Here is a 72,089-nt window from a genome sequence, read left to right on the forward strand (position 1 = left end):
CACACACAAAATGAATACTTGATAATCATATTCCTACCTGGTCATTTTCCACCTCTAGACTCTATATAATATTATAAACAACTGTATCCTTTTACTGTAGTAGTTGCATGGGCTCTACTAACAAAAGCTTGCATAAAGAGTTACACATGTTAATATAGCAGAATAATTTCCTATTTTCTTTATTTCTTCACTTTTTGATGAGCTGTATTTCTATTCAAGCTCTAATTCATGCATTGGAATAGAATTCAAATTCCCACTTAGTGTGATCATTGTTAGACCAGACTCTTTTTTTCATTTTTGATCATTTGTAATGAAATTGTTGAAGTCAGCAGAATATGAATTGCTAGTGTGCATATTCACGGCACACTGAAGAACATAAGAACAGAATAAAGGCCTTTCTGGGTCAGACCATGGTTCCATCCAGCTCCCTGTTCTCCCTCGCCATTGAAAGATGACAGGAGATGCTGTTTCAGCATGGCAGACAAGACCCACCATTTTCAGCTGTATCTTCTTGTACTCCTCACAAACGCAGCTGGCGTGTTAGAAATTATATATTAGAATGTGTATGACTTTCTAAATAGTAGAATGATATGATTTCTGCCTGTAGTATCTCTTTATGGACCTATTGTGCATGAGTTGTCTAATACTTTTCTGAACTGGCTGATATCATCTGCATCCACAAACTCTTATGCTGTAAGTTGTAGAGGCTCACTATGCTTTGGAGAGAGTTACTTTCTTTCAGATGTTTTAAATCAAGCTCCTATTAGTTTAAAAACCTGTCTGTAATTCAACATTTGGACAGTTTGGTGAATAACAATTCCAAATGATCTTGTCCATTGGTTTCATGGCTTTATAAACCTTAGCCATATGCCATCTACATTTCTCATCTCCAGACCAAGACTGAGATTTCCCTCCCGGCCTTTTTTGTTTCTGCTTATAAGTTGTGTCCCTATTGGTCTCATAAGGAAGATGTTCTAGTCTCTTGATCTTTTAGTTGCATCTACTGAATTCTTCTGGAGTTGAGCCTGGAAAGTACATAGACTTCCATTTACTTCTTGAGACTTCACTTCACCAGTTTTCTCAGTGAGATAGTATTTTCTGTTTTATTATCAGTGTTTCTCTTGAGGAAATACTCTGTTGGCCTTCTGGCTGCGGCTGCACTCTGAGCTACTGTTTGTATGCAAGACTATGCTGAGACCATGCTTTAGACATTTCAACTGAGACCCATTCCTAGAAGTGAGACTTGGGCCTCTTTTACTCTTTGATATGATACCACATACCTCCAGTGCACATGGACACATCAAACACTGCCCTTCATATCCACCACATGGTCCCATCAGTTGTCATATGGCTGATATTGGATATACATATACCTATATATGTAGGAATCTTCTTAGATGGGCTATATTGCAGAGCACTGAAAAGACAACACTTATTTGTAAATATTTTTGCCCAAGTTTGCTTGGCATGGGATGGACATGTGAATACAGCTATACAGTTATGTGGACTGTTCAGGTCATGGAGAGGGCTCAGGGCACTGAGGCTTAGCTCAAATCTCCCTCTCTGATTCAGTTTTGTAAGTTAAAATCCAGAAGAATACTTTTTTGAAGTGCAGGGTCCTATTAATTTGAAGTACATGTACAGAGCTATTAAGAAGAAAATTTACTGAGGGACATTGAGCGGACTGAAGGACTGAATACAGCTCAGTGGAGTAGGTCAACTGACCTCAAGGATGTAACACAAATAAGAGAGGTGTTGAGCAGATAGTTGTAAATCCTGAATTCCTGAAAGTAGAAAATGTCTTGTCCATCTTTTTATTTAGTGCAAGTGTCACTGCAAGAACTTTTGAAACCAGAGCAATCTCCCGGTAAATCTCTACTCCTCAGAAAGAGGAACAGTAGGGTGAATATGTGCATGGGCTGTTATTACCTTGCACCACAAGAGCTGAGTGTCAATTGCTTCATTTGGTTTGTTTATCAATTGCTAGTATTTACCTCCTTTGCTTGTGTTTGAATAGGCTGTCTGAGTATTTTGGCAGTGATTTATTTTTTCAGGCAGCTGTTCCTTTTGTGTTAAGGTTTTTAGTGATGTTTTTTTCTCCTGGCTATGGTACTGTGGGTTGGATGCAGACCTGCCAACCTTGTACTATTCTGACTAAGAGAAAAATAACTGCTGGCTTGAGGGAGAAATTGAGGTAATTTCAACAGATCTCAAGTACATTGTTACTTCTGCATTTAACAGTGTTAGTTTCCTATATTCTACTTATTATTCCAGCTGCTGATTCCATTTTGCTGCTTTATTTTTATTTGTAAAGCTCAGTCAATTTTCAAGGATATCAGCTCTTTATAATTTTTCACTCTAATTATTAATTAACTAGTTCACCATGATTTCTTTACATTGTTATTTACTTTTTTTTTCTGATTTGTAAATAGGATAATTTGAGCTGATTATTCAACAGATTACTGGACATATGGTTCCTGATATGCATTGCTGAAAATGGGCACATATAGCTATTTTTACATCTCATTTCTCTGGAATTGGTGTGATGGGAGTGCTGAAGAGGTCATGATACACTGAATGCTACCAGAATTATCTGATTTTTGGCTCACATTAATTTATAATTTTGATTTTTTTTTTTGCCTTCAAATAATGCTTATGAACCCTGACAAAGCACAGCAAACTGAGGACTGAGAAAAGACTTGGTTTTAGCACCATTGTTTATATATGAGTTGTCTAATTTTGTCCTTCTTGTCTGGCAGAAACTTTTTAATTATAATTGGTTCCAAGAACTAAGTAGAGGAAGGGATGTAGTTAAAAAAAAAAAAAAACTGAACAAAGATTTTCTCCTTAGATTTAACAGACATTTACAGTTAATGTATCCCTTGTGACCTTGCATCAATTAGAAAGTAAAAAGTAGATCTAAGTGACAGAGATAGAAAGTTATAATTTCTGTAGTAAAGCAGAACAAGCTAAATCTATGTTAGCCAGGACGTTCTACTAAGGGAACCTCTTCATATTTAAAAAAGGAAAATCACTGCACAGGTGGCTGCTGGGTCACGATTTCCTATTTAGCATTGGCAGGGTAAGGGAACATAAAACTTTTACCTGATTACTTCCTACATTATTTTTCATGATTTTCAAACCAAAGTATTTTACTTGAATGTTTAGGTCTCTACATGTTTTACAGTTCTTCAAAACATTCCTGTCTCAAATAAAATGCTCTCAAATTTTCCAACTGAACCTAGCCTTTGATTTCCCTAAAGCTTAAAGATTCAAACAGCATCTAAGCATGTGGAGGGGATCTGCTTTTTCTCTGGAACAAGAAATCATTATTAGATTTTTTTCACATAGAATTGCAAAATACCTTGAGATTCTTTAACTCAGTCTGTTCTGAAGATGCAGAAAATATTTGTTTTATCAACCAGAGATAAGAGTAATGTTTAGGTGATGGTGCAGTGAGTTCTTGTAAGATAAATCTAATCATGAGCCTGAAGGGACTGGTTCATTTGCAACTATTTCAAATCAAACTGCAGCATTCAGTCTGCATACAAATCCCCATGGAATTTATATGATTTCTAAAGCCATTGTTTTGAACAAGTGAAACAAAACCAGAGTGTCCAGACCTGATAAAATCTGGGAGTATGTTTATCTATGCAATCTGTAATCTATATATGCTTACATGTGCCTAACCCAGTTCTGCAGTTCCACACAACCAGGGTTCAAGGCAATGATAGACTACACATGTCCTGAGTAGTAATTAATCCAACTCTCTTAAACTCATATTTGCTCTTACATCATATAATATCAAGCTTTTTAAAAAGGGCCCAAGGTTAATTTGTCCACCAGAAAGCAGCTCTATGATGAGGCCACAAGGGCAGGTGCTGCCGTGCCACACCGAAGCCCCCTGGCTTCCCCTGCCCTGCAGAGGCATGGTCAGTTGCGGGGGTCACTGCCCTGGATCTTGAGGAGAGTCAGGGAGTGACTAAGGCAGAGCGCTGCGCTCTCTGCCTTGTATGGAGGAGAGGCAGCGTCCGAGGAGGCCATAAAGGAGTTGACACAAGGCTGGGGAAACAGTTTCAGGTTTAATCCAGGCTCCGGGGAGTTCTAAACTCCGGAGTATTCAACAGCTGAATGCCCTCTCGAGACTTTCGCAACATCTTAAATACTGGGGTGGTAACAAGGGGAAGGGAACACCGATTGACCAGTGTGGGGATTTGCAGGAGTGGAAGGTGAAAGGATAGACAGATACAAAAACCAATGGGGGAAACTTAAGGGAGGGACCCCTGGCCCTCATCCAATCCCTCGACGCCCAGGGTAGAAGATTCTGGAAGAATGGGATGGGGAACCGAGTGATGGACAGGGTACCAGGGAGGGGAGGGGGAAGTGACTGAGCATTTTCAGGGAGATTGACATTGTGGGAATGGCGGGAAAACTCAGGGTGGAAACATTGGGAGAAAATGGGAGGTGGAGGGGCAAACCATTACAAAATTGTTACAGAAATATAAAAACACTATACAACAGGCAAGTGCTTGTTGGGTCAGACCTGGTGTGTCCAGCCATGGAAAGAAACACATCAATTTATGGTCATCCCATGTTAATGCAGGTTTCCTCTATACTCTACAACACAACTGTGTAAGATGATTTAGAGCTCAAGAGTACGCTTGCAGCCTGGGCTTTTCATAAAGTGTAGATACATCAAGTATCATATCTTCTTTGTTAGGCAGAACTAGGTGATGAATGGAAGGCCCTATTTTGCGCTATCAAATCTTTAATGGATTCTAAGTCTATTACCATCAACTGTAGCTGTCAAATCAGTCGTTCAAACTCTCATGGTGTCACAAGCATAATAAATATTAACTGCTTTTTCAGAGCAATTTTGTTATGTTGTGCTCTTCAGCAGAAGAGCCTTCCTTAATATACTAAGTAATGCATGGGCAGTATGGGTAGAAATGTTGTGGCACTTGATAAGGATTAATGTGTTTGTTTATTATGTTGGAAATTATCTTCTCCTGAGCCCTTTTAATGTTCTTGTCCTGAAAAATCTTTTCAAGGTTCATCTGTAATGATGTAAAAGTTAGATCTCTGAATATGAACATGTCACCCTAGACACCCTGTGTACAAATAAGCAGGCACTCAAGAGAGTGATACTTAGGACACACATTTTAGCACAGCTTTGCACTGCCTCTGTCACCACCCTAAGGAGAGAACCCCAAACCAGGTGTTGCTGACTGTGTGATGTGCACATCATTGTTGTCTTTTCATGAAAACTGCCCATAGCCAGCTTTGGCCCAGCCTTTGCTAGGTCTTTCATGGTGCCACATAAATAATGCTCTGATGGGTGGGATTCAACTCAAAGCAGCTGAAAAAATTAGGGGGCTTGTTTTGCCATGTGAATGTGTTGTGTGACAACACTGGGGTGTAGGGTGGCTGAACAACATCACAGTGTGAGGCCTGCCAGGTTGTGGTTCTGGGATGACCTTGGGTGCAGTATGCCATGGTGCCTGTCCAGGCAGGATCATCCTGCTGAAAACACTTAGTGTTCATCATCGGGCCGTCAAAGGCAGGTATCCAATGCAGATAATCTGGATTTCAAAATCTGGGAGTAAAATGGGAGCTGACAGTGCAGATACCAGTCCTGGGATGACTTGTGTCACCTCCACAGGTATTTGTTTCTCCATCAACTGTAAAGCCATACCAGGAGAAGTACACAGATTTTGACTTATGTTTTCCTAAGATAAAGCAGATTAATTTCTCCATAGACACCAGAGATACTATTTGCCTCTTGTCCCCTTGGGCTCATTTTGTAGTGGTGGTTCTAAACAGGAAGGAGTCAGGTGGAGAGGAAATAGTGCCTCATGTCTGTGCTGCTGAGGAGAAACCACATTACAGCAAGCCTCTCATGGAAAGAAATTATTTAAGTTGTTCAAATCAGCAACAGGAATTGAGCACCATGGATGTTCAGTGTCTGAGCTCACCCTTTCATATAACTCTCTTTTCAGTGCAGCAGTATATGCCTAAACCAGGCAAGATGTTGGAGCATGCAGGATTGTAATCCTTGCAAGACACAGTGGTGGAAAGGGCTTTCTCTGAAAACCCCTGGGGAGGAGGAGATGATGCTTTCATCCCAGAAGAGCCAGCTGGATACAGCACTCTCACATACAGTGGAGGATACTTCTACTTCTGAAAGCTATCCATCCAAATTCATGTCTTCCAGAGCATACCATAACCACCGGACAGTAGACTGGTCACAGGGGAATTATATATGGAGGACTATTCAACCTGCTCTTGGAGGATAGATCTTTCCTGAGGCAAAACAGGAAAAATTAACACTGTATCTCACATATTGTCAAGATGTTTTATAAAAATTTTCTGTCTGGCTGTTGTTGTCTGCTGTTATTAGATGCGCAGTGCAGGCATTGTAATCTTGGTGGCAGCTTACCAGCTGTCTGAAAACTCCACCCTTTGCCTTGTTCTGTAAAACATTGCTGTAGGTCCAGTTTGGTAGCAAAATAAGCCTTTTTTTCTGTTACCTAGGTGTAGCCCAAACAAAAAGAATTTATCTAGCAAGGTTATAGCACATCCGTGTCCATGACAAAACTGCCATTTTTCTATGTCTAAAACCTAGCCTGTGATGCTTCTGACTCCCCTTGATACATTGATCAGAGCAACATTTCAGACTGCTTCTGCCTTGCAATCTGGTTCATGTTTCACCTTGATTCACCCTCTGTTAAGAGAATACACATTTTGGTTTTTTTTGTGGGACTGTGCATATTGTTCCACCCTTCCAACTGAGTTAGCACAATCTTGAGTAGACAACGTGTCTATCAATCACAGCTGTCTCTGAGGACTGCTTTAAGTGGTATTTCAGTGAAGCTGTTAGATGAGTATAGATGGTGTTCCGTCCTCCAACAAGGCCTGCCCATATTCTCTGCCTGAAGAGTGATCTATATTTCATTTTAGTAGAAAGAAAAAGAAGGGATATGAGTTTGCAGGAGAAACTCCTGGATTGTTAAACACCCATGGAATAAAACATGTTCTGAGGTTGCTGAGTGAGGTCCACCCTTTTCTCTCTGTCCTTCTCCCCATGATCTTAAGCACTTCAGAGTGATTTATCTTGGGAGTCACAGTCTGAGTCACCAATTATTTTCTCTGGTTATAAGAAGAATGCATTTACCTAAAGCAGGGGTTTAGATGTCACAGTGGAAACCGTGTGCTTAAAAGTTGGGTCTTACAGTGCCCTAAGTAGATTTTTGTTCATAAAATTCCAATTTGTTACCCAGAGTACAACAAACCAATAACTACACATTCGAGAGAGACATTGATTACTTATTTCAGAGTTGGGCAGCCTGGGTGCCCGGAGGTATTCCACAAACCAAACTCAGCAACTATCAAAATTTTTACTATTTATTGATTTTAGCAAACAAAGAATTATTGTTCATTGGCTACAAGCTACCTAGTTCTCTTATTAATTAGTATTCTATCTTCTATTGGTTAATGATTCTCTCAATTCTCATGCTACTTAGTCTGCATGATGAGAATTTCTCTTCTTTTGAGTTCGTGAGTTCCTTGGGTGGTCAGCAATTGGACTTGATGGAATTATCTTCTGTCTACTGGGAGATGATTTCAGCACTTCTCTGCTGAGAGGGCTTTGTTAGTTTCTTCCTTATCTTGGGAGTTCTGCCAAATGACCTTGTGGTCCATAAATTCTGTGTTCTTTGTGCACACTGTCAGTGGACATCCTTCCTCCCAAGCTTTTTTAACCTCTGTCTAGGTCTGAGAGAATTGTCAAGCCCTAAACCAATTCCCAAGGTAATTCTACCACCAAGTAATTTGTTTTTCTAACACCTGGACATTACTTCAACCTTGTTAGCAGCTCTCTGTTTCATGGATCAAATCTCTCTTCTTGTTGATTAGTATACAAAGATGAAACATAAACATTCTTTCTTAAAAAAAAGAATGTTATCTATTCCACTTTTTGTAACAATTTCCTTTTGCTCAGGGCTTGAATGACATATTTTCCTAGCAATTTCATTCATATTGTGACCAATTTTGAATCTACCAGTGCCAAAACCTAGAAAGTTGCTGTATAAATGATGTGTGATATAACCAGTTATGAAATACCATTGCTGGGTGTTATCTTCTCACAAGGAGTAACTTGGAGTCCTGGCTCTTAAGCCAAATAATTTACCAAGTTTCCTCCATCTCTTCTTATATCTGGTGAAGTGAGTACAATGCTGTGCATCAGTCTCATGTAGCTCTGGATATGGAAGAGAGCACATGTAGATGAGGGAACTGGGAAGCACCTCTGATGGTAGCAGTGTGGCTGAATTGGTATGCAAATATTCCCTCAACCTTAAATGTTTTAAGTGGACATACAAATATAGAAAATACAGCAACTCCAATATCTTGAGGAGTGGAGGATATAGTGTAATACAGTTGAAATAAGACCTTTCCCAAGCATTCACTAATTTGCAAGTTTAGAAGTATAGAAATTCTGTATATTCTAACTTGAGAAAATTTAAAATGCAAATTAGAGGAAAATAGAAATGCCAACAAAGAATAACTTGTGAATTAGTACCCAGTCCACAGTACCTACTCCTTTTTAAGCACAACTTTTAAACAATTAAATAGACAACTAATTTAGGACCAGAACCTCTTTGTACTGATGGATATGTTCAAACAGCATACATCACATTCTTCTTGCATGTATCTAACCATATGAAACCCCTTTAAATAATGTCTGTTTATACTCTATAGATCTGGATTTTATAAGAAGGATTCAGTAACCTACCATTACTTTTGCTTTTTGAGGCAAGTGAATTTTATGCAACCACACAAAATCAATTCATCTAAAAGCAGAAATGCATATATGATTGTCCTGGCCTATTTCACTCATACCTTCTGTCAGCTCAAGGAATGTTAATGATTTAAATTAAAACTGTTTGTCACAAATTATGTAAGATATTATTTTCCTCACGTACAGACTTCTTTTTCCAGTGACTAGTGTGAGTAGTGTTATGTCCACCATTTTGCACTTCCTCTAGCAGGCTACATGACTCAAGTGACAGCATAGGACCTGCCCAGTCTGTAAGTACAGCACCAGTGCCTCCTGCTCTCAACTACATGATTTAAACCAGATCCTGTTTTTGGTTGCACTTATGCACCTTTGGAATTTTTCCATAGCCAGCACTGTTCCCTGGGGAACAAAAATTGTGAAGACTGATTCTGATCTTGCACAGACTTACTGTTTTTCAAAAAGTAGTAGCCCAGCTCATGTGCTTAACCATGTAAGTGATTCTCTGAAAACTTTATAATTGTAATCAAGGGTACACTATCCCACAGTCCTAGAAAGAGGCAAGTAAGGATTCCAAAGGTCAACTATTGGCCAATACAGGTTTACAGATATAATACATACCAGGACAGCTTTATTGTCTCTCAAAAGAAAAGAATTAACCCAGTAACCTCTAGATGGCTGACTTTTTAAAGCAAACATCAATGGTCTGTCACAAAACTATTTATGTGAAAGACTGGCACATTTTCTGAACAGAAGATCCTGACAAAATTGATTGCTCACTTTTTTTGTTCACAGAAAATGCTCATCATCTCTAGGATTTCTAAGCAGTTTAACAAATCTGTGACTTTTTACTTGCAGGTATTAGTAATGTATGAATCTCAACACTTTCCCTTTATTTATTTCAGAAGGGGTTCTATACATGAAGATGGCAAGGGAATGAAAGTATTTATTTACTCTAGGCTGGATAGGCCAGCTTCTATAACTCTAACTCTTTTACATATACAAATGTAAAAAATTCCAACCAATCAACCAAAAAAAAAAAACAAACCCAAAAAAACCCCCAGAAACAAAACCAAAAAAAACCCAGCCCAAAATCTAAACATACAAACAACTAATCTCAGCAAAAGAGAAAATGAAAGAAAATAATTGAAAGAAAATTCATCAGTTTGTGCATACTGGACAAAAAGAAACATATAGGACCACATTTTAAGAAATTAAAACAGTTTTTAAGTTTTTCTCAAATATTGTGACAATGGGAGTTTTTCAGATACTGCCAGTAATATACTGCATAAAGACACAGAACAAACCACAATCTTCTGTCCTGGTCAGAGCCAAGTCCTGCTCTTGCACACATGAAGTTGAAATAATTTATACCTCTTTTCTAGAGGTTGCACCTCCAATGAAAGTTTACCTGGTATCATTTTTCCTTAGATAGGTTAAGTTCTATTTCTTACAGTCTCAATATTTTTATTTCAGCCTTATTTTCAAATCTGAAATCTCAGTGCCTTACATCATCACCCTTACTGGTATACAATTGAAATAATTCTTTGAACATAAGATCTAAGGTAAGAATGTTCCTGTGATGGTCCCCTGTGTTATATAGGAGTCATATAACATGCATAAAGAGAAGGAAAACCTCAAGGAAGCTCTTCAGAAGATTATATTTCCTCCTCTCATACAGAGTGTTCTTCTTTTTTAATCCATGGATATTGTGATTCAGGAATAATTTTTAGGTATCTTCCTTTCATATAAAGTGCTTTATTTTACTGTCTTACCAAAACTTTCAGATGGTGAACCAAAAATTGCATTCCCAAATGGGAATCTGCTAGGCTGACTGATCAAAGTAACTATCCAGTGTGTGTTTATCTGTGGGATGTCTAATGTCTCTACTGATGAATGGACCTGAGGGCATGAGGTCAAATTGGTGAACTAGAATTGGCAGTTCCTAGGAAAGTGCTAGCACTTTCTTTGAGTAAATACCATCTTGACCATATTGAAATATTATCACAGTAATCAAACTTTCCATACCAGCTTGATATTCTTTCTAGATTTACCTGCCCTTCTGTTTGTCCTGCCAATGCTCCTGTTACCATGGATGTCAAAGGAAATTTTGCCATCCAATTCATCCATGACATTTGGAAATTGTCCAACAATGAACTGCCTAGAAAACTGTTTCATACTAGGAAGGCATCATTTGTTCTTTTTTTCCTTTTCTGAGAACTGTTTCTGTTGCTCGTCTCTCAGGATGGATGGGACAGGGTTTCAGGATTTGTGAGGAAGGAAATTATGCCTTTTTTATGATAGCTCTTATAAGAGGTGTTTTAACTATAGTAGAAGGGGGTTCACATCTCCTCTGAACTGTTTCAGTGTCATCCTACAATTTACAGTTGAAATGGTACTTCCTGTCTTCTTAAGCTTCAGTTCTTTCAGTTTTTTTCGTGCCGTCATTGCTTCCTCATAATTTCCCAATGGGTTTGCCCTTGAGCATAACAAGTAGAAGTGTTCCTTGAGTTCTGTGTAGGGATCTTCTGTAATTGGTGGGTCAAAGGTGATTCTGTAACTTACAAACCACAGCCATGTCAAAGGTTTATTTCAGTGAAGAAAGATGAAAAGAGTAAGGCACTCAGTGGCTGGAGTTCTGGTTTAGGCAATTCTGAAGCATGGGGAGAAAGCTTCCTCTGTACTGGGAAGTGAAAGAGGGTCAGAAAATGAGCTTCAGTGCTGAAACCCATCAATGTCAATGTTACTTAATTATTAACATGGTCCTTGATCTCTTTTGGACTGTTCAGATGAGCTCTCATCAATCCCAATGCCAGCAAAATAATCAAGCTTACTTCCCTTTCACCTGTACTGTTATGAGTGAAATTCCTTCCATTATTGTAAAAGTACAGCAAATCAGATTGTATGTTTTTTTTTTCTTCTTAAGTGTTGAGAAGATCTTGGTTCTCCTGGGTAAGGATTGACTGAAATGAGAAGTAACTCATTTATGAGAATGAGAACTATTTCATTTTGGTAAAATAGATCTTGATTTCCTCTTTAAGAAAGTTCTGCCTTCAGGGAATTTTGTTTTGTTTTGGTTTGGTTATGTTTGAGTTGTTTTGTTTTTGTTTGTTTGGTTGTGAGTTATTTTTTTTATTGGCATGTTATGAGGCAGATGTATGTATGCATTGATTTGCTCCATGTTCCATGAAATATATATTGATATGTAGCAGGAGGCTTTTCTGCTTTCTGGTCATACTTGCATGACAATTAGTCCTTAGAAGAATACATTTTTCTCCTTAAAATATTCACTCATGTTTATAAACCATGTTCTTTATTTATATTCATCTACATCTGGAAAAATTAAACACAGAATGTTCTTTTAAAGTCATAGTGGGAATTTTATTTGCCAAGATGTCCATCAGCTACGCTTTCTAAAATTCTAATAGAGAAATAGTGTTGTCTGTAAAAAGGCTTTGAAATATTTCTGATAAATTCTGTGGTATTTTGATAGATTTATACATTTGTGATGTCCTAATTATCTGTTTACTACAATTTTTCAGGTTGCATTTAAGTTGATTAACTTAAATCAGCAATACAGAATAATAGAGCCTTGCCTCTACAAATATAGCAGAATTAATAACAATTCTTTCCTTTATCTTTATGCAGCCAGTCCATCTTGATTAGAATTGCCTGTAGTAACATGGAGTTTTTCACATTCATTAAGTGCTGAAACCCCTTCTGGTATGAAAGGAGTCTAGTGAAAATTATTAACTGTGCTGGGTCTCTAAGAAAGTGTGGGATGGACTCATGAATGTAAACTGACTTCAAGTAAGCATGGAGTAGCTTATGGTGGTAAAAGTGAAGTCTTAGAGAAGGAGACTCTACATTGGTGTAAAGAGGAAAATATTTGTCCTCTTCCCTACTAAGTATGGTTTGCTATATTTAACACAACCGCCAGGCCTAATGTTCACACAACTATCTAATTTACAGAGACATCCCATGGGAGAATGGGAACTCTTATGTCATCTTTCAGTTGACCTTTTTCAGATATTTCCATCAAGTTTGAAACCGTTTTGGATCTATGTGTCAAAAGGCTCGTTCCCCAAACACAATGGAATACACTGGAACAGTGACAGGCAGAGGAGCCCCAGTAAACTGAACAGAGAAAAGCACCTGGATCTGTCTCATTCTAGGATTGTCTCAAAGCATCAGCCAGATTTCCCAGACATGACACCAATCCATGAGTCAATAGGAGATGCTTCCTCCATCACTTTTATATACTGGGGGCAGATACTCCCTGCAAGGGTCTGGGAGACACTGTGGGGTGCAAGGGAAAATTATCTTGGATTTGAACAAACTTTTGTATGAAGGATACATAGGGAAGAACAGAATGTGGAGAAAGAAAGGGTCAGCATCATTTGGGGAGGTATCAGAGTGTACAATAGAATGGATAAGGAAATAAATGTGTAGGTCATGTGTATAGAGGTTGCTGACTGGTACACTTGCCCTGCCACATGTACGAATTTTGTCTGATCACAACTATATGTCCTGTTTTCTCATCTAACTCCATTTCTAACTATTTCTTCTGGTCAAGGTGGCTCCACATGCATGTGTGTATGGAGGTTTGACTGCCAGCAAATGAAAGAGGGACAAAAAGTCGCATTTAGGGGGCCACATTCCTATGGTTTCAGCACTGGGGGAGGACAGGGTGTGAATGTCAGTGTGTGTTGGCATCAGTGAACATCAGTGTAGACTTGCCTGAGTGCAAGAAGAATCTTGAAAGCCAAATACCAAGGTAATCAGAAGTGTGCAGGAGAGTTGAAGTGGACTGGAAGAATCGGAAGTGGACTGGAAGATCCTTGCTTCTGGAGTCACTAGGGTCTGGATGTTGGCTGAGCAAAAAAGATCAGGCAATGGTGCTGTCTGTGTTGTGTGGGTTTTGTACTTTCTGTCTCTGCTGGTTTATGCAGCTTCCCAGGAATTTAAGCACACGTATTGAGTGCACATGCACAGACTTTCTTCTGGCTGGATGCAGGGACATGGAGCTGCAACAGCCTTGCCTCTATCAGGCTGCTGGGTTTGGTGTCTCCCAACACCCTAGAAGAGCTTGACCAGAGAGGTCAACTCATCATTTCACATTAATTCATCTACGAAGCAAATGTCTACATGTGGTCAGAGAAATCCCACTCTGGGAGCCTGAATGAATGATCAGCAAGTGCAAGGTGCTGCCTAAGTATTGGAGACAATTCCCCTTTGCTACCTCTCACATAACCTGAAAGAGAAACTGCCTGAACAGTCTGAAAGCATGCTACAATGTGCAAGCACACCTCTTCCAAAACCAGTAGCCCTCCTTCTTCGGCAGAGAGTGGCTGGGGAGAGATTGCTGCTGTAATCCCCAAGCTGGGCACAGAGGTTGTGTAACATGCTGTTCTCATCTCCAGTGAGCAGTGCTTTTGAATTAAAGAAAAGTGAAGGCTTAAAAAGGCTTCCAGGCTGAAGTGCCATTTCTACGTGCACAAACAGTTCTCACACAGTGAGATGTATTTGTACCTTTTTATGCAAAATGCCGTGAAAAATTAACAAGGGCAGAGTATGTGCAGTCCCTGGGATCCCTTCCAGCATGTGTGCTTTATTATTTCCATAGGCCAAAACACATTGCCTTTCTGATTTAAGCCTTACTGATTTTTCTTCAGGCTGTTAACTCTCAAGTCCCCTGAACATCGGAAGATTCTGACCATTACATCACACAAATGAAACCCATTTATTTTTGAAACCATAGGGCTGGATGCTGGGCTTCCCCACAGCAAATTTGTGATACTCTTCTAAAGTGAGAGGGCTGAGTCTGGTTTAAATTAATGTAAATGGAAGTAGAAACTATTGCATAGGTTTTGGTTTACAAACTGTGTGATTTCCACGTCAGTTTTCTATTAATTCCTATTTTCCAGATGTATGATGAACTAATAATTAGAGTACAGAATAATCATGGAAAGATTACTGTTGTCAGCTGATCACACAGAGACACTCCCATTACAGACAGCAAGAAAAAGTATTCTACTATATAACTCATAAAAAATACACTATATTGCAGAGAAAGGGAAAGTGTTTTGAAGAGGGATTGTTTAGTGGGTTGTTCTTGGAAAAATGCTCTATATTAAAAATAAGCAATTTATAATATGTATTTTCCTTCTTGAACACTAAATATGTGTCATATAATGGAAAATCTTGTAGCAAAATTAACTTATATCCTGACCTTTCACATTTAGTTTTTTCTCCTCTTCTTGAAGAGCAGTCTCAGGAAACTACTCACAGTCTCAGGATCACTGTATGAATATATATAATTCTTAAAATCCCTTGATATTACAGACCTTTTCTCTAAATATTTTTTTTCCATTAATAACTCATGGGTCTGTCTATACCTCTGCCTTGAAAACAAAAACATCTATTAAAAATACGCTAAAAAAAAGAAATCTGGAATTTAAAATGTTCACTAGTTGAATAGTTAACAGAATAGGTAAGGGAAAAAAGGTTTGTCAGATGAGAATTTTGACAACACTGATGCAAAAAAGTCAAATGAATAGGAAGTGCATTTTATTACAGCACTCTACTGAGTTAATTTTGAAACAGGATATGCACCATGCATGTATTTAAAAACTGACTTTGCCTTGGATCTTTTTGTTGTTCAGACTGATCATGTCCTTTATCCGAGGCACAGCCATCTCCTTGTCTTACTCTGAAAAATTTCAGCTCTATGTTAGGGGGATATTTTCCAAGACATCAGGAAATAGCCTGTGCTCAAAGGTTTCTGAAAATTATTTGCTACCAAACTATATTTGCTTACCTAGAAAACATACCATTCCCTCTAGCTTAATTTCTTACCTACACCCTGTTCTTTGTTTTACTTCCAAACACAAAGGTCATGCCAAAAGAATATTCTTAAATTGTCAATAATTTGATTTTATTGCAGGCAGAGGACATGGCCTTTTTTTTTTTTTTTTTTTTTGCATACATCATTATATGGTACAAATACTACATGAGGCACTCTGTGTTTGTCCTACAGTTTCTTCAGGGCAGCAGGATGTGAATTCCATTTTCTGGCTTTTCTGACATTTTCCGTGTAATGCTGTCTGAGCAATAATGCAGAGGAGCAAAGAAACAGAAAGCAGTCCTATAATTTGAATATGCAGATAGCTAATGATATCACAAATTCTCCAGATATTTTGAGACCTAAGAAGTCCACTGCCTAAATTGTTCAACATAAGCAGTTTCTGTAAGCTAATTAGTATGCAAGTGCATGTTGTCCATATGATTTCATGAAGCTTGTCACAAATAAATTGAGATAGAAAATACCTGTTTAGGCAAATGCATTTCAATTTAAATCTTGTTTACTGATGCCTATGGGAATTATGAAAATGAAGGGCTACAAAAGCATAATAAAATACAGGAAGTAAATGGTGGCATCAAAGCAAAACCTTCTGGAACCTTCAAATTGGATTCAGATGCATGTCCAGCTCTGAAAGTGTTTTATAACTCATTCTCAAGAGAGAATATCAAGATTTTCACTCACAGATAATGACATGACAGCCCATAACCCTTCCAAAATATTCTGCCCTTTAATTAAAAGGAAACTCCTGAAGGTGGAAAAGAACACAGGAAGAAAGACAAATGGGAGGTGAAGAAAGATGTCATATGAAAGAAGATCAAATTTCTTTATTTGATTTTAGGAAGTGTCACACTTCATATTTCTGATTATTCTGTGTTCAAAGAGCTCTGAGTTCAAAGAGCTCATTTGTACCACTGGAAACATTTTTCTTTTAATAACAAAATTAAAAGCAGAAGAAAGCAAAAAACATATACTGAGGTAGATGTCCCTTATTTTCCTGACTCCTTTCCTTTCTTCTGGGCTTCTTTCTAGTGCTCTAAATTTCAAATACAGAATAAAGCAGGTGGTCAGTGAGTGTTGTTTGGTTATTTTCTTTCTGGAGCAAATTGGGACTGGGAGTTAAATTACAGAGCTTTCTGTTCCCATATGTTCTGCCGCTGGAGTTTCATCTAAGAAGCACAAGGAAGAAAAGCGTTATGACAGTAATAGTTGAGATGGATATCAACAGAATATTTGCAGCCCATTGTGGCTTCTCTTTGTTTAATGCACACATTTAGATCTCTGTGTAGAGCAGACCTCCCAAGATGTGAGTGTTTCCATTTCTAAATGTGCAATACATCATGACTTTTTGGAGCTATCTGTATCTCTGGAAGTGCAGGGAGATGTGTGAATGTCTTTGAGCACACTGGACAATAAGACATAAGCAGTAGTCGTAAAAAAAAAAAAAAAAAAAAAAAAAGGACATTAGGAGTTTGTAGATAAAGTCTGTCTTTAACTGTGGGGATCTAAGCTTTTCAGGCTCCTTCTTAGTCCAGATGAAGATTTCTCCCACAGACAATTTAGGGTGGGAATCCAACTCATTATTCTGTGAGCAGCCTCCTGGAGCAGCCCCAGGCAATCACAAAAGGCCAAGTCAGAGAAGAGCTGCATTCTGTGGCTGGTTTTTCTTGTGGGACTCAGTTTGTTCATGTGTGGGCAGGTCCCCATTCCTCTGCTGCACTAAAAGGGACTATCAAAGATCTGCATGTTATAATTTTCTCTGTCAGTAGAACTGTAATCTATTTATCACTTCTTCAAATATAACATAATTTGTTAATTTAAAACACAGTCTTTAAGAGGATTACACTGGATTTTACTGTATAATGCAGGAAATTTGAAATATTAAATATACTTTCAAACCTTCCTCTATGCCCTGTTTTGAATGATGACTAGGATTTCATTCTCTTCCTTTTCTAGGACCAATCCACTTATGTTTTGAATTTTCAGTACTGGCAAACCTTGTTTTATGAAGACTAAGTTAAAATTAATATAGTTCTCTTTACCACATGAGATACAGAGTTCTTAAATTTCCTTTATTAATTTTCAAACTGTTTAAGTTTGGGGGTTTTTCTCACACTATTATGATAAATCGGAAGGAAGGCTGCATTTAAGCAGAGTACAGACTGCTGCACTGGCAAGGATGACAGTGACAAATTATGAGCTGCATTTTGGCCATGTGTCTTAACTTGGCAAACTTATGTTTATTGAACTGTGAGCCTGACAGCTGCCTGGGCCTGGAGAGGTGAGAACCCCTCAACTTAGTAATGGGGTACTTCAGATTTTATTAGTTCTGCAGTATTAGTGTTTGGTTATGCCCATTTCTGCCTGACTTATCTAAAGAAATCACCTTTTCCCTTGGTCTGCAACTGTCTCATCTGTTTGTTGGTAACGTCTGCTGTCAGCTACTGTTTCCTCAGAGCCCTTCATGAAATCATTCCTATCAAAATGAGGACACTTATCAAATATGAACAGTTTGAATCACCCACCTCAATCAGAGATGAGTCAGAGGGTCCTCATGTACACAACATTTCAGCAGATCTCAGTGAGCAAAGGACTCCAGAGGAAAAGCAGTGTTGGTAATTTCTTCAGCCAGCAGAGACAAAATGTGATTCTTGTCTCATTCTGTGCTTGTATACAAGTATAAAAGTAAGCCCATGCAGGTGTCCTCCAGAGCACTAGGAGAAGACTACAATTAAGAAAGAAGAGTTTCAATTTCCAGGTTGACCAAGTTCTATCTTCAAAAGATGCAAGGCAAAGGGCTGGTGTTTCAGTGTGCCTTTAGGTCTAGAACTAAAACTAACTTTAGACCAAAAGTGGCTTCAAAAGATGGGATTTATCAGCTCTGTCCACTTGCAGCAGCCTGGGCAGCAATAAGGCATGAGTTGCATGTTTCTTGTAACATGATGTGCTAGATGTTCTAGCATACCTAGTACATCCAATAGTGCTATTATTTACCTTAAGGTGTTTTTTTTTTGTTGGTTTTTTTTTTTGTTTGTGTTTTTTTTTGTTTTTTTTGGTTTTTTTTTTTTTTGTTTGTTTGTTTTTTTTTTTTTGCTTTTTAAGTTTGCCTCTAAAGGAATAAGCCAAATAGCTCTTTTCCCCTGTAGAAATGACATTTCTCAGTTTCAAGTAAGCTGGATTCATTTAACCTCATTACTGGAGTGCCTTTAATTTATAGAGTGTGACTTGGAGCATATTTAGGTTTGTGGATCATGTTATGTCACATGGGAAAGAATATTTAGAAAGTGCTATTAAAGAAATTTGATTTTCTGGTTAGCCACACTCCCTAACTTAAGAAGATCCAATCAACAACCTCCCCTAGTCTCTATTCCTAGAAAACCCTGTTTGAGACATAGTCTGGAATGATAACATACTGGATTACTTTAATAATTTAAATTTGATGAAATAAACCTGCAAAGTGTTTTTATGGTTTTGGTATTCCTACAAAGGATGAAAAAAACAAATGTACATTGAAAGAAGGAGATTTTTAAGCTGAGATTTGGTTTAAAATTATGCTTAATGCTTAGCTTATAATTAAGTACACTTTTGCCTAGCAAATTAAAAAAGAAAAGAAATTAAGAATAACTTGTATTGAATCAATTAGTAAAAGTTTCATATTTTAGATGGCCATGTCCATAAAAATTATTGCAGTACTGGCAATCTGGAAAATGAATTGGTAACAGTCATAGGTACATTTATTATTAGCATGATCTTGTGAAAAAAATGTTAAGAACCAGTTTATTATCATTCCGTCAGTAGTGAATGTTCTAGGTTACACAATGAAGCAATGAAATAAAGGCCAGGCATTCTGATCATCACTACAAAGACATTAGCACTTGTGGGATGCTGAAATGCTGCTGAGCAATCAACCGAAAAGCTGCCTAATTCTGATGGCTTTTTTCTTTTATTTGAAGGGCTTTTTCATTCCTTTGTGAGCACTGAGTTATTGTGGGGATAAAAATTAAAATGGCATGGACCCTTGCAGATACTGCATATAACCAGGGTAAGACTTTGGATAGCTATGTTTGAGTGACTGCTCATCTTGTATCTGGCCTCTGCAGGCAGATGAAGTGACTCATTGGCTCCTGTAGGTCCAGGGTGCCTTCTGTTCCACTTCTGGCTATGAGCATTTGCATGTGTGCATGAGTGGACAGGCACACAGCATTGACCAAAGCCCCAGCAGGATCCAGAAACACAGGCGGGAGCTGCCACGCTCCATGAGAAACCAGGTGGGTGCTCTGGGCTGAACACACAGAAGAATTTGCAACCTTTGCTTTTAATATCATTGCTGGCTTTTACCACATGCAAAATGCAAAAACAGCCCTGGGAGAAAACTAAACTGGCAATTTACGAGTGCCATAACAAGATGATTTAGAGCCATGGCTAGCCTGGCCTGTCCATTTGTTCTTCATAAGCCCCATGGAGTCAGCTGTACCATCAGCCATAACAGGAGGACAAAGGGTGTCTCTACAGAGTTTGCCTTCAGCTGGAGTAATCTAAGAGAGTTAGGGTCAGATCATTAACTTGTATCTAGATCTTGCACTTCCTAAAAAAACATGCTAGCCAGAAGTGTGTGATGCGAAGGGTAAAAGCCATAAGCCCAGCATGTCTCCTTCTCTGGTTACGTTTTGCAAGGACACAAGTATGACAGAAAGGAATTTACATCCTAGAGTGGAGAAGCTTCCGCAGATTTCCACATAAAATGAATCACTGAAAATATACTGTGGAACAGACTATGCTATGAATTTGACCATTTTGTTAATTAATTTTATTTTGTTTTTAAGGGAAGAGGTCTAAGTAGCTTTTCTATTTTTTGGGTAGATCTATGATTGTGAGTAGACAAGAAACATTGTAATTTGTTTCTGTATCACATAAGCTGGAATGTCTATATCTTTTATCTACTATATCCACTTCTGAGCCCAAGGTTACATCCCCAACCTTAGACTTTCAGATTTAATTATTATCTACAAGGACTGGTGTAGCCACATAATGGGTTGGGGGAATTTTATAGCTTGTGTACAGTGAGAGGCAGATCAGTTAGACCAAATGACCTAATTGTTTTTACCAAAAAAGAAAGTAATGAAAATTAATGTGCAGTTGTTACAGTTCTGAAAAAAACTCACCCATGACTCATTCAAACCACACATGACTGCCCAAGCTGGTTGAAAGCAATCCGAGTAACTCTGTGATTTGAACTTCCCCATTCAACTCAGCTAGGCTTTACTCAGCTGGCCTTGACGATCTAGATTTTGTTGTGAACTGGTCCACTCTTTAGGCTAATAAACAAACAATAAAAAGCAGAAACAGAGGGCAGTAGATACAGGGGCAGGAGAGAAGCTACAATTCCTTTCAGCCAAGCCAAGATCTCATGGCAACAAAAGTCAGACTCAAGCACAGTAGGTCCAGAGAGTATATGCACCCATAACTTAAATTTGTCCCTGTGGAATTTGATTCCCATGGTTCTAAGTGGAAGCACCCACTTGTGAAAAGACGGTATGAAATGCAAGATCTGAAGTATGCTGCTCTGTAACATCACTGCCCTCATAATTTTATATCATTCATTTAATTGCTAATGTTCACATTTTCTGGATCTGCAGCATACTCTGATCTTACCCAGCAGAAAGTACAACACTGATCCTTGATCCTGGCATGACCTTCCAGTGCCAGATTGGACAAACCACTTATTTTCTCTATGATTCAATTCCATTTATGAAAAATTCTCCTTATGAAAAATGAAGATAATATTATTTCCAAGATTTGCAAGCCATATTGAGGCTAAATGAAAGAATGGTAACACATACAGTAATAAAATATGAAGGAAATTGCTTAGTTTAAGGATACCGGGAATAATATCACGTTTTGATTAAGGAAGAACTCACAGCAAAAAATACACAATGCAATTTTACCTCCAAGAATTTATGAATTTCTTGCTTCAAACAAGACTTAATGGATTTCTGTGAGATAAAACATCACTAATCCCAATTAAATCTTCACAATTGCTACTGATTCTAGGCAAGCACTCTGAAATCTTACTTGTATAAAAAAGCATTCATCTCAAAAGCTATTATTTTGTGAGAAACATCTCATAGCTGTTTTATTTCTAGCAGAAAAACACATTACTAAACTCTCATTTTGAATGAACTGCATCTAACATATTAGAAGAGTGGTAATGCCAGAGTATAAAGTGCTTTGTGACCAAAAAAAAAAAGCCTCCACTAGATCTCAATTATAACCAGTCTGCCACTTTTGAATGTCTTACTTTGAATTGCTGGTAAGGAGCATGTATGTTTAATAAATAGACATCACACAAGCATATATAAAAAATGTCTAAATATACACTTATTCCAGAGATACAGAGGTCAGAGATTTTTAGCCAGACCATTCTAAAAGTTGATTCAAGAGACTATTAGTTAGTCACCATCTATTTTTAGGTAAGATCAAGAGGCATATTGTCCAGAATGATCACATTAGTGTGCTAACAGGAATACAGAAATGGAATACCAGATCATATCATCTTTTCTTTTCATATTTTGTCTCTAGCACTGATGGATTTTATCTTAAAAATTAGCAAAGAATACAATAGTCTCCTTCCCCAAAAGTTTGTCAAATTTTCACTTAGTAATATTTGCTGTATATCTTGTCCTCTCTCAAATATGTAGCATGCATTTTTGTATCTATATATGCAAAGCAAAATTGCTTTGTTTCAACTGTCATTATTCTTGTAGTTTATATTCACTTCTAATTTTTTTTAATTTAAATCTTGCTAAATATCCAGTATGGTTATGTAATGAAAATAAGTTTCCTATGAAATATGCTAACTATACAACATATAATTCCTTTTTTTCTTTTTTATCAGCAATAGTATGGCCATCAGGACCAGGGCAGTGACCATTCCCATGCACTCAGTACTGGTGAGGCCACACCTTGAATCCTTTGCTCAGTTTTGAACCCCTCACTACAAGAAGGACATTGAGGTGCTGGAGCGTGTCCAGAGAAGGGCAACGGAGCTGGGGAAGGGTCTGGAGGTCTAAAGGAAAATCAATTTCATTTTTATTAAATTCAGATATGTTTTACTATTCTCCTTTGTTTCTTTACCAGGCTTAATTTCTAGCAGATTCTGTCTCATCACTTTTTCAGCTCATTTACTGTGTTGTAGTAATAGTGCTTCAAAATCCAGATTCCAGATAACATCTCATAATCTGTTTGGTTTTTTTATCAAAGTCGTTTGTTGCACATTATTGTAGACACAGTTGTGTGACAGCAGGTATTGTTGCCTTACTCTTCTACAACTTTTCATATAAATGGATACACCATTTAAATTATACTATTAGATCACAGAACTTCCTGGCAAACACAAATATTCATATAACATGTGTAGTATTTACTCTGAAGATTGGCAATAGGTTGGCTAAATTTAGAGTAACCTGAGGCCCTGAGCTGAGACAAATGAGAGGAAACATTTGTATTGTATCAAGGGATAAAAAAATTAAGTCCAAAGAATCTTCCTGATACCTGTCTCTTAATAATGCCTAGATTTCACTCAGCCTGAAATCTGGGGAAGAAAGCTTTGATGCATAGTCATGATTTCTTCTTTTTTGCTTTTTTTCATATGGTAATTTACATCAACAGAATTCAGTCACAACCTTTCCAGTCTGGCGTCTTTTTTAGTCCCAGTGCTTGAGCACCTGTGTTGGATCTTTTGTTCAAAGAGAGTATTAACTTTTTTTTTTTTCTGACTATCACGAGTAATGGGAGAATGGGCATCCTGGTAGGTTCACTCAGAGGAGCAGCTTGGAGTATGCAGGATCAAAGGTGCTTTCCTGGCTCACAGGTGTGCACAGCAAAGTATGGCACCACTGTCAGACACCTTTGTTTAAAACCCCTCCCAGTTTAGGAAGGAACATAATTTCTTTAGGACATTTATTTTCAGAAAGCAATTCTGTTGTCTACCTCTGTTGTCTGAGGGGTGACTGAAGAGGAGGGGGTGTGAATCTCCCCTGCCTACAGTGACAACAGTGAGTGCCTTTGGAAGCTTCATGGTTCAGCACCTCTCAGAGAGCATCTCAGTTTCTACTCAGATTGTTGACACACCAGTATGGATACTTAAAACACATAATTTTGCTCTCATTATCATCAAGAGAAATTTAGGGCTCTATTCAGTTGTCTAAGTGTCATTTGAAATGTCCTCTAGCTGCCATTCTATGAGTGTGATGATGTCTGCTATTAGTTCAGATGTGTTTGGGTTTTTTTTCTGAGAGCTAGATAGAAAAGAATAAGAAATGCACTCAGCTGGTTTTTTCCTACCTCATGGTCTTCAGCCTCCCTTTCAGCAGGATGGCTGCTACATCTGCTGAGAGCAAACCCTGATGCCACCTAGGCTGTGTCTGGGCCCCTGGCAGTGACACACTCAAGACAAGTTGTCCAGATTTGCTCCTCAAACCTGCTGGCTCTGCCACTCAAAAATAGATCCAGCAGTAAATAACTCTTTTCTAGGAGACAAGAAATAATATTACCGAAGCAGAGACCAGAATATAGCACTAACCCTCTTAATAACATGATTTACCTGCTTAGGTTCAGTTTGTTCTCTGTCTCTTGTTTGCCCACTGTCCTTTCTATGGCATGGCATGGCATGGTACGGCATGGCATGGCATGGCATGGTACGGCATGGCATGGCATTGCATTTTCTCACACTGTTCTCACATCCCTTTGATTTTTCTCTTATGAATCTCCCTCTGTATAAATCTTCTCAACAGTGTAATCATGCTTGGCAGTCCTCAGACAATTTAGTTCTAGTTGGAGCTCTGAATGCTTCAAGTAGCCTAGTCTGTATTTCAGGCACAATTGTCTGAAAAGAGCAGAAACAATTTCCTTCCCCTTGCTCAGTATTGACATTCACATTTTTATACTTTATGGGTGAATAGTGTCCTTAGTATTAAAGTTCCATCATATAAAACATGGCACAAATAGAATGAGAAACTATATAGGTCTCTATTCCATATAGATCTCTATACCAAATTATTTAGAGATAAAATATGTAAGAATGGGAGTTCTACTCCTTTCACTTTACATATGGAGAGTGGATAAAAAACCAGAAATATCTAGATACCTACAGAACAAAAGCTTGTGGGACTATCAAAAGTGACTCACAAGGAATGTGGGAATATCTGCTTTCTGAACATGGCCTAGTTCTCTGCCAAGAGAGTGATCTCATCATACCTGTTATATATCTCTTGCTCCACTTCCCTTGAGGTCAAGAAGTTGTTTTCTTTTCATTCAGTTTCTGCCTGCAGAAACTGTCTATGCTGCTATTCCAACCAGCTATAACTATTACCGCATATACAAACACATCCTCTGGAATGTTAACATTTCTCTTATTCAGATGACTTTTATTTTTCTGTGTCAATGTAAAAGAAGTAGATACCATTTGCATGAACTGTCAGCACAGGAAAGCAATAGTATGACCATAGTAGTATGGTTCTCTATCCAAAAATGTAAGTTTTGTTCGGAAATCCAAAAGATAGAGTTGCTACTTTTTAGGAGTTGTACCCAGAGCTGTGATGTAATTTTCCTTAACTTGCTCCCAGTAGACCCAGCTGGTTTCAGCCTTTGCAAAGGGTAGCTATGAGCCAGGTAGCCTAAACCTTTTGCCTGAGAAGTTACTGGAGCAAATTCCTAAACCTCAGATTCTAAGCACTTGAAGGATACTACAGTAATAAAAGCAGATCAATGTGGATTTGTCAAGAGCAGTTCCATTACTCTAGTTCCATTTCCCAGTAGGGAAACAATGTCTAGTGGATAGGGTAGGAATAGAAGATGTGACATGCGCATCTTGACTTTAGTAAAGCTTGTGGCACAGTCACTACATTTTCATATACAAATATGGAAAATATTGTTGAAGTGGTTTTATCAAGGATTTGCTTTCAAAAAAATGGAAAGTCCTGACAAATTGTGAGGCCCTGCAAAAGTCCCTCTCCTTTAATATTCAATATAAAACTTGAATATTTTGGTGAAAAAATGGGTAGTCCCATGAAATCTGCAGATGGCAATGCTGAGAAGTATAACATGCACTTCAATGGTCACAAGTCAGAAGTAGAACTGAGAATTAATTTTATAAATTAGAGCACTAGTCTTAAATCAATATAATGAAATTTAATAAAACCAAATAGAAGCTCCTCAGGTAGAAAAGAAAAATTGAAATCATAAATGCAAAATGAGGTAAAAAGCATAATTTACTGTTTAGCTAACAACACTGCAAGCAAGGCTCAGAGGGGTGGTTGCATGAAATGAGTCAGTGTTTGAGATGCTGTCACAAGAGAGACAAGTTTCATTCTGAAATGTCATTATATACAAGACTTATTGATAGCTAAATATTGGCACACAAGTAATTATTAATATACTGCATAGCTATTATACTCCTTGTAACAAATGCTAGACACTTGAGGACAACATCCTATTGCATTTTGAAAACCATAATTAAAAAATCTGTGGATAATCTGGAAGGGAACCTCAAGTGATGAACAAAAAAAGTAGTCTAAAAATTTGCAGTAAAAGTTGAAGAAAATGTTCAGTCCAGAAAAGAGAGGATTGAGACAGGACATGTTAATAATGTTATAATAATGTTAAGAGATTTGAGACTGTTTGAACAGTAATCAACTGTTCTCAATTGGAGTGATCAAAAAGCAAGAGGAATTCAGACTAATTTATAATGAGATATTTAAATTAGATATTGTAAATGCTTTTTTGATTTCAAGATAATTGAACACTTTATCTAATTTAATTTTTTAATTTAATTATCTCTGAAGACTCTGGAATTCTTGGAACTGGAGATTTTGAAGAACAGGTCCAGTTAAAGACGTGTATATCAGGAGAAGCTCAAACTGTGTGAGATCTTGTTTCAGAGCTAGGAAATGCATTCAATTACCTTCTGAGATATCCCTCTAGCTTTGGTTTCAATGGAGGAGCAAAGGGGTTATGCTGGATCCATGGGTGGTATCCATGGGTGGTGACTGTCTTCTGCTTGCTGTCTCTCTCTTCTCTTTTCTGTTTCTTTCCATCTCACTACCTCACTTTCTTTGTTAAATAAAATCCAAATTGTTGACTTCTGTATATTGTCTCATTTGCACCTTAATTCAGGCAGAAGCATCTCTCACTAGTCTTAACACACATATGCGGCTGTCATTTCATCAGTTAACCAAAAATTTAAAAAAAGATCAGACACCACTAAGAGAAATGTGCAGCACCTTTGCCAGCATCTATGATGCATGTCTGCAGCATTTCCAACTGCACATCCTGATTCCAAGTCCCTGATTCTTAGTCACCTGCATCTTTTCAAGGACCACTGGTTCACTGATTTAAGCCAGCTCCCATCTGTTCATATTTCACTGGTCGCTCCCTTGAGTGGTTTGCCCAGTCACAGTAGTTCAGTTTATTCAGAAATAACTGTAAGTAGATATAGAAGCTACAACAGATATATTTTAATCCAGTGGCCTAGTGTAAACATTCATCACTCCTCTCTCTAGTGAAACGTGAACTCAATAACATTTGAACTCATGTTGATCTTCTGAACTCTCAATTTTGAGGCAAAATTGAGACAGCTTGTACTTAGCTGACAATGGTGGAATGAACAATACTCTGTCATTCAACCCTGACAATTTTTCTGTAGTTCAGAGCCTTATTTCTGAGTATTTTGAATAATAATGACTATGAGAGTATTTCCTGAAGCTACTCACTTAAGTAGTGGCCCAGCTATGGTAGAAATGAAAACTCTATTCAACGTCTTTCATTTTGAAATAAAAATAAAAGAAAAATCATGAAGGGGAAAAAATTGGCAGTGAGTCAGGGGTAGGAGAAGATTTACTGCTCCCATTTGTAAAAAATGCCCTCATTAAGCTGACACAGAGTGAGCACTGAAGACATGCCCTTTGGGAATGGGGCATTAAAGAGAGCTAATCTTGAACAGAAAAATCAGGGTACCCTCTGTTGGTATGAATAAATGTCTTTCTGATTATGAAGATTTTAACAAATATACTGCAGCATAGATGAAAGATACTTATACATTTGAAAGATCATTCTTAGAGATTAAGATTTGTAGGCTATTGAAATCTTTCATATTTCCTTAAAAATACATCCTTTTAGAGAAATCTACTGTGCCTCTAAACTCTTTCCTCAGAACACCTTAGACAATCTCTGAGGTCAATGAATATAGGAAATTTTACTGATGTATCAGGAGAGTTATCCCCTAACCAGTGTTACTGAATATTTTTATCCTGTGCTTCACTTTGGTCAATAAGTAACATTTCTAGTACCCTACAGAGCACTGCACTTTATCCCAGGAAGTGCACTCTCCCAAAATGTATTTTTACTTCTCTCATTTGATTTTTAATTTCAGGGATAAGATATACACATCTGCATATTGCAGACATGTTCTGACACACCTTTTTTTATCTTCTCTGACAGATATCATTGGTATTGTCCTATACTTTTCAGTTAATGACTTGGTTGTTAAAAGTTTCAGAATTCCTACTTTAAGGAAGGTTTATCTTTATCTGGCTTGCCTAACACAAGCTGGGCCAGCTCAAAGTTGCTATACATCCTATTGGATAGGGGACAAATCTATAATGATGTGCAATGTGCTGTGTGATTTAAATTTCTCTGCATTTATTCACAGTTACATAAATCCTAGTTTATACAGTCTATGAAAAATATAAAGGGCTTATTGAGTAAGAAAGTTGACCAAGTTATTTTGCTGTGCAAGTACACGTTAAAAGATCTGGACAGCTCCTATGTATTCTAAGGAATTAAATCACAACAGAAAACAATCACTTGTTTTAAATAGGCAAGTTATCATCGCATAATTCAACACAATACTTAAACACTGGCTTAATTCAATTGAAAATTACCTACAGACTCAGTATATGAAGGCTAACAACATCCAGCAGAAGACTGTTTCTCATCACAGGTGTTCATGTATAGATGAATGCCTTTTATTGTAGCCAAACAAATTTCAAAATTTTATGTGACTGGGTATGAAACTAATTGTGAAATGTATTGAATGTGAATATAGAAATTTTAAAACTATAAAAAGACCATAATCATTGCAGTAAAAATATAAAACAACATCTATTAAATTTTATCTCTGATGGCTGAGATCTTTCAAACTTCTTTCCATGCTTCCCAGTGAGATAGCAAGATTCCAGCATTTTTCAGCTTTATTAACATTTCCAAATCACTTCCCCAAGTCAATAGGAGTAAAAATACTTAAACCAACACTGAAGTAAATAGAAAAAGTAGTGTACATGGGGTTTTTCTGGTTAAATGGTAGGACTGTTTACCCTGGGTAAGAGTAGAAACTCAGGTAAGCAACATTGAAGGCAAGAACTGTTGAGAGTGAAGTGGAAGTTTTGTTCTGTTTAAATATCAGTGTCTGCTCAATTTCACTAATAAGATACTCATAATTCCAGTTCTGTTTTCTGGATGATGATGGGAAAGAAATTACATTAGGGGTAATAGTTATTGATAATGTTCAGATTCCAACTGTGACAGTGGTTTAAGAAAAATGCTTCAAAATCTTGTATATCTGAAAACTGAGTCCTTTGCTGTTGTTTATTGCCTATCAATTGTCTTGTTGCTGGACCCTCTTCATTTGGGGTTTCAAGACACCCTGTTTAAGTAAAAACAGAAAAAAAAAAAAACTCTGCAAAACATTTTCACACATCTAGGGGAAAAAGCCCAAACAAACAAAAAAAGAAGTTGTGTAGACAATTCTGAGAGCTACAAATTGTCACGCTGTCACTTGTCTTTTCACCTCCCAATATCTGTCTGTGACCTTACTCAAATATATGCTGTCCGTAGCAAAGGCTGCACATCTGGTGGAAGGTGCTCCTGCCCACAGCAAGGGGATTGGGATTGGAGGATCTTTAAGGTCCAGTCCCAACCCATTCTAAACTTCTATTATCTCCTTTGTGCTCACTGCTGTTTGTGCAATGTCTATACAATGAAATATCATCTGATAACCATCTGAAGGTACCAATTGTAGAAAAGATACCTACTGCAGCTATAATAAACATGAGTCCAGATTTGGGAGAGCTTATATTGACATTTGAGATTACCATTGCATATATATATATAGCTGTAGGTCTTACTAAGCATCTTTCACAGCAGACACACTAAAAAGGAAACAGAGAAAGGCGATTGTTTCCTTAAGAGCCTAAGAACTGTTAAATTATCACCTCGCTTTCCCGACTTGCTTTCACATGCAGAGATGTCAAACTAGAGACTTCTCTGAAGGTGAGAATAGCTAACCACAATTACCTGCAGACTAAAATCAAGGAAAAGCTGTGGTGGCAGTATGTCTGCTGAGAATGGATATCCCAAGCCCCCAAAGGATACTTTGGTTACTGCAGCACTATGTGAAAAGGGTCCCACCATCATGTTCTCCTTCACATTTTCCCAAAGAAATGAAATGTTTTTTAGAGAGCATGCTCATGTCCAGGCATACTTGCTGTGATCTGAGAACCCTGGTTGTTCTGGTTCCTCTGTGTGTCTGGCTCTCACAGCCACAGGATGGAGGTTCCTGGCTGGTTGTCCCACAGTACCCGCAGGGCAGACCCTGAGCGGCCGCCCCGAGTCTCTGCCCAGCCCGGGGCAGGCCGGGGATCGCTGCGGGTGGGGCGCGCAGAGGGGACAGAGCACGGGAAACCGAGGCACGGGAATAGGGAAGGGCATTTGTCTGAGTCTCCAAAGATTCAATCTCAAAGCGGGGCAGAGCAAGTGACAAATCTGAACCTGAAGAGGCTACTTTTATAGGGTAGAGGGAACACAGGAGGACACAACCTTTGAGCAATAGGAGGGCATTAGGGGAGGAGTGCAGGGTAAGGGCTCCCCAATAGAAGCCAACACAGGGATGGAGTAAACCCTACAATCCAATTCTGCTTTGAGGAAGGGATGAATGACAGGGAACACTCCAGAACCAAAGGAGTGTGCTATCTTTGACAGACAAGGGTGAGGCAAGGAACAAGGGAGCTATACAGGCGGATTGACATGTGGATTGACATATATTTTGGCAGGGAAAACTGTGGTAAACAACTCAGGACTGAACCATTAGGGAAGCCAAACGGGATACATAGAACGAACCATTACAAACTTATAACAAGGAATATTAAAACTTACTACAGAAGAACAAAGTGTAGAATAACAGACTACTGCACCTCTGGACATTGAATGAGACAAGCCTGGCTGTTTTCTGGATCCTGGTTGGGAACCATCCTCTCTGCTGAGAGGAAACTGTAGCCATATGTGCCTGGCATCAAGAGGGCTGCACTGCCCAGACAGAGGATCCTGGGTCTTCATTATGGATTTCAGCCCATCAAATGAAAAGCTATAGCATTTTGGCATTGAGGTTGATGTCCTACCTGGCACCTGGCTATTGAGCTCCTGCCTTCAGCTGGTATCCTCAAATATTCCTAATCCAGGTTATTTAGCCTTTGCCTATTGTGTTAAACTACAGAACACAAAACTGGGATTCTTGTTTTGGCAGTTGAAAACAAAACCCCTTGCTGCCATACAACAGATGAAAAAGAAAGGCCTGGCTTCAAAAAGTATTAATAATATCAAATGTCCGATGTGATTGACTTTTAAATTGCGGAGAAATCAGATGCAGAGAATTTTCCTCAGTATTCACTAAGCATTTGATAAAATAAATCACAGCATATCAGATTTCCTTATTCTTATAACTGGAGTCATAACCTCAGCTAACTAGATTTTCACTACTTTTCAAGCCTGACTGGAAAAATGTGTGAAAATTGATTATGTTAGAAAAACTGGCATGAAATAAATAATTGATAGAAATAAACTGAGTGAGAAAGGAAACAGCTTAGACACTTTCTCTGTTGGGTAGAAAAATGAGGAGCATTTGATATCAATTCATACAAGCAATTATCTTTACAAACATATAAAATTATTGCTTTCTGAGGAGCACATGGACACATTACAAGCACTTAAGAAACTGTAAAATCCATCACTAAGGCAGATTCAGTTTTAGGAAAATCAGAGATTATTTTAAAATGTAATTAATTGTGGGCAAAACATATTTTTTTATTTGCAATTCTAAATTATTTAGTAAGATGCATTTAATAGTTTATCAATGATAATTTGTGATAATATTTATTTCTACCCAAATATAAGGAGATTTTTGTTGGTGGTTTTTTTGTTGTTTTTGTTTTTGTTTTGTTGAAATGAAAAAACAAATTTAGTCTTAGGATTTTACCTAAGTAAAATGATTATCCCATTACAACAGAAGAACCTGAAGGACCAAATGGGGATTAAAGCAGATGTATAGGAACAGATATACAATGCTGTTGTGGAATCAAGCTGCTATTGATATCAGATTAAGTGAATGCTGCATATAAAACTGAAACTGTATAGGTCACTTTGGCTAAGTTAGCAAAAAGCCTAGGTTATGCTAACAACCCTGCAGAAGTGCTAAAAATATCAAGCAGTCAAATTTAAAAAAGACACAAAAGCAGGCAATAACTCATTCAACTCCTGTCAGCTTCAACTCATTTAATTGGAAAACCTCCCGGACACTAAAAAGTGTATCCTTTCCTAACGTAGGTGCAGCAGCAAAATGATATTTGGGAGCTGCCAAACAAGAAAATTGCTATTCCTGCCATTGAAATATGCATGAGACCTTGTGTACACAAAGGTTCTTGTTAACCAGTGGGAAAGCAGTGCCACTGCTTAACTAAAAGGTTGATATTAACAATCTTGTTTCACAAAGAAAATAATTATGAAGAATTACAACTTTCAATATAAATTGCAATAAGAAGGCAAACTGGCTGTTTGACCTGTATGAGCATAAAAGAATTGGTGTCTTCTAACAAAATTCTATCTCAAAATATGCAGTTTTTATCTGCTAGACCATAAGAATACATGGCCTGTATATACTTGTTTCCTTAGACTTTTTTCAGACAAAGTTACTTTTTTTCTGCTGTGAAATAGATGCATTTCTTTCAAAACTTTTATATAATAGTAGAATATTAATTTTATTTTTGCTTTTACAGAAGCATCCCAACAGGGTATTCAGATCACCAGCAGTAGGCATATGCTGCAGATATAATATTTACTTGTTTTCATAGGAATCCAAGATCTAGCAGCAATGAAGAACAGGGAATTTCAGAGTGACTGCAACTGTTCCTAGGGAAGACCCACATAGGTTGCCTGCTGAAAACCTTAGTGTCTGTCTTGTAGGAGCAGCAAGAAAGGGTGGATTAATGCTTGCTGAAGGCAATGGGAGTTCTGTGTACATCTTCTTGAGAGCAGTTAGGAAGCTACAATGATCTCCAGAACAAGATGTCTGCTTTGAAACCACTAAAACTTCCCAGTAAGGAGTATGTCTAGTGAATTCATAATTACTGGCAAGAATTTTGTCAATACCATGATGAGTTATGTCATATGGACTATATAATTTACTAACGAGGGATGCATCTCTGTGGATGTGGAGCAACCACACCCTAATGATGGAAAGGACAGGAGAAAGTCTCCAGGATCCACCACTGCAGAGAAACAGAAAATTCCTTCTGGAAATGCCAGTTTCCAGACACTGGAATTAGTCACAGAAATCCCCACAGACAAAGCCTGCTTGTAGAGAGATGTGAGAGCAGGGTCAAGGTGCTGGTGCTGTGTGTGTAATGCTTGAAGCAGGAAGTTCCGCAGCACCCTGCACAACTATAGTTCAGCTGTTCCTACTGATGCAGGCATACACCCACCATTGGATCATGAATATTGTCAGAAAGGTTTCTTGGAAGTTGTTTCAGGGTGCTACCCCAGTTTTCCTTTTGTATCCACTGTTGCACTCCCACAGCTCCCAGTTCCCTCAGGAATTTTCTTGAGGGAAGTCACAAGACAATCCTGAGAAACTTAAATATTCTAAGTGCGGCATCAGGCAGTTTGTAGTGTGATTACAGCTTTTTTGTATTTCTAATCTTTGTATTTGTCTACAAAAAAATTGCTAGGAAGGTTGGACATATTTAACTCATCTTTGCACCAACAAACAGCCAGTCAGAAATTTGTGAGACTATCCTAATCACATGAAAATTTGCAGTAAAGATCTAATATTGACACTCAGGTGGCTTAGCCCACAGGTTTGCTGCGAAACAAGAGATCTCCATTTCATGTGAAAGTCTGATACCTCTGTGACCATGGAGAAAAGGTACCAGGTACATTGGTCAAGGTGTATAGAGAAAACAGTTTTATTTGATAGTGTAGTGGTTTGAACCATTTCTACAAGAGGGAAAATAAGGATCCCTGACTCTCAAGAAGTCTTTCTGTATTTTATTTGCATGACTTTTAATGCCAAATGCCATATTTTTGACAGCAAAGACAAGAATCAAGCCTCAGCCCAGTGGTGCATCCAGTAGATATGACAGGTATTGTGTCACATTCCTAACCAGTGAAATCATATTTGAATCATATTGCTGAAGTGATAAAACATGCATATCTGTACGCTTCAATCTGAAAATGGGAGTTTTCTTCCTAATGAGAGGTCTACAAGCCAGCCTATTTAATAAAATTTATATCTCTTTGCCATGCCAGAAGAAAATGGTATAAAAGCTGGTAGGGAGTTTATTTTTTGTGGAGTATAGCCTTTGAAAACCTGTCACAGGCTGTAGGAGAACTGGTGATGTCAGAAATTTATGCAGTAGTCACAACACAGATTAGGACAAGGATTCTGTGGGGTATGGATGACTAGAAGGCAAAGTGGGGAAAAGAGGCTGACAAAAATAAAGATAGAGGAGGGCCATAGGGTTATGGATAAATACACTAGAGGAAATAAACTAGAGGCCTGAAAACAGCCATGCAGGAAATCTGCTCTTTGGGTGTGAAACCCAAGCCAATAGATTTAGGTCTTATGAACAACACAGAGATTAAGGCTGAGAAATGGGCATGCAGAAGGCAGTACTGAGGTGTATGTGAGTAGAAATTATCACATAGGTGTGAGAAAGGCAGATACAGCTGTGCACACTCCTCTGCAGAGCTGAGAGTGGAGCTCAAGGCTCCTGGCATTGGCCACTCCTCCAGTGCTACCTGGTTTCTCAGCGGAAAACTCTGCCATCCTGTATTCTGCTTATCCCCATAAAAATGATCCCCTGCTGCTGCCAGCAGTTTCTTCCTGAGCTGGAGTGGCAGAGGTCTCTGCAATGACTCCTAAAGCTTTATCCTGCAGGATGATAGTTCTCTGAATAACATTACTCTGGGCTTTGGAAGTAAAACACAAGCAGCACTCATGCTGGTGTTTTTGTGATGAATACTCGACTATGGAATTTTTTTTTATTGTTGTTTTTGTTGTTGTGCAATAAATATCATATGGATGTAATTACTTTCTAGGAGTTAATAATTGCCTTGCATATCCAAGAAAGTCACTTTACTCAAGAAAAAGTCATAAGACAGACTGTAGTATAACTCCTTCTGCCTTCTGACTTCGAACAGAAAACACTCTAATTCTTCTGTAGATCTCATTAAGCTTCTAAATTCAAATCTGCATTTTTAAAAAGATGAATTTTCACAGGCAAGGCTCTGAACTTTTTAATTAACCTGCACACACACATAGAGTAGAAGATGGCAATATTTACCAAAATCAATGTGATAACAGTCCAATCTATATTTCTATTATAAAGCTGCTTCCCTACTCCAGAGACAAATAATCCTCTGCTGACCAATTTTCCATCTTAATTCTACATGAGAAAAAAATATTTTTCTTCCTAACAATAAATGAAAACAGTTTTAAGAGATCCAACAAGTCAACTCTCAAATGAAGACAATCCTTATTGACTTGTACTTATTGCTCTCTTTCTTAAAATAAGCTATAATAGTGTGAAAAAAACCCATAAAACCAAAATATCAACCAAAAAAACCCAAAAGAAAACAAACCCCCCAAAAAACAACCAAGATAAAGCCATACTTTAGTAACTTTACAGGGCAAAAGCTCTGCAGAGACAATTCTTTGGGACTTAAGGATACTCAGTACTTCATAGAGCTACCAGATTAACAAGTCAGATGGGGATTGCTTTGTTGCTACACAGAATACTGTTTTGCTTTCTTTGCTTAACCAGACAGATTTCTTTTATTTTGACATGGGGATACTGCTTTATTCCTACCTCCTGCCCAGCTCCTGCTTTGCTATGCCTTGCACTTCCCAGGCTCCCAGTGCTCAGAGCCACCAGGCAAGCTGTCAGGCTGCCCATGCACTTTTAAGTGCTGCAGGGAGCCTCCTGGCCAGGAGCAAAATGCCAAGGAGAGGGGAAGACAAAGCAGCAGCCTAAGTGAGGAAAATGGTGGAGCCAGCTTATTGAGAAGAGTTGTCTGCTCACAGTCCTCAACCAAAACACCATTGCTTTTGCCACACATAAAATCACTTTCTTCAACAGTTCATACATGGGCAGCCAAAGCACACGCGACACTTTCTGGCCATTTTGATGATATTGCACTGTTGCTCTTCTGCCAATTAGGACACAATTACAGAATCATTTAAATTGGAAAATACTTCCAAGATCATCAAGTGTGTCCTTTGACTGATCTCTACTCTGTCAACTACACCATAGCACTAAGTGCCATGTCCAGTCCTTTCTTGAAAATATCCAGAGAGGCTGAAGCAAACACGAGCAGGTGGACATAGCTAGAGCATGAAGTTTTGGATAGATAAGACAGAAAGATAGAATAGATATTTAGATAGAAAAATAACAGTAATTCTCTCTTCCTCAAAACTCAGAGATGTCACCAGAGGGGAGTAAGACCCACTGGTATCAGGTGGCCCCACCTGTGGCACTCCTGTGAGTACAGACTTGGCCTTCATAATATGCACTGTTAGACATACACAGCTTTGTACCTCCTGTCACTTCCCCCATGGATGGCATTGACCTCCCTTCTCATCCACAGTCATAGAGAAGGTTTTACCAACTCTCCCCTGCCCCTGGACAGGTACAATCCATAACACATGCCATAGGAAATGGGAATAAAAAGGGTCAAGATAGGAAGACTGCAAAACCCTATCTATTTTCCCATCTGTAAAATATTTATGTTTTCCTAATAACTTTGCTTCTGGGAATCTTCTGAGCCTCAGTTTGACCTTGGTCTCTGAGCTATTAGCCAGAAGCCAAACAGCTTTGCTGCTTTACTCAGCTTTAGAGGCACTCAGGGAGGGAAACCTAGTCACCCTTAGGAAGAGCAGAAATTCGGCTGCAGATTTGGAAATGCCAGTATTAGCCTTAGGGGCCTAAAGAGCTATGGGGAGATGATCCTCAGTTGCAGTCATTTCCTCTGCTGCAGATTCACCCAATGGTCACATGAATCGGCTGTTACTGCAATGAACACACTCACAAGCTCCAAGGGAGCAGTGGGTTTCCCATGACTTTATAGAGATTTCTAATAATCAGAGTCCAGTTTCAAAGTTAGAGGAAAGAAAATATCCATGTAATAGTAGCACATGGTTGTTCATGAAGACAAAATTCTTCAGTTTGTTTTGAGATCTATGTAATGAAAAATCATATCATGCACTTTCCTTGCCATAATGACATACCATGGAATTATTTTAGGTTTTTTTGTGGAGGATTACGTTAAAGACCTGCTATCTGTGGAATTTAATTTATATTATTATGATGATGCTAACTTTGATAACAAAGTAGATATAAAATTAAGTAGCAGAGTTTGCAATGGAAAAGAAATCATGTTTAATTACACTTCAATTCCTTAGTGTCAGAACAGTAAAGTAATAAGGCATTTACGGTTTAGCCAAGGGAATTCACATTTCATGATAAAACAGCAGCTTTATCTCTTCTTATCTCTTGGTTCTTCAGAGTATGAATCCCCTTGCTAATGAACTTGAATCTATCTTTGGAGCTTCAATACATATTTTACGTAAATAAGCTCTGTGGCAGTGAGGAAGTTACTGTGGGGTACTGTACAGTACAATCAAAAGGATCTTCCTTAAAATGTAATGTGTCATGGAAATGGAAGCACACTTCAGAACAGATTCCAAGTGGCTTAGAGAATCTTACCATGTGAGTTCATTTTTGCATCTCAACTGAATATTAATAAGTTTAAGTGTCCACTCTGATTCTTCTATGATTGTTCCAGCACTATATACTCTTCATCAAAACCTAGTTGTAAAATCAACTGTGTATTTATAATTCATCAGAGTACTGAGTGAACTAGATTTCCCCATCCCAAGAAATGCAAAGTGCCTTCACTCCATTGCCTCAGTGGGAGTTGTGGGAATTCAGTTCATTGCTGTATCTTGTTCTTAATGCAATCTACTTGAGTTTGTATTGTTGTTTGCTTTACAAAAATAAGATAAGCTTCTAATTTCTCATTGAAACACAGAAGAATTATAATTTTTGCTAATATCCCTGCTAATAGGAATGCTGAAATAGCAATACCTAGTATGAAGTTAGACAGTCACACTTTCATAAATCATTCATGTAGTAAGCAGCTGGTGGTGCAAAAGAATAGCACCCTCACTGCTGTGCAGCTGATAAAAACGTTTTGTCTTCTGTGCTGAATTTCACTCCACCCCTGATATAGTCAGATATCTACTCACAGTGAAATAGGCAAAGAGAAATAGAACAACCCTGGAATATATGATTAAAAAGTCAACAATTAATTAATTCTTATTCCTTAATATCTTCTAAGGGAATACAAAGCCTGAGTTGATGCATTTGGTCAAATCGCATTTTACAGGGTGAGACAGGATGGGAGTGGAATGACCCATGAGAAATTCTCACCATTTGTGCTGTTCATGCAAGCACAGTGACTCAGGTGACAGGTGCTCACTGTCTTCTCTGCAGCTCCTGGAGAATCTGCACCATCTAGATTTTATGAGCATCACAGAGCTCACACATCTTCACTTTCAGGCTGAACATAAGACCCAGTGAACTCCAGCATCAGCAGCAAGAGTTTAAAGATAAATTTCTGGTGTCCCATGCTGCTATGGAGCATGAAGTATGTGTTCAGCATCTATGCAGAAGATGAGAATAGGAGGTGACAGTCCTCACCTCTTCTTTCTGTGCTTTCTTCCTGGTGGCAGAGCCTTGGCAAAACTGCATGTTTGCTAAGATAGGGGAAAGGGAATTAGCCATGGAATACAACAGCCAGAAAAAGAAATATATAAGTATGTGTAAGTACCAGAAATACATAAACAGCAAATTATTTCTTAAATGAAACAAGATAGCAGCAAATTTTGTCTTTCTAGTTTGTTGTACATCTTTAGAAAGCCCTAGCAAGACACTGTGAAAATCTATTCTTCTTGTTTGTTTGAAATTATTCTTAATTTCATTAAAACATAGATTTTTGTCTGGAACAATATGCTACTCTCAGGATATGAAAGCCCCAGACACAAGGATTGACCAGAAGGAAATATATAAGGAAACTTCTGGGAGTTACTGAAGCAAATATTGCTGATTCAGATGTCTTTTACACTTCCTCAGGGACCTGATACTTTTTTGAAAATTAAAAGGTTTTTGTCTGTGTGAAAAAACAACGACATGCAGAGAGGCAGTGAATAGATGACCCAAAGCTGTAGCCACCATCCCTTCTAAGTGTGGCTGCATATCAAATGCAAGGAAAAATGCACACAATCTGATCATGCTGTGGTCAGTGAAAAATCACTGTAAGCCAGCAGGCAGCAGTAACAACTGCCCCTTTCCTCCTTCCCAGGCTGTGCTTGCTTTCTGCCTGTGGTCTGCCTTTCAGAAATTGCTGATTAAGAAAGCCCCCAAAATATCATGATCATGACCTGAGTGCAGAGCGGGGGGACAGGGAGGGAAAAGAACAGATGATATTTATGATTAATAATCTCAATCACTCTAGCATAAATGATGAACTTAAGATCATTGGCAATAGAAATAGTTGACTTAACAGATGGTAGGCAGCTCCTATAAGAGGAAACCATTCTGAGCATGAGCTTAATTGAATGGTTCTGATCTGTATAAATTAACATGTTTTAAATCTGTGCATATATTCAGATTGATTTTCCAAATAATATTTTAGAGGTTTTAAGATCCTCTAAATGAAAAAAGTTATTGTCAGAAATCAATTCCAAATTTTCAGTTGCTTATAGGTAAGAAAAATTTTAATTTCCTATTGCCCATCTTCAGAAAGCAAATGTTTGGTAATGTAAGCTGTAGTCTGCTTCTGGTGCTCATGATCTTAAGAGTGTTTCTTATGGAAATTCTCTTAAGTAATTCCTAGGGGTAAACATCTGCTATTTTATTAGAAAAATAATTTGAATTTACAGTAATTTCCCTGTTTGATGATCTTGCTGAAAAAATTAATATTAAAAAAAAATTAGCAACAAAGCTTCTCTACAGTAATACTTTTCTTTAAATTGTCACAGTGCCATGGATGCTGTGTGTGTGACAGGACATCAGTTCAATAAAAGAAATTTTGATGAACACCCATATATTTCTTAACACCAACATGTGCCTCAGTACAATTGCTTGTGGGAGCTGTAAACATTACGCTACATTTGCAACAGAAGTGTGAGCAGTGAATTTCCATATATTATGGGGCAAATGGTGGGCTATTCCTGTGAGATAAAGGGTGCTGAATTCAGTACAGGTAGAAGAGCAGGAATGAGACGTATTGCCTAGTAGGATCTAAACAAGAGAATAGTGCAAATCTACTTAATTCATCACGTTTATAAAAAGTTTAGAGGGTAAGGTTGGTACAGTGGTGAGGCCTATTCTCCACTGCTTTACCCTGCGTACAAACAATCCCCAGGCTGAAAAATTCCATGGAAATAAAGAGACATTGCAAAAGCAGAGTGAAAATATCTGCTAAAATCTCTGTCAAAGAGTTATGTGATTTCAGCACATCATACCCCCTAAACCAGGACAATGATCAAGTAAATTTGAAAAATACATTTTTAGTAAGTTTTTGCCCTGTCCTGGCCCTCTGCATATCTGTGAACCTTTTCATGGAGTACATTTCCAGCTGCTCTGATATCTATTTCTTCTGCTAAAACCTCACAAATAGTCATTTTCTATTATTTTTGCCAAGGTCAAAGTGGTTTGGGCTAGGTATTACAGAGCAAGAAAACTGGCCTTCTTCTTGCCTGCATTTTGGCATCAAAGAACTTTTTTGTTTACAAAAATACTCTCTTATTTCAAGGTAACTCATATTAATTGCAGGTGATGGTCCAAATTCCCTGCTGGCCCAAGGCATTCCAGTTCCATCAGCTTCAAGGCACTTGTGTCCCCTTCCGTCATGCATTTCTGAGGAAGCTACTGTGAGTTAGTGACAGTATTGATCGACAGCAAATGCTTAACTCTGCAGTAACTGCCTCTGTAGCTTGTTCAGCTCTGTAACCTTATTTCAACAGAACTCTGACTACTTTGAAATGTAACTTTACATTTGTAAAATCAAATTGCAAGCAAATTTCTCAAACAAATTGCAAATTCACATAAAGACTCCAGGCCCCTCACAAAGGACTGAATACTTATTTCATGTGGTTCTCCACTAAAATTGAATAAGTTACTGCACCCAGTTGTGGGAAGCATCCACAGAGGCCAGTGTAAATAGCATGAGAGCAAAGTAGGTGGTTGTGGCCTGAACTTACATGAGACAGGTATGAAATTACCTTTCTTTTTCTTTAAAGCATGAACAATGAAAGACATCTAAAACTACAATGGTTCAAAAGCCAGATTTATCAGAGTGAAAAAAAAACCCAAAACGAAACAAGATACGTGTTGCTCCCTACCATGCCCTTCCAAGAGGCATCTTCCAATTTGGCTTTCTAGTCTAGTGATTTTCAGCAAATTTCTGCCCCTGGGAAGGGTTACTGTAAGTCCCCAGGAAAGGCAGAGACCTTGCTTTTGGCCTGTATTCTGCTCTACAACCCAGTCCTTTGCTCCTCTTGGGAGCCCATGTGTTGTGCCACTGCAGCCATCCCTTGCTGAGGGTATCTCTAGCTCCTCTGCTGCCCCACACAGCACTCTGGGAGCTGCTCCTAGCCAAGCCTGTCCATCTGCTCATGGGAAGGCTAGACCAGTCTCCTAGTCTTTGTGGTACTAGCTACTGAATCCTCCGTCCTGTGTTCAGGACGATATAAGGAGTCCTCCTACCTCCTCATTGCCTAGTTACACCTCCTAGCAAGACATAATCAATGGAATATTTACAGTAAAATGTGCCCAAAACAGTTCTGCCATCTGTCACAGTTGCGAATAATGAGTTCTTCATACTTCCACAGAGTTATGCATTCAACAATCTCCCCATAATTGCAGATAATAAATGTGGACACCTGCCATTCCACTGATGGTTGTATTAGTCCCAGTTAATAGATGGGTAAAACAGGGTGTGAAGCTGTTAAAGGTAGATTTTTACCTCACCTAATGACAGCTATCTAAATATAAGGCATCTTGTCTATTCTGCTTAGATAGGTTCTGTCTTTAGCCTACAGAAAGAAACAGACACCTCCAGAGGGCCTTATTTATCACATAATTTCTGGACTCCAATCTTTGGAATTAACTGTCCTCTGGAAATTCCTGTCTGTATTCATTGACTGCACAAGGAGACTTGATAACCAAGCCTGCAACGAAACAGCTCCCTTTTAGATGTCTAAAATTAGGTAAAATGATTTCATACAAGAGTTGCCATTAGGGATTTAAATAGTGAGCTGAACCAACTCCATAGTTCTGGCCTCAAAGGGCAGGCAGAATGGCCACACCACCTTACCTGGAGAGAACATTGGAAGAGGCAGATGTCAGCCTCAGGGATGAAATGACATATATTGTGAGGAGTTCACACTCCTGGTATAGCTGCTGACAGCTGGTTATGAAATTTAACCCTTGGAAATGGGCATCTTCTTGGTGGGGAGTGGGAATAAAATTTAAGTGAGCAAATTAAAGGAACAAAGTTAACAGGTACTTTAGAGGACTAAGAGAAGCACAGCAAAGGTTTCTGAGAGCACCAAATTATATTGAAAGTCACTGAAAGTTTTTTATCTCAATATCAGATTGGTCTTGTAGATGGGACAGGTGATTAGGAGAGCTGTTCATGTTAGTCCTTACACCTGCCTATTTGGAGAGAGGCATGATTCAGCTGAGCTAATGCCAAACAAAAACTTGGAAGATTTGGTTTCCATCTCTTTCAATGCCCTGAAAAACAATTGCCATGGCCAGATCCTTTTCCCTTTTCATGCTTCACTTTCCTGATTTATTGAGTGAGGGTAGTTATTCTGTAAGATTACTTTATAAAATATTTCTGGTTGACTAAATGGGAAATCTCACTTCTAGGGCTAAAGGTTCTTGGTTACATCCCTAATGACATCTTTTGAACTCACTTTAAAAAAAAAAAAACAACATTTTTTTAGAAAGGTTAGAAACCTATAAATATAGAGAAAATTAATTACTAAATACATACATCTATGTAAATATAGGAAAACAGAGTTCTGGCTCTGTTCAGGTGAACTGCAAAGTCCCACCTATATATTTAGTGTTAGAATTGAGCCAGCTGTGAGTTGTGTGGTTTGCTTTCACAGGTGACAAATGCCAAGGATAGCAGTAGTTTGCCTTTTGATTTTGGTAGAATTAGAGGAATGTGATGGATAGGTAGCAAGAAATTTATTACATTTGGCCAAGGCTTCTCCCACATTTTCCAACAGTCTGCAAATATCCCTTGGCTCCTCTGTGCACAGATTTATCAAGCAGAGATTGAATGATGGCAGTATACTACTGAGATGGTTATATTCATGTAGTGAGTATGCTGGTGTGTTTAGGCAGTTGCTGTGGCTCCTAATTTGCTCACCAAGTACATATTTCACATCCTTCCAAGGAGCTAGTTTCAATAGGAACTTGCTAAGAACAGCTTTGCTCAGGCACTATGGTGTCTGTCCAGGAACATGCAACTTCTCGGAGCAAAATCCTTTCCCCACTGAGATCAGTGGAAGGTTTGCCATCAAGGGAAAAATATTTACACTTTGTCTTCAAGACTGATTTTTTTCCAGTTATATACTTGCCCACAGTATTTTCAGACCCCTTTGCACACCTGAAACAAGGGTAACACTAATTTTTGTGGAATCCTGTGATAAGTCTTGAAATTGTACTGTGATATGATTTATGGCCTTTAAGCTGAAGGGCAGGAAGTGTAGTGTAGATGAGATATTAGGAAGAAGTTCTTTTCTCTATGTGTGGCAAGGCACTGGAAGAGGTTTCCCAGAGAAGCTGTGTATGCCTATTCCTGCAGATGTCCAAGGCCAGGCTGGAGTGGGCTCTGAGCAACCTGGTCTTGTGGAAGCTTCCCTGCCCATGGCAGCAGGGTTGGAACTAGATTACCTTTGAAGACGCTTAGAACCCAAACAATTTTATGATTCTGATTCTATAAGTTGCCATAAGGCAGAGCAAAATACATATCAGTGCCTGATTTTGCATCACCCAATTTTCAGATGATTCTCTATTAGATTTGATTGCTGGTTTCACCTCATCTATGCTGCCCTGGATTAACAATTAAATAAATAGGACATCTTTGTGGTCAGTTAGATACAAAGTTACAAACCCTATGGAAAATATCAGAAAGTTAAAAGCGTATTTTCAAGTATAAGGGCTGCAAAAAATGGGAAGCCATGTGCGCCATCAAGATTTTGTTCAGAAACCACCAGACCTTAATGAGAAATACCATTTATTTCTGCTTCAATTCATTATACTGGCAGTAGGTAAGGCATATATAAGAGACTGAAAAATTGTTATCAACATATTTTATTGAAAACAAACAGTAGAAATGTACAGCTTGTTACACACCAAATGAAAAGTCATTATTGTCAGCATCTCTTCTCAGGTCCCAGATGTGTTTGTTCCCTATGAATGCTACAAAGCTGTAGGATATGTAGCCACTAATATGGAGAAGACTCATCATCTCATGGCAGACAAAATTCAAATTTTTTAGGTACTTATATATAGCAATTTTCTTCATTCCATTTCTCTTGATGCTAATTGTTAGGGTGACAATCTTCCAGATTAAAGTAACATTTAAAAGGAATTGTTTGGATTCAGAGTCAATGAAAATATTTGGTTGACCCAATGAAGACATCTACCTTGTGGTGAAGCCAATTGGTAACTAAGCTGCACCAGGAGTTCAGACACACAGCTCATAGCTTTTGCAATGTAAAATAGCCTCGTTCATCCAAGATTCACACAGGGCTGGAGGCTATGGCAGAGAACTGTGCCCATTGGAACTCCAGATAGAGACCAGCTGTTGCATCCGAGAGCCTCCTAAATAGCCACAGGACTCTGCTAAAGGTCACTGAACCAGACTCTAAGTCTGAAGCTGAATCCTGTCCTTAGGGGGTGGCAATTTTACGAGGCAATATCACATAATCACCACTTGACCTCCTTGTGTCTCCTCAGAGTGTCAAGAAGATTGCCACATTTTCTTTATAAATTAATCAAAAGTGCAAATTGCACAATCACTGGAGTTTTAAAAAGTTCTGAAAATTTTCCAAGAGCTCACCAGGAGACAAAGTTGGATGAAATTTCTGTTAGAAATATACTTTTATCTAACTTAATCAAAAAATGGTAAAATTGCCCTGATGCTTCAAAAACTGTTTAAGCAAAGTTTTTTATGGCAATGTATAATGTTTTTATCTATACTTGAGATGGAGTTGTCTTGTTAGCTTGAGTGAAGCATTTATGGTACTAAGCCTTATAAAAAAAATTTAATAAGGAATTTTTGCAGGTTAGAATATAAGATTAAGTTTCAATTACTGTTAATATATTTGGATTCTTTAAAATACATGCTGAAATTGCCTCTGAAGCCAATGCTGAGAGCCTGGCTGTGGTAAGGAATTGAGTATCCTCTGAGTTATTAAATGAAAACTAAAATTTGGTCTGAAATAGAATTCATTTGGTCAGACTCCTATCTTTTTAAGGCTTCCTGATAAATGTGCTGATGAAATTTTTTTTTAATGATAGACCAATGACATTAAAGCACTGATCCAGGAATGGGGCAACCTGGGTTTCCAGTCTCCTTCAGGAGATGAGGGCTCAGAGCCATATTCCCAGAGGTTGGCCCATAGAGCATCTTATTGACCCTTCCTGTGGGGTGCAGTGGGAGGGGAAGAGTATTTTCCTGTCAGGCAACAGTCTGACATGCAAGATAAACATGTTTAAAAGAAAAACAGTGAAGGAATAGCATAACTGCTAGATTTCTGTTCAAATAACAGGCCCTGTGTTTCTGCTCCCTCACCCCTGGATGATTGCTCCAGCTGAAAGCCTGTTGTGCATAACTTGTGCAGTGACAGCAGCTTCTCTGAGGTTCCAAGTTAGCATGGACAGAGCGTAACTCCAGTGCCTGGGAAGATTTCAGGTTAGCTGCAAGGTGCCTATTGATTTTGAGCTGACAGGCATTACACAGCACTGCACTGCTGTCAAGGCAGGGATGTGTAAATTGCATTTAAATGCAGTGGTAGCCAGAGCTGTAAAGACGTGCACCTACTTCTTTGTCATCAGGACTTGGTGTCTTAGAAATCTTTTAACTCCAGAATTTAATTTAATAGAAAAAAAAAAAAAGTCATTATAAAAGAGATCATTCTAGATTTAGTGCAGGTAAACCAGCAGAAACAAAGACAGTCATGTAGTTTACTACCTGGAAGGCAGAGAGCACACTGCAAACACTGTTAGCAAATATGGAACAAAATGAAGTATGAAGGAGCATATCAATGAAGTCAAAGCAGCATCACTGAACACTGTATTAATTAATCACTCCCAGTATTAATTACTCTTATTTAAAAAAAAAAAAAGCCCAATTTTTAGAGAGTTTTCCAAGAAAACAACATCACGGCAAACACCACAGAACCACAGGGACACTATATTCATTAGATAAGGTGATGCAGATATTATCAATCTCACACAGGTGCCACAGCCATGCTGATATACTGTTCACAGTATGAGGAAAAGATGACTAGGTGGGATCCAAGTTCAGACAGTATCTTTCACTCAAGCCAGTTATCATAATGCAAATCTGCCTCAAAGTGTACTTAAAATACATGGTGACAATGCTAGCAGTTTGTTAGAAACTTGGCAATCAGAGGCTAGTTTTTCAGCAAAACATTAGCAAATGACACAATGTACAGAAAGTATGTATTAGATCCTTTAGGACAAAAAATGCTGTTCCACAGTGCACAGAAGCTGCCTTTGTTCAATGTGGGGAAGTGTTACTACATTCATCATTGCTTCCATTTCTTTCCCTGTTGTCAGCAGCAACTACATCTGTCTTAGCAACTCAGGATATTATTAGGTAAACTATTAACATCCTCAGAGGTTGTAGGCTCTCAGGGCATCAATATATCTGTCACTTTTCAAAATCATCAATTACATGTAGAGAACTGACTCTTCTCAGTGTCACAGCAGGGAACTTGACAGCAGCTGCTCAGAGCTGGCAGCACAGTTCCCACTGCACAGTTCCCAAGTCACTCCAGGTCACCTTACCAACTCAGTGGGGCAACTCACCTTTCCCAGCCACCAGAGCTGCTGCTGCAAAAGCTCTCCCTAACTTTGTCTCCATGTAACCCCAATGAAGCAGTGATGTTGCCAGGTTCTCATGTTTGCTCCAAGGGGTAAAATATAATGGAGCAACTGGTGCCAAAAAAAAAAAAAAGTGTAGGCAGGCAGGAGTATGGGCCCACCACAGCTCACATGCAGCTCACAAGCAGCATCCTCACAACAACAGCCCCATACCTCAGACATGCTAGAAATGCCTAAGGATGTTTGTCTTGGCACCCTCAGCACTAAACTAAAGAAACTAAAGGGACAATTTGCAGCCGAACCTTGGGAACCTGTTGAGAGCACTGCACTACACACAGCAAGGGTCATCCTCATCCTGCTTGGTCTGTTTTGGCTGCTATGGGCTACCTGCAGCTCCCTGCAGCTTTGCAGTCCACCAGCACCATAGCCAGGCCCCAGGTCCCAGGGGAAGGAGCTGGAACTCAGCTATGGAGGCCATCCTGCTGGTGACTGTGCTGAGCAAATCACTGCTACAGTCAGACTGCAGGGTGTAGGTGATCTGGAGAGAGAGGTCCCTTTCTTTGGAGAGTCTGCCATTGCAGAAAATGTTTTGTGACAAGCACCTTGTCTGCAAGGGCTGGCTGATCTGGTTGCTGTCAGAAGGCTGTTGGGGTGCCTCTGGAGGCATATGAACAACGATACTGGCAAACAGCATGCATATTGCCCCTTTAGGCAGTTTCCGTGCCAGGGAATATCATTACAGACAGTATTTACTGCTCTTAGTAAGCCCAGCTAATGACATCTATTAAAAGTTTAGATTTTCAAAGGAGTACTGGGCTCCTAAATGGTTTCTGTAAATACACATCATGCAGCTGGTGAAGGAAAGGAGACTGCAATATTTTCCAAACCTGGAAAAGGCTCCAAGTACTGATGTACTTGATAAGAAAATATTTTATTTCTTTTCAGTCAGGCTGACTCCATAATGTTTATTGGCTACTACCATGGGGGTGTTACAGGAGAATAAGAAGCAACCTCAATGACTTGATTGGTTTTGTATAAGTGCATTTTTTCAAAAGCTAATGTGGCTTTTCACACTTGACTAGTAGAGACAGTGTTCCCAAAGATGTTATGACCTTTATTGCTAAACATGATGATATCAAATAAGCAATAAGTATAAAATGTATATATAGGAAGGCAAATTGAGACCTGGTATTATCCCACTGAATCTTTCATATTCATAGGAAAATATGAATTTGCACTCGTATGCAAACACTGGCAATGAGGTGAAAGCTTCAATGGTTCTCTGTTGTGTAGTAAAGAAGCTGTCATGGACAAGATGAGATTCTTTAAATTACTGGACTGTCTATGATGATGGCTGCAGAATTAGGAATTCTGCAGAATTAGAATTAGAATAGGAAATTTAGTTTCCTATTTTTTTTCTTTGTCACTGGACCTAATTCTGTTTTCAGCCATGCTGGTGTAAAACAGTGTTATTGGAGACATACTGGACCATAGAAGTTGCAGAAATAAAAAGAGTGAGGCTTCTTCCTTTCAAAAAGTACATTATCAATATATACTATAATAAAAAAAACAAAACAGTAGCTGTTAAAAGATAAATTTGAAATTCATTTACATATTTGAACATTATTAATTTATATGTTTAGTATAAAATACTGAAAATATAATTATGCTTCATGAACACTAAGACCAAAAGATATTTCAGCTGTCTATGACAACCAGTACACAGAGCCCATTTATAAAAATTACCTTACTATCTTGTACCTTTTCTATAGCAAAACATTTATATTGTTGAAATACACAGAGCAAGCATGCATTAATTAGACGGTTGATTGTTATTAGTACTGATAGACTGTTTACTGAGCTAGATTAGAACACATTCTTATCAGCAGGAGCTGCTCTAAAAAAAGCCCACAAAGTAGGAACTGTAAACTATCATCTGATTTAATCTTGGATGGGGTGTTTAAAATTAGAGACATCCCAGAAACCTCTGCTTATGACGGTCAACCTAGTGCAATATCCTTCAGATTCTTTCCTTGTGCTAATCTATAGTTCTGAAATCAATCCATATGTGTTCCAGTAAAATGTTGTGGGTTTGATGATTAATTTTTAAAATTTAATTTTGGTCAATTTTTAAATGAGAACTTAGAGAATTTAACTTTTTTAAATTCAAGGAAGTGCACCTTTTTATAGTCACCTCATATCCCTCACATTTTTAGGCATATTGTTCCCTGATCCTTTCCTACAAATCAGTTCAAAGCCTTTTCAGAATCCTCTTCTAACAGTTGCATTAGTACAGACGAAGTAAAACTTTGGTTATATCAGCATTGTCATGAAATCGTGATCTGTCAGCAAAAGGATCTCCCTGGGTAGGTACATGCTCAGATTGTCTTAGCCACTTTCCCTCATGAAATTGTGGGGTTTATAGTTTCGTTTGCATAGTAAAAAGACAATTTGGGTATTAATAAGATATTTCACAGGAATAATAGCACACTTGGCTTCCAGAGGCAGAGAAACACAGTATGCCAAGGGTGAGAAACTAGGCTTCAGTGATTTCATATGGGCACTTTTTCAAATTCAGAAGCTGATGAAAACTGACTGCTCAAAATCTCCTCAGATCTGGTGTTTTAGATTTCTATTGTCAAGTATACTCCAGACTGAAATGTTCTGTAATTGAACATACTGCAGATGGCATCCACCAAAAAATAAATCTAAGTAACATGGTATTGAAATTATCTGACATGGATAGATCCATGTTCAGAACTTTTAGAGGCCAACATTCGTATAAAATCTACCAAGTGAATAGTGATATGCAAATACAATCTTTCTTAACCTCTTGAACTAAAGTCAACTTTAAATATTGTGATGTCTTTAGAAAAAGGAGAGTTACAACCACATTTATATTCTTTCTTTGAGATGATATACCACGAGGGACTATTTTTCAATTTTCAATGACTGCTCCCCATTTTCAATGACTGCTTGCGAACACCCATAAGGAGTCCTGGTATAATCATGCATTCAGAAGGATGCACAACTGCAATACATAGAGATAAAAATTCCTTGTCTCAACACATATTACAAGTGTCCAAAGATGTTACTGTATTTAATTGTTTTATGTTTGACAATAGGATAAGTTTTCCTAGTCAATTTGGTTAATTTGCTTAAAGATAATTTGGAATATTCTCTGTCCTGCCGCAAAGCATCATAAAGTACATTACCCTTTTGCACCTATTTTAATGACTTCCTTGCTGGCCTCAGCTTTTCCTTAGATGCTACCTAGATTTATTCCTAGTGTCCACAGCTAAATAAAAAAGGACTATGAGCTAGGGCTCTCACTGTAATAATGTGGGACTGTCTTGCATCATCAGTGCTCTGTCCAAGACTCCCCTACAGTCAATATGTTTCAGACAGAGAGAGTAGATGTGAGCAAAAACTGAGCTGGGAAGAGAGGTAACAAACTGAGTTATCAGGGCAGCCCTCCCTCATTTGTCAATCTAGAGCTACAAATCAATGACATTTACAGTCCTGCATAGCTATTCTGCTATTTTTGTAGATATACTATAATGTGCAACCTAGCTGAAAAGGTTATTATGGTGTCTAATCAGTGGGCTAAACATGTGTTAACTTCCAAGATCTCTTGTACTGGGGATGGGTGCATGTCAAAGTGACTCATACAGACATACTAAAACATGTCAGGTCTGTATCAAAACAGAGGCAGACACTCTTATAGAGAATGAGGGAGGCATCTGTATTAGTTTTACCTGTCTCTGTTTATGTGCTTGATTTTTTTGTTGTTTGTTTTTTTTTGTTTTGTTTTGTTGTTTTTTGTTTGTTTGTTTTTTTTTTTGTTTGAGTGCATGAATTTAAATCTGGAGCATCTCTTAGGAGGAGCATTTCCTTTGCTCAAATAGAAGGTATTGAACTCACTACAAGGATAAATGGATGAAATTAAAGGGCCTCTGATATATATAAGATGAGAATAGTGCTTCTAATGGTCCCTTCTGGGCTTAAACTTTATGAATCTATGTTTCATTTCCTGCTTGCTCAGTGATAGAGATAAGATATCTCCAGGGCAAATACCAAGAGTCCTTCAGAGAACAGTGGGTAGGCTATTAATCTCAAAGTGCCTACCTGCATGGTTCAGGCTTAGGTTAACAAGCTTATTGTCCTACTTCTATGGCTTGAGATCAGAGGACACTTATCTGTTTTAAAATCTTTCTAGAGAGAAGTGAAGAGCAAAGAGATGTGGAGGAAAGCAATGCAGGGGGACAAAGAAACCAGGGGAAGGCAACATGGGGTGACTGCGAGATAGTAACTGTAAGAGATTGTTCAAAACATCATCAAAAACCGAACCAAACATAATGTAATAAAGCCTAGAAAATAAACTCGGGTGTGGGTAATCCTCAGTGCTAGTTTAATTATGCTCCCCACTTAGTTAAAGTAGCAGAAAAAGATACTCAACTGTGCTCTAGAATGTTGTTTGGAATCACTGTGAACAGCTGCTGCTGGCAGTTTTGAAAGGATAATTGGCTCCTGAGACCAAGCCCACTTAGATCAGTCAGAAACCAGAAACCAGCACCAGAAAAAGAGACTTTGAAACAGTCAGTACAGGAGTGACTGAACTGAAGAATTTTGGTGAGGACCCACAGAGCCAGTGTGACCCAAGTCAATCTGTGCTTGAGACAGTCAAAGGTTGTAAGGAACATACAGTCACATGTTTTAGCCATGCCTTCCCAAGTCACAGTGAATGGCTGATCAACATGTTCAGAGCCTTCCTAACCTGTTCCCTGTCACTAGAACTCACAATGCTTTGCAACCTGCTTGTTCTTACCACTTAGCAGCACACCTTCTCCTAATTTCCAGATATTGTGTCCATTTGAAATTATTAAGATGTTTGCTACTACAGCTAAGGGATAATGTGGAAATCAGGAGGCGAGGTTCAGTCTGCATCTTTGCCAGAAGAGTGTCCATGATGTGGTGTGATGTATGCTACCAAGACCTTGGCTCCTTAGAAGTAGAAACATACTTGTAATACTCAAGTTAAATATTAAAGATCTACAGGATGTCCAAGGTGTGTAGACTAGCTAGTGTACATACTGAGCATACTTCATTGGTGTAACATGCCATCTAGCATAAATTACAAATCTTGCCCTAGCCTCTGCCTTGTTGCAGTTGCTGATTAAATCCACTGGTCTCTGGACACATTAATTTTTCTATCTCATGTATGCCTGGTTAAGCTACCATCAGCTTTTCTTCACAGTAGCAACATATTTTAACAGAAACCATCCCTTACCTCTCCTTCGATTTCATATGTGGCTCTCACAGTCCCCTGGGTGATCTTTCCAGACAATATCCTGTCTTCCTGATTTGTTTTTCCTTCTTATGAGTTTTTGTCTCTTCCAATGAAGAATTGCACAGATCCTATGTTACCTTAACATCATCAGTGACCGGTTCTGCTATTAGTTTGGTGTCTCTCCATTATTCTATCAATTTATTTCACCCAGAGCCATTCCACATCCCCACATCTTCTCTTGTTCTTTAGGATATAGCAAGGAGAAATAACCTCAAAATACAACCTCAACAGCCTTCACATGCTCATGGCAATTTCTTTCCTCATGGTACTCAGGAGCCCTGATCCCTTAAAAGAGTGTAAGGTAGGGAATAGCTGCATTTTTTCAGCAATAAAACTTTTAATAGTATTTGCAGGGATGCCTGCCAAACTGGGTTATACTGATATGTCAGAAGCTCTGTTATGATAGCAGGCTGTGGAGATTTCAGTTCAAAGGTTGCAATATCCTGCCAAAATAAAGAGAGATAAACTTACATTATATATGGAGTGTATTAGAACAAACTATCTGTAAAAGAGAATGGAGGCAGAGAGGACATTATATAAAGTTCTGTCTATATGAACTTTGATTTAACCCTTGGCAGCACTGTGCAAGTCAGGGACTGCCCGGAGGAGGCAATGAGGCCAACTGGGGCAGCTGCTTGGCTCCTTGCTTCTGTTCAGCTTTGCCTCATTCCTTCCACAGTCCCATCCTTTGTGTTCCAGTTATGTCCCTACACAAGGCTGATGCTAATAATCCACTTAAATGGCAACACTAAAAAAAGCATATCAGATGCCTATACTGTGTTATACACTAGATTAAGGACTCCCTTGCTGTTGCCTGGGACATACTGATGGTCTCAAGAGCAGCAGTGGGAAGTTTAGAAATGCCGTTATGGGGGCCAGTATCAGATCTGTCAAACCTTCTGGACCCAAGGAAGAAGTATCAAGTTTTGATGGTTTTTTGTCAGTGCACCAAGCATTTCCACAGATGATTCATTTGTATGAGTAGTGTGAGCCAAAATTAAGTTCAAACTCTGCACTTATACCAATAAAGTGTGTAGGAGTTTGTGGATTTTTTAGGAACCTGACTAAGTGATGTCTTATGTAGTTTGAAAATGATGCATGTGTAAGTGCTTAAAGTAGCTCTTATTTCTTTTAGCTACAACCTATCCCTAAATCACCACTCTCCCCTGAGGTGTTCAGCCCTGCACCAGCTTCTTCCAGTGCAAATGTCAATTGTTACACTCAGTGAGTGAGGGAAATGAGACAGAACTATGTTGCTTATATAATCAGTTGTCGCTTATAGATATTGAATATTGTATTTCACAGCTCTCAATATATCCATAATCCCACACATGCATACAAGTTAAAAATGTGAATAATTTGGAATAATTGCAGTATGGAAGCAAATTTTCATGAGTCTGCAAGTAAATAATTAGGAAAAGGTTGATTTAAGGCATTAAAATATTAGCTTTCTATTGTCAAATCAGTTCTAAATGTATCTTCCAAGCCACCAAGTGACTAAGAAAACAGTGCTGTTGGTGCAGGATTAGTCACTGTGTTGGGATGTGTTTCTGCACATGCCTTATGGATAGACTTCTGTGGGTTGAGATAAACTGCATGTTTCTGACATGCTCTTCAGCATGAAAATGTGGAAGTGAGTGAATGTATTTGGGTCTTCTTGTGTCTTTACCCAAAGGGCTTGCGACTAATCTCTGAAGGTGTTTTCGTCATGGTGCAACAACATTATCTGCATTGCTATGGCTTAATGAGTGAACTTTAATTTACTTATGCCTGTTTTGGCCCATAGCCAATGACTTTCAGAGAACAGGACACCTGACAGTGGAAGGATGTCTGTGACTGTAGCTGTGAAGTTCACAATCTCAGCCATGTTTTTGCCTTCACCTCAGGAACCTGATCTCTTTACGTTACCCAAGGACTCCAAAGCATTAATGCAAGAACTATCTTTCTGTATGAAAAGAAGCATGGCACAAAATTGGCCAGGCTATCCTTTATCACAGTAAAATCTGTCATGGTTATTTTGTCAGTTTTTCTTTGATGCATTCCTTATGAGCAAACTGTGTCCCTATTTAAAATGGAGAAGAGGGTCCACCATACTTCCAAGGTGTCCAGCAAGTGCTGCCCACCTGGACTCATGTGCCAGAATTTTGCAGTTTGTATCTTCCAGAACAAGATGCTTTTACTGCCAAATCTCCCCACTCTGCTCTCAAACACAGCCCTGTTCCTCTACTGTGGCTCTTGTGCAATGCTTGGTACCTCTTCCCAACAGGATCTAGAGCTCAGCAACTTTAACACTCCAACAGAGGCAGCTATGAGTGTTTGCTGCACCTTGCTTCTGTGAACATTGAAGCATTTAATAGACCCCACACAGCTCAGCTTGCTCACACTTGCAATGCTGGCTTACTTAGAACTCTAACTACATAAGAGCAGGTCCATATTTTCTCAGTGATTGTCAACACAAATGTGATAGATGAGAGTATCAGCTTTGTTTCCCCAAATTCCACACGTGCAAATTCAGTCTGGGGTTCCACAATGAATGTTACTTTTTTCATTTCATGCAGGAGAAAGAGTAGCACAAATACCTTAGGACACTGCTACGGTCTGAGTTATCTGGCCAGATTTAGTGTCTTCACCTAGAGTGTCGGGAACTCTTGTTTTTGGAGCACTGGTGGGTCCCTAGGAATGCAGTGTGTGACTTGCACTGGCGCTTCCTAAGCAAGAATGGACTCCAGTTTACATTCAATTAAACTGTGTTGCCTCAGACAAGTTAACACCACAAACGTGCTTTCCTCTTCAACATTATCAGGTGTAATCAGGAATACATAGAAAAAGCTGATACGCTAAGTAAGACTGGGGATGGTGTTATTTCTCATGGTCAAGTAATCCACTAAATTATTTACTCAAAGTCACATATAGCCTCTGAAAGAGAATGTCCAATTTCTAGGCTCTCAATATGGCATTTCTATCACATGATGCCTCCACTAGGTTAAAAAGAGATTGTGCTTTTTCATGTTACTGTTTTTGGTTTTCAAGTAAACAGTTTTGACAACCCAGTTGCATTTTTCATTGCCAGAATAATACTGAAATGAAAAAAAAAAATAAAAACCAGTTTGATTAGATTAATGTGGGGCAGAAGACTAGTTTGATGTGATCAGTCTATTCATTTGGAAAAAAAAATTCATAACTAAAAAAAAATCTACTTAATTATCATATTCTGTAATTTTGTACCCACAAATCAAAATATTTGCTTTTTTTCTCTTGAAAAAAATGCAGGTATACTTTTTTCATCCAACTTACAGTAGATGTGCCTTAAGCATAGAAATATTTTAGTAAATCTAATATCTAGCATTTACTGACTAAACGGATTTAATATCAAAACACTGACACATGGCTCCTCAAGTGCTTTCCAAAATTATCTTAATGTGCAAGAGAGGGACACTGCTGCACCCATCACAAGACAGTTAAAATGAACTACGAATTGGAGTTATTGATCTCCCAGACTAAGCCACATAATTGAACTGAAGAGATTTTCTGTTATTTGTGCTATGGCTGATAATTTAGCCTAAGCTCTGAGTGAAACTGATGATCCTTGCACAGTCTTTTATGGCTTCTGCCTATCATCATTTTATTACAAAGCACCATATTCTGTCTATATGGAGTCCAAAATGCCTGTTCTTCAGATAAGAGTTAGACCATGGTACATCAGAATATAATTCAATGTTGTTGCAAGTGCTATTTCAAAGCCCTGAGGGTATTGTAACGCAGATTTCTTTTTCTCTGGACATGTTAGCACTTTTCAGGCATAAAATGTTCTTTCTGCGCTCCTTTAGTTTGGACACCATCAGCCTACCTCCAAGCTATTGGCAGTGAACTTTAGCATTCCTGCTGGGAGGAATATTAGAGGCTAGTGATATCAAAGGCAGTTCACAGCACTGACTCAGGTCCTCAGTGTTTTATAACGTAAGCTTGGAAGCCTGCAAATGGAAGTCTGGAGGGTTCAGCACAGAGAACAATCTATGAGAATTTTCTTATGTAACATGCATACAAAGTTTTGCTTCCAAAAAACCTTTATTATCATTTTTCAGCTGTACAAATTGTCCTTAGACATTTATGCCACACACAGACTGCACAGAGACAGCCCAAATCATGTACACACTAGTTGTGTACCTTTGAGGCTGATAAATGTGAGCAAATATGGGGCTACTGCACCTCAAAGATTAAATATTTCACTTTAGTTTTGCTATTGCTGTTGCAAATTAAGATCAAAGCAATACAGCTACCTCAAGGGCAACTAATGAGATAAAACTTAGTTGTTTGCTAGTGTGCTCATTATTTATCCTGTGCAATGTGCCTTGATCCAAGCACCATTCCTCCAGTCCTGCCCTGGGTGCTGTTCTCCAACACATTTATGTTATTGTCAGATTATTTTGAATGTTCACTTGGTGTGAAAAGCCATTCTTTCATGCATCCATCCTACCTTTTCAAGTAGATCACAATTGGCCTGAACATTGATGAAATTAGCAGGCAAGTAAAGGCAGGCAGACTGAAAATGCTGAAGGGAAGGAGAAAAGTCCTGAGAGAATGGATTTAAAACAGTCTGTTAACCCAGATATTGCTTCCCTCTGACTCTCTAGTGGCTGGCTCACATAGAAATTTCATTTTCTATTATAGAAGATCAACTAAAAAGAACCTCTTAATAAAAAATGAAAGTTTTATATCTGCAAGCTGCTGGAGAATTACACAATTAAAAATAACCTGACACAGTCTAGACGAGAAAACACAAAAAAAAAGCCACTAAATAGGGTCAGAATTTTAATGAAAAACAAAACATCATCAGCCTCCAAAAATGCTGCTATCTATCTCCTGTCCTAAATCCTTGAATGTTTGGTACATGTTTTTCTCTACCAGTCTTCCTGTCTTTCTGTAGTTTTTCTAACATATTTTCTTCCTTCCACATTAGTACGTTATGTTCAAAACACCATTCTTGCCATCCCCAAAACTAAAAGAGAGGTTCACTTAATGAATCCAGCTGTAATATAGGAAAGATTAATTGTGAGTGCAGGGTTTAGAAGTGATATGGGCATATAATTCACGTCAGCAGTAAGGCAGATTTATAGCTCCAAACAGGAGTAAGAGCTGCTTGTTTTAGGTAAAGAGTTGCTCTCAAACTCCTTTATTAAATCAATAGCTACAGAGGAGGACATCAAAAGATGGCCCTGAGCCCCTTCTTGCAAACCCTACAATGGTTCATCATGCTATGGTCAAGTGGTGGAGTAGAGAGGCCCTCTATACCATTTCAGGCTTGCCTGACCTCAAACAGGTCAGCCACGTGGATGCTGCATAACAACAGAACCCCAGGGAAGAGTTATACCACAGTAATTGGAATGGAACTTTGTCATGAGTATCACAGAAACCGCTCTGGGATCCGGGATATAAGTATTACTGCATGTATTTTTTTCTCAGGTCTAGGCTCAGAAATAATGTAAATGTCCTGTTGCAGCCCATCAATGAGAACCTGAGGCTTTTGTTGCCTGCACTGAGATGAAAACATGGGGTTTGTTAAAATGAAGATCCTTCTGGGATCATTAGGACTGTGCAGAATGGAGTGAGCCAGATCTCGTACAGGCTCATCAATACGGTCTTTTGGAATTGGTCCTTGCCGTGAAGTACTTGCCCACCTTACCTGAGCACTGATTTCTAGAGACCAGCTTGGGGTAGTCCAAAACAAAAGCCAGATGCCAAAGAGAAATTTCAGGGGTGAAGAATTTGCCTGGTCCCATCATTATTTATCAGAGAAGCTGTATCAGCATGACCGCTTTGTAGAACTTTACTGGAGTGCCTCATTACATTGATCTACACTCCCCAAGAAGCAAAACTGTATAGCCAAGTGGTGATAGGCATCATGGTTTGTCCTGTTCCCTTTCTAGTTTTGATGTAAAAATGTGAAACAATTTGCTCATTTCCAGCACTGGAACAGGTGGCATTTTTGTACAAAGTGGCTGCACCTCTAGAGGCGGTGCACATGTGTGCCATCTCAGGATGACATGGACACAGGGGAAGGCAGAAACAGCTTAATAATATTGGGAAATCTTCTGCAGGAATTAGCATAAATAAAAAAAAGTGACTGTTTCTTTATCCAAAAAGCTCTTGAATGGAAGCTAACTGAGGAGATAGTCAAAAATAAGTCTAAGACAGTTTTCAAAAGGTAGATGAGATAAACAAGTACTGCCTGATGAAGATGAAGGATTGGGCAGCAACTGAGGAAGCAGAAGGAAAGATCAGATTGACACAGTGTTTTCAGCTAATTGCACAGATCATGTCTTGTTGTATTTATAAGGGGAGACTCTCAGGTCCAAGTTGGGATGAGAATTATGACATATAAAGCATTCACTGCAATCGACAGCTGTGCATATGTAACAGCATCTTATTTCTATTGTGACAACCATTTTTTCCATCCTTTAACAAAAACCAACAAAACAAAGAAAAAAGTACAAAAAACGAGGCTTCCACTTAACGTTTTTCTTATCTTCCATTGATTTTACCTTTTTTTCTGGCAACACAGAGTTTAATGGTGGGGAAAACATCAACCTGTCTTGACCAGGGCTCTTAATTATTCTAAGACAAAATCATTAAATTTGTTTATGTAGTCTCTGCTTGGAGGGTCTCAGAAAATAATTTACTAATCTTTCACAAGAAAGAACATGAACACGAGAAAGCATCATTTTTGTCTCTGAAGTAGGCGCCCCAAACTTTGTAATATGATTTTATTGATTAACACCTAGAAAGATTATACTAAAGTCACACCATTCTTAATGCAGCACTTCACAACGTCTCTTGGTATCTATGCGTAGTCACCAAGGACTTTATGAGCAACTGCCACAAGCAAACTTATTATTACACAGTTGCATTTTAACTGTGACTGTCAAAACTGTTGCCACTGGGAATTTGGCAAACACGGCAAAAATGTGTTTGAGAACTATGAGGGGATATGTCTAAATGAGTACATGCAGAGATATTTGAGCTAACTTTGACCATGCTCAGAGCTGGTCCTGGAGTGCTGTGCTGTGCCCGAGCTAACACACCCTGCTGAAAAGGCAAATTATGGCTTTGTAGGCTGGATCTGGGACCATGCAAACATGCTTTCTGAACTTTCAGGCCAGTATTATTCTGTACAAACTGTGCTGGGGCTGTGTGCTCTCCCATGAAGATGTGCCCATGGGTGCTGAATCTGGTACTCCAAAACACTGGTAAACTGAGGTAATGGCTTCTGTGCATGGGAAATCCACCCCATGGATTCTTAGTGGATTTTTAGTATCACCCTATGGATTATTAGTATTTTGATACTTTCCCCTTATTTTCACTCTTTTTTAGTAATTGCTGCTATTTGTCTCCAAGACAACTTGAATTATTCTTAGCTTCATTACAGCAGGAGCTGTCCAGTCAATCATAATTATCTCTGCATTCTTGGGTTGTAGGAACTTGTTACTGGCAATTGATGTCCCAACTGGACAACAATATGCTAACATTCAGCCCTTTATGAAATATACTTAATATACTCACATACACTGGCATCAAAGGAAATAAAGTGCTTCATTCTGTAACCTCGTATGAAGTCATCCAAGCTGTTTTCACAGAACGCTTATTTAAAACCTTAGATATCTGTCACACAAAGTCAATGACTTATAAAAAGCCAATGAGATTTTTTTTCTGCTATGTGTTACGTTACAGGCTGTGCACATGGGTGCCCACAGATGCACTGGAATTTCTGGTATTGGACACCCAGTGGGATTAGTGGTAATTATCCATGACCTCATACATCCTTTCACACTGCCAAGGAAGGGCACGCAGCAAAGCTATTCTTCACAGTGAGAGTCATCATCACAGCTTGCAAGCAAATTGTTTGCATTATATATCCCTCTGAATAATCCCTCTGAATGTACATTGCCTTAAGAATGTTTCTAAAGCTACTTTTCTTGCCACAGATGACTGTTGTTGTCATTCTCCCATGTATTCTTCTCTCTGATGAGTGATATTGCCAGCAAAAAAACTAGTCATCAGGCCTATACTATAATACATGACAAAATAGACTTGACATTGTCATTGGCATTATCGCTTCTGACAACAGCCAAATTATGCTAGTGTGTTTATGTCAATAGCAGAGCAACTCACCACCTGAGAAAAAGCTTTTTCATACTTGCCAACTAATTATGCCATGTCATCAGCCCAAATGGCAGCAGACAATGCTTCTGGTTCTGGAGGGAGGGTTCCCTTCTCCAGAGCAAACTGTGTTGGAAAGAAAAGCTGCTAATAGTGGCCCCAATGCTCTTCTAACATGGATTACCTGAACTAAGAAATTAAAACTCTTCCATCATATCTTACTCTCCCCAATATAATGTCACTACTTCTGTTCATCACTGTGAGTTAGTCAACCTGTGGAGAAAATTGAATTTGGCACTGGATTTCAGAAAGGATGGAAAACAAAATTTTTGAAGTCTTGAAATCTGATTTTTTTTTGTGATGATGAATGAAACTAAGCCAATAAAAGCCATAATCATGTGCACCAAAAAAAAATAGGAAAAGTAAAAGAGAGTTTATCAAGAGTAGCAAATTGTTTGGAGTCACAGCATTCACCCAAGGTGGAGAAGATCCCTTTCTACTGCAATCTCTCAGAGCAATTTTAGAGAAGTTACACTGTTTGTTAGGGGCTGTGTTGGTTGCTTCTGTAGGCCCTGATGAATTTGTCTGCCCAAATCACTCTATAGTCACTATGCAGGAAGTAAACAGCATTTTATTGCATGTTCCTCTTTTTCTTAATCTTCATTGCCTTCCAGAAGTGAATTGTTCTGCACTAAGTCAGTCTCAGTCTTATGGGACACAAGATAGTTCCTCAAAACCACCTTCTTTGGTGTAGAACAAAGGCTCTATTCCCTTCCTAATGACTGCCCCTTTTCCCATTTCTCTCTCTACTCTCTCCCTGCACACAAATTTTCAGTGCTTCAGTGTCACAGGCCATCAGCACCCCTGCCCTATGCCAAGCAGAGTATGATGCTGGTGGTGGGAGGTGGGGGTTCTTCTTGCTCACCCCATGGAGCTATTGTTATGTATCTTCTATCAAAATGTGCCACTTCTCTTTTTTTCCATTGGAAATGTGAGATTTCATTTACATGAGATTTCATATATGCTGGATACTTCTTCCTTGTTTTCTTTGTTAACCCTAAAACAAATTAACCCAGTCCTCAGGACTGCGTTTCTTCAACTAACCACTGATGATTTGTTTACAGCAGGTTGCTTCCATGCCCATAATCCTCCACTCGCTGTCCCTCTAGCCAAAGATTCCTGCTACTGTACCATTCCTTTACAATACATTATTTTTCTAGGGTCAAAAATATTTTTTCTGTATAAAATAACAGCTTGCTAAATAGTATCTGCATTAAAAAAATATGGTTATACTAGATGATTATGTAAAACTAAGCAAAAGTAAAACAAGTTAGACAGTAGCCACGTGTTCATTAGGAAGCTGCTGGTAACAGCAGAAGCAAAGCTGCAGGCAGCCCAGGACAAAGCCAGCCAAACTCTGATGAGTCTGGGGGCACTGTGGAGTCAGAGTGCAGCTCCTGGTGTGCTGCGGCAATGACAATTTGCATCTGTTGAGTTACAGGACTACTCTTAGGACGCTGCTCAGGACACTAACTCTTATAAATTTCACCAGAGTGCATAAAACTAATTTAAAATTTCCAGCAATGTTTAAGATCAGGAGTGACTTGTGACTTGTGACCTCAGCAGCCGCAGTTGTCGCAGTTTCCCACCAGACCTGCCCTGGAGCAAGGTGGGCTCTGCCCTCACCTGCTGCAGCCAAGCTCCACTGCAGGAAAAGCCTGCTCTGGGCCACAGTGATGAGCCAGACACTGCGAGTTCCATGGGCTGCTCCTTCCACCTGAGGGTCCTGCCTGACACCTTACTTAACTTTCCTGCTCCTTCTCAATGGGAATTCCTCTCTGCTGCTCAGCAGCACCATTGGCGCTGCCTTCAAACTTGGGATATTGGTCTCTGCTTGATTAAAGTCAGCAGGTATCTGAGAATCTTATCCTAGAGAATTACTTGACAAATGACAGCTATGTCTTGATACTGCAGCAATTTCTCCAAAAGCCTATAGGATCTGGATGCAAATTTCTAATGGGGATGCTTTGTAGAACAGTCTCAGTGATGTTGTTCAGTGTTAGCACCAATTTGTGGCTTATTTTTGCAGCAACTGTGGATGGAAGAGGGATTAAATAGATTTTACCTTCAAATGTAATATGATTTGCTACTATATATGAAAACCATATCTCCTTTTTACTGTATATGTACATTTCTATTTTTTTTTTTTTCAGGAATACCTGCAACTAGCATATGCTTTTTGCTATGGAAGTCAGATGGTTTTTATCTATCATATATTTTTCAATGAGAAAATACAAAATCAAATCGAAACAGCAGGGGAAGTAGCATATATATGCACAAAGCAACATGCAGTCATGCCTCCTCCAGGCTGGAGCTGTCGTCACTTACAATAAAGCCAACAGACTGCCTGTGCAAAATATGCCAATAACCCATCTTTTTCTTCAAGCCATACAGAGCTTTGCATGAGGTGTGATCCAAGGGAAGTACTGGTTTTGGGAGAGAGCCAATATCTGAGAATATTTTCCTCTCCATCTGATGTGAAAGTGCCTCAGTATGGTGCTGCAAACTCTCATGGTTCTGGCTGACAGCTAGTCCAGATGTCTGAGGTCACACGTAGCACCACACCACCAACTGCATCTCAAAGAGACACGTGAAAGCCAGCGCTTTACATACATCACAAGTCTGTAAGGCTGAAAAAATATTCTCTGTATGGCACAAGGTGGTTTGGTGTCAAGTAGTTTGAAAGCCTTCCCAAACATATGTGTTTACTTTGCTCTAAGGCACCAAGTCAGTTCAACTACCAGAGAAATCAGATCTAAGTTTGAAGGGTTGAAAAAAATTCCATTTTCCCTTCTATCTCTGAAATGACTAGTTTTAAAATCTGTCATCTGCAGATTTTTTTACATCATGGAAGCTTGAGGGGCTGCTAACACAGACAATGGAACAGAGTACTCTAGAGCAGCAAACTGTGAGTAGTGGAGAAATTGGACCATGACAGAGCTGCTGCTGCTATGACATTTTCTCCCCAAATTGTTCCACTTACATACTGGTTGGTGATCTGTCGTGCCCTTAAAGCTGTAGAAAAGAAAATTCTCAATCTAAAGCTTTTTTTTTGCAAAGAGAACATGTTTGTCATAATGCATTTTCAGCATTTGTATGGAAAAAGATAACATAGAAGGCATCATTCTTGAGTTGTAGATAAGGTGAATGTCAGCTAGCATAGTACTGTTTACCTTGGGAAAATTCTGTTGTTACTGATATCAAAGCAGATTTCTGTCTGTCCAAAAGCATCACTTTTTGTAGTTAGGCCATTCAAGTGCTTGTGGAATTAAACACTGATGCCTTGTTGTCCTTCCAGAGCAATTTGGGGAGCACAGGAACACAAGATAATCCATCATGGTTTTGGGAATTAGGATGAGGAGCAGCATGCTAATGTTGGGGCTTCTCTGCCCATGGCAGGTGAGGATTTATGAGCCTGGGCAGGAGAAGAAATGAAGAATTGAGTAGTCCACTGGGCCATGTAGATCAGTGCAGCTCCACAAACACATTTTCAGCACCAGGCTGAGCCCTCCTCTATACCTCATGACTGCCCTTCAGAAATATCATTCCTTTATGTCACCATGCATTGGGCACCCACTCAACCACTGCCCTTACACCACTCCCACTCCTGGCCCTCTGTGGACCCCCCAGCACTGCTCAGCTCACACTGGGGCTCAGATCCAGCAGGGAACAGTGCCCTGCAGCTCCTGGATGAGAGTTCCAGGAGCAGCTTTGTACCTTCTGGTGTGCATGGAGATCCTTCTTTCTTCAAAAGGTTAGTCTTTTGTTTCTGCAGAAAAGCTCAGTAGTACTTCAAATCTCTCAGTGATTAAGCCTGCTCCTGGTCCCTCACCCACTTATTATATACATTTGGCATAATTTGTTGCACTGGTGCTAACCACACTGAGGCTGTGGAGGAACTGGGCAGCTGTGGTCACTTGCATAATGCATGATGTGCCTCCAGCAGCATTGTACTCCTTTGCTCTCTCACAACAATAGAAAGAATTTCTGGGTTTAATTTTTTCCCTCTTTTTCTCTCTTCACCTGGTCTTATTAGCCTCCCTGGAGGTCGCCATTACTAGGCATGTCTCCCTCAAAACACATACCCCCACACTCCTCACCCATTGCTGTTTGCTCTACTGCCAGTGCCTAGGGCTATCCTGAGGACTAATTCTCTGACAAAGCATCTAATGCAATTCTCTGCATTTTCTTCTCATTTCAAAAACTAAACCCTGCCGTCTGCTATCTTTGTCCAGGTGTACCATGACCGCTTTTCACTATTTTCATGTTAAACTAACCCTTTTAAAAGACTGACTTTTAAGCAAAACCCTTAGCAAAGAAGGTTTTCATTTATTTTTTTAGCACCTGTGGTACTGCTGCTGCCTGTGGCCACCTCTGGGGCTGCCCTGTCACCAAGCCCAGGACCTGAGGCAGCTGGCTGCCATGGTCAATGAGGTTATCTTTAGCTTTCAAAAAGACCACTGCTGCTACTCGGGCACCACCAGGGAGGTTTTCTCTGTTGTTACAACTGTTCAGCCTTTCAAAGGTTATTTTTAGGATGCTAACCTTTGAGATGAACCTTCACACTTAATCTCACCAGGTACTTACGTGACTGTTGGGAATAATCAGGTCTATGAAATTTTAAAGTGAACCACATTGATCTCTCAGCTTCACTTCACAATTACATCTCTCTTGCCTATATACATAAGTCTGTGCATACACATCCATAGATGGGAAGGTGTTGATGAGGCAAGATGTCCTTGAACATCTGAAAGTCAATTACTTTATTGTATCAAAGCCAACACAGGTGACTTAAGTCCTGTCAAGCCAAGGAAAATTACTGAAGGTAAATGAATGAAATGAGGAAATAAAAGTTTAAATGGGTTGGTCTCACAATGGAGTAGCTAGTCTCACAATGGAGTAGCTCTACTGGCTTCAGACACTCTCAAATTTATATTTCTATGCATTCAAAGCAGATGAAAAACAGAATTAAAATTTTAATAAAAAGTTATTCTATCTTGTGCCTTTGGGAGATATTTTAAAAATTCCTTTGTTCTTCACAGACGGAAGCTCTGGTTCTCATTGGTACAGTGAAAGACTTTATTGTGCTCTCTGACACTACATTTACATTTAAGAAGGATATAGCATTCCAAATCTCACAATACGTTTTTTTTCCTGTTCAATTGACTCTCTGGATTCCATTTAAGATAAAAATCACTCAACAAATACTGTGCAAGCTCTGCAACAATTTTGAGAGAATAACTCCAAATGTCAATAATAAAGTAATTTATTTTTATATACTGTATTTTTAATTCCATAGGTATCTATTTCTTGTTGTAGCATTTACATGTAAATTCCAGTGCTACCCAGTACTAAGCATGCTTTTGACATTCTACCTTATCAGGTCTTGTTGATTATGTTGATTGAGGATACAACAATGTCCATAGCATATTCTTTCTTAAATTCTCTTTTGTTTTTGGAATTGTGTTCCCATGCTTCTTTTTCATTTGTTCTTGTAGCTTGTAGCTGATGTCAAACTTCATCCTTATTGCCACTAACTACTTTTGTTAGTGAATTCACATTTCTACAGAGCAAGTTTGTATAATATAAACAGTAAAGACAATGTGAAAAATAAGAAGAATGGAGAAACAAAGAAACACAAAGAAATAAAATGGCATTCATTCTGGTCTGACATAGTGTTGTTAATTCACAAATACTTAGGCATTCTCCTTTTTTATGGAAATGTTTATTAAATCTCAGAAGTTCAGAAATCTAATATAAAATGCTTTTGTCAATTTGTCTATTTGTTATCTCCCTCTTTGTAAATTTTCTTTGTTCAGACTGTAAACAGAAAGAGTATTCAGTGAAAGAAAAGCAATCAAATCCAGCATAATGTTAAGAATACAAATGTGGAATATCTCTGTGTTGCTGCTGCATACAATTGTTGATGATAAATTAATTCTGAGAAAAAGTGTAATTTCACTTTTTGAGACCACTGTATGGATTCCGCATTTGCACGTTCCCCCATTTATTCCCACCAGCAATCACAAAGCTGTTCAGTGCATGGGATCCAGTGGTAGACCCATGACACAGGGCTCATATTTTGGTAGGACTAGTGGTGAACATGATCAAGGAACTGAGCAGAACTGACACATGTCTGCGTGGTGTGGGGCAGATATAAATAAGTATAGTGGTGAAGGAAAACAGGGTCCCATTTCAGTGGTAACAAAAGCTTCATCCTTTTGCATAAGCTACTTGTAAAACCTTGTCCTGAATAAAAAAATGTTAGGCCCATATTACAATCTGAGCAATGCTCTGATTAATTTCTAAGCAACAGTTTGGGCATCCAGTGAGGTCACAGTGTTGATTACGCTCTTGTCCTTTTACTTTTTTCAAGTCAAAAGTCTACCCACATCTATTCTGAGTTTACTACTGTGCCCATTACACAGAGTTTACAAGACTGTAAGTATCAGCCAGCTTTGCCCCTTTTCTTTTCTGACAGCAAAACTGCACATGAACCTATTTGATGTCAATGATTCTTTACAAATTCCCTTCATCCTTCCTCTAAAACCTTTTGTCTCATTTAGATATTCCAGTTCAAGGATCATGCAGCTATTTTATCAAAATGCATTATTTGTCTAGTGTGATTTGTTGACAGTAAGTTTAGGCTTCACCATCTCCTCTTACCAAGATTTTGCTAGGCTTTGAAATTGTTATTCAGTGAAATGAAGTGGTAAATCTGTCCTCATCCATGGTATTCAGACCACTGACTGGAACATTTTTGACTGACATTATTAAAAAGAAATATAACCCCAATCTCTTTTATTTTCAGTTTTCTGTGTCTTCAGTGATGTATGAAATTTCTTTTAGGTTATTACAAATCTTTATCAATTTTTTTTCTTCACTTGTCATAGTAACACAGTCCTTGTACTATGATTTTCACTTGTGAAAGAGCATGACTTGGAAGTTAAAAGGGGCAGAAATCTTTGCCTGGGAAAACTATATATTATCTGCAGCGGGGCTTTACCTTCTTGGTCACACCAAAGTGAAAACGGTGGGTTACAATGGAAATTTGATTTTGAATTCTTAAAGATGACGTGCCAGTTGTTGTACTCTGACTTTTATGGAGCTATGCTTACTTGAAGTTTTTACATGTTTTCTGAACACGTGGTCTCTATTCTTCTTTAAGATGTCACAGAAGAACATTAACCTTAGAAAATCCTAAACCAGTTATTCTGGGCAAGAGGAATGATATTCTCATTATAACTAAGAAGTCTTCTGAGAAATGGAAAAAATGGAATAGGGATTTGTAACTGCTTTCAGGAAAGGAAACAGAGCCTTGATATTGGCAAGTTTTAGATGCAGTACTTTAAGCAGACATTCCTTTTTTTCCTTGTTACTCAGCCACATCTTCCAAGATCTACATGACTGATATTGGCCACGGAAAACAGAATTTCACCTGAGCTGGAACATAGCACAGGACATGGCATCTAACTAGTGATCCAGAAGATTGCCAAATCTTGTGATTACCAACTGATTATGCTGGTGTAAAAGGCAAATGTTGTTCATTGCATGAATTTAAGAAAAGTGAGGATTTAAGAGTTTGTTGTGAATTTAAGAAAAGTGAATCAAAGAGTTTGTTGTCTTTTCTCTATGAAGACAATGTAGGGATTAATATTATCTATGACAGAATTAGTTGAACACACTCTTTAGTGGAGTATTTAACTAGTCATTTTTCTTTCCCTTTTAGTTACAGTAAATAAACGTACATTTAATTGTGTGCTGCTGAAGGTCACTTTAAAATGTAACCAGGTTCTTTTCCTTCCCCATTCACTTCCTTATGGCATACCTGTCAGGATTTTTATGAACTGGAGATTTTTTTTCTAAGTATTATTCTACATATTAACTTACATATTTAATGAAGAAAAAATATGCATGAGCAAGTTATCATTTTCAAGCAGAACTTTCCACACTCAGTTCAGAGATGCTATGAAAAATAAACCACAATACCTGTCAGGTAGTCTGGAAAAGTTAACATGATGGGCATAAAAAGCATTACAGCTATATCTCCCAGGAGGAGCCATGACAGTGAAAGCATCTGAACTCTGAACTACACCAGAAACCCCAAGAAAAACACCCAAGAAAACCCCAGCGGTATACAGTTCAGAAGACTCAAAGTGTTTCAAAGACCCTACTGGTCATTTTTATGAAAGTATTTTCTAAATTCTTTATTATTTTACAGTATTTTATACAGTCTATTTCATAAGGTCCTTTAAGTCCTAATTCAGAACAAGAAAAGATGTTAAGCCACCAGTATTTCACAAGCATATATGTTTCAGCTGTCATTCAGTTTTGCCCTCCATAATTCAGGTCCTTTATTAATGTCCATAACTGAAACAATTCTGCCATTTTAAGCATGGCATATGGCACTAGTTTGACATATATATGCCATATATATTTGAGACATATATTTGACATACATATTTGACATATATATATTTGAGATACTGGGCAAATTGTGGCTTCTCACAGTCTTTTTGGAGAAAGATATTTGGTTCAGTTGCTTACCCTGAAGAATTTTAGATGCCCTAGGGTTTCTGGAAGACATCCACCACAACATAGGACCCATGAGAGGCTGATGATCACCTGGAACAGTTGCTAGAGGCTAGTGCAGATGCTTAGAGGCATCTCAAAGACCATGACATTGATGAAAGGTTACTCCTTGACAACAAAATTGGGTTAATGGGACTTGTAACACCTAGTTTTAGACTCCCAGCACAGATTCCTGTGGTAAGAGTATAGTCTCACTAGACTCCCTAAGGCATCATTAGAATACCTGAGCATAAGTGCTTAATGGCTTTTCAGATACCTTGTGGAAAATGAGACATCTTCCCGGGACTTGCAGGCTTGACAAACACTCTGTGTTCCTCCACAGGAACTAAGAGATATGCAGGTTGCTTAGGAGCAGAAAAAATTATTAAAGCAGAGGTATTAGCAGCTAAATCCTAACTCTTGTGAAGCAGAGGAATAAAAGACTTAATGATAGGCTTATTTCTAGATTTGGAAGCTGAGAAACAATTTGAGATGTCTTCAGGGAACTCATCTGGCCTCTAGCTGCTTATCCCGAAGGCACATTTTTGCTATAATGAATGAGTGGTTTACATTGCTCACTAAATGACCAGCCAAAGTATTGGGCAAAGCATTTTTAATATGAAAGTACAACAAAGCTTGTTGGCAAGGTTCATTCTACTACTTACTAGCTGCTTAAAGCACAGACTCAGAGAAATTGGACTAAAATCTAAAATCAATCAAGTTAGAACTAAAATTAATTTAAAATTGTCTATGTGGAGCCTAGGGATGGAAAAGGGATAGGGATAGGACAGGTAAGGATAAAAAATTCAGCATGGACTCCCCTGCCAAATTTAGCCACAGATTTTATTAAAGGTTTAGGCCTAATAGTTTAAACTGCACTTTAACTTAACAGCACTTAATTAACAACCTAATTTAAAAAAAACTGACAAAATATTCTACAGAATTTACTATAAGAACAACAGTGGTTATACAAGCTCACTTACTTAGAAACCTAATGGGCTTGACAACCTAAGAGAGCAAAATTCATAGTACATTTGCTGTAGTACATTCACACACACTGACAGAAACCGTAAGGAGTGTGTACAAGGTAAATATCTCTGAAAAATTCCCCTTGAATTCAGTGAAGCCAGATACATTCACATCTTCTCAACAGGCAAAGAGCTGAGCCTCGAGGAGTGGAGGTAGCGGCCCAGAATCTGTCATTGTCATTTGGCAATTCTTCAAGTTATAGCAAACTTGAGAGTTCCCTGCCTGAGATGCCACTCAGAGCACGATTCCCAGTCACAGCCTGCTGTGGTCCAGAAAATCTCAAAGGGCCTCACTTAGGACCACTGTTTATAGGTCTCCAAGAGTGTTGTCTTTAGTCATAGCAATTCTCCATCCTGGCCATAACGCGCATCAGGAATTTCCTGTGAAATTTCAAAACCGATGTTATTCTACTGAAGTTGTACAGTCAAGAAAAAACTTTCCAAGGCTGTTGGTAAAAAAAAAAACCCAGGTGCTCCTTAGACAGCTGAAGTTTCTTGGAGAAGACAGTGTTTCTAACAAGAGGAGCTTAACCCAGATGCTTTTTGCCAAGGCCAAGGCCTAATGAGCGTTTGTGAGATCACAGTGCAGCTCAAGTGGGCTGGGTGCACCACCACGTAAGCACACTGTCAGATCTACCTGTAATCTTTAGGTGTCCTGTCCGACTCTGGCATTTGAAACCACATCTATGTAAGGACAACCATATCAAGACCCGAGGCTCTGAGGATGGTTGGCAATTACCTTAATATAGGTGCTTCACATCACATTAGGTTGACTGCATCCCACTCTGCATAATTGTCTGGCTGAGCCCACCTGCCTGTCTTGTGAGGTCGTGTGGAAACAAAAAGGAATGCAAACTTGAGGTAGAGGTAAATTAATTGGGATCTCTTAAGACTTTTCTATTTTCTTCTAACTTCTTTCCTCTTTTGATATGTAACAGAGAAGGAAAAATGTCTGTCATGTCCTTCAATTTGTGTTCAGGTTATGGGTCAGGCACTTAAATAAAATGAAGATAAATAAATCAGGAAAAGTAATGAATAATAAAAAAGAGGAGAAAGGAGATGGGGTGTAATTAAGGTTTAAGCTCTGGTACTTACAGAAAAAGTCATGTAATAAAATTTAAGGCTTCTGAATTTTGTGACTTTATTTCTTCCTTAACTGGATGTTTCTGATTGTCACTGGGGGAAAAAAAAAGCAGATTAATTGTACACAAAATATCTTTAAGTGAAAAATCATAGTCCATTTAGTTCTGGTGTCATGTGTGACACTCGCTTCATACAGATTTAAATATGAATGGCATATCTAAAGTTTAGGAGTCCTGAAGGCTATTCATCTCACAATACATGCCCAAAAAACTTCAATATGTACCTTTGATGTTTGGAGGGGTGTCATTATGACAAACAGTCAATATGACATATCAGCCCATTCCGTACACTGTCTACATACTACCCAAGGTATAAAATCAAGTGTAAGGTCAAGTATTCAAGGTTCATAACCCTGGAGCATTCAAATTAACCTAGAGCCATTGCAGAAAAAAAAAAAAAAAACTACATGGAATTTCATATTTCACTAAGTACCAGCAGTATGTCCTTAGACATTCTATCTCTTGACTAATAAATTACCTCAGGAAATAATATTTATTTACAAGGTTTTGCAAAGGAAAACATTCTGAAAGTTTATGTAGGATAATTCTGAATATGAAGGAATGCATCAATAAACTTCTAATAA

The sequence above is a fragment of the Lonchura striata genome, chromosome 1 (genome assembly GCF_050655825.1).
Source record: "Lonchura striata isolate lonStrDom1 chromosome 1, ASM5065582v1, whole genome shotgun sequence".
Lineage (NCBI taxonomy): Eukaryota > Metazoa > Chordata > Aves > Passeriformes > Estrildidae > Lonchura > Lonchura striata.